Source organism: Gorilla gorilla, chromosome 10 (assembly GCF_029281585.2).
Source record: "Gorilla gorilla gorilla isolate KB3781 chromosome 10, NHGRI_mGorGor1-v2.1_pri, whole genome shotgun sequence".
In the NCBI taxonomy this organism is placed as follows: domain Eukaryota; kingdom Metazoa; phylum Chordata; class Mammalia; order Primates; family Hominidae; genus Gorilla; species Gorilla gorilla.
Genome location: NC_073234.2, coordinates 128,815,441 through 128,886,177, shown reverse-complemented (window position 1 = coordinate 128,886,177; position 70,737 = coordinate 128,815,441). Strand labels below are relative to the sequence as shown.

Below are 70,737 nucleotides of genomic sequence, written 5' to 3'. Positions count from 1 at the left end.
ATCCAGGTGTGGTAGTGCACACTTGTGGTCCCAGCTATTCAAGAGGCTGAGACAGAAGGATCACTAAAGTCCAGAGGGTGGCAACTGCAGTGAGCTGTGATCTGGCCACTGTACTCCAGCCTGGTTGACAGAGTGAGACCCTGTCTCCAGAAAACAAAGAATAAAAAAAGAAAGATATTAAGTAATGAGGAGTTAAAGAGGGGAGATGAAGGGACTTTTCCTCAGGATGCTTATGGTCTGTTTGCAAAGAAGAAAAGCAAATTCACATCCATTTTCACTAGGTCCAACTGGAGGATCACAGGCCCTGTGGGACCATCTTTAAGATAAACGGCAGACCAGCCCAAGCAACCAAGCACATGGCTCTGCAAAAGACAGAGTGAGATTCTGTCACTTTCCATTCAAGGTTTTTCAGCTACAAACCTTAGCTGTGTTATTGGGAGAAGTATATGGATCAAAAGAGGACTGAGGCTAAGTTTGGAAATCTTTTTCTATTGGCCAGGCATGGTGGCTCACGCCTGTAATCCCAGCACTTTGGGAAGCCAAGGTGGGCGAATTGCTACAAACTCAAGAGTTCAAGATCAGCCTGAGCTACATGGTAAAACCTTGTCTCTACAAAAAATACAAAAAATTAACTGGGTGTGGTGGTGCACACTTGTGGTCCCAGCTGCTTAGGAGGCTGATGTGGGAGGATCACTTGAGCTCTGGAGGTTAAGGCTGCAGTGAAGAAAGAAAGAGAGAAAGAAAGAAAGAAAGAAAGAAAGAAAGAAAGAAAGAAAGAAAGAAAGAAAGAAAGAAAGAAAGAGAGAGAGAGAGAGAGAAAGGAAAGAAAAAAGAGAAAGAAAGAGAGTAAGGAAAGAAGAAAGAGAAAGAAAGAAAGAAAGAAAGAGAAAGAAAGAAAGAAGGAAAGAGAGAGAGAGAAAGAAAGAGAAAGAAAGAAAGGAAAGAAGAAAGAAAGAAAGGAAGAAAGAGAAAGAGAGAAAGAGAGAGAAAGAAAGAGAAAGAGAGAGAGAAGGAAGGAAGGAAGGAAGGAAGAAAGGAAGGAAGGAAGGAAGGAAGGAAGGAAGGAAGGAAATCTCTTTCTGACCATTTGGGAATTGTTCCTGCAGGCAGGGCTGGGACCTCAGTCCCAGAAACCCTGAAGGTGCATTTCCTCTGTGGGAAAGCCTTGGGGTGGGTCCGGTTTGGAGATTACACAGAGGCCATGAGTCCCTGAGTGTCATCCAAGGAGACTCCCAGCTACTCGCGTGGTTGCCACCCTGGGATGCTGAAGAAAGGGCTCCAGAAAACCTGTCTCCACCCCCAGGTGATTTTCTGGTGCTTTCTACCAAGCCTCCAAGAGGTGAGCCCCAGCTTTGCCCAGAGAAGCACTGAAATGGTGAAGTCATGCAGTAGCGAGAGTCAATGGACAGGAGTTGCGGCCAGAGGAATAGCTCCCAACCCACCAGGAATGTCCATTGGCCAAGCCCAGTGGGAAGCCAGTGAAAGGAGAGTCCATGGATGCTATCCAAATGGGTCAGCCTCCCAGGCCAGGCAGAGGAAGGTCAGGGAGTGGATGTAGGGAAGCAAAAAGAAGACCCCTAGCACGCCACTCCAGCCCTGTCCCTAGCAGAGTGCCTAGCACATAGTTGGAGCTCAATAAATATTTGTTGAGTGAATGAACGACAGCCTGGTCTAGTTACCTCAAAGTTTTCTACTTTTGGATTTGTCACATTGTTCTCTTCTCACAAGAATGCCCTCCACTTCCTGTCTAATCATACCCCATCCTTCATTACAGAGCTCAGAACCAACTCTGAGCCAGGAACCCTGCTGGCCCCTTCCCTGTCACTACACCTCAGATCCATCCCTAACCCTGTTGATTCCCTCTCTTTCACACCTCTCACCTACCCGTGGCCCTGTCTTAGTTCAGGCCAAAGCCTGAGAAAAAGAAGCCAGACATGAAAGAATACATACAGAATGATTCCATTTCTATAAAAGTTTAGAAAATGCAAACTAATCCACAGTGACAGGAGACAGATCCGTGGTTGCCCAGAGGTGGAGGCAGGGAGGAGAAGGAAGAAGGGATTATAAAGGGACAGGAGGTGACTTTGGGGAGGTGTCAGGTGTGTACCTTGATAGTTTCTCAGGCATGTACATGTCAACGCTCATCAAATTGTACACTTTAAATATATGCAGTTTATTCTACATCAGCTGTTCCTCAGTCAAGCTGGACCCCCCGCAAAGAAACCCTAAATCCCCACAAAAACTTCACAGGTCTCCCCATCTCCTAAAAATGCCGAGGTCACTGGTTGCTGGACCCTTGCATCAACTCATCTCCTGGTTATTTATTTAGCATCGGCTATAAGCCAGACACTGGGCTGGATGCTGGTAGGAGGGGTGGGTAGAGGCCAGCCCCAGCCCTCCGTGAGCTCAGTGCCCTGCTGAGAAATAGACAGCTGAGTTATGGGGGTATGGAAGGTTTCCTAAAGGGGATTTGTCTCAGAGGAGACCCAAAAGGCAAGATAGGTGGGTGGAAGTGGGAGGAAGAATAGTTAAGATCAAAGGAACAACAGGCTCAGAAAGGAGTGAACACACTGGAGAATGCAGTCAAATGATAGAAAACTGGGGGAGAAAAGATGCAAGAGATGATATAAAGGAAGGGGACAGGGGCTTGGAAACCAAGTATGGGGTTGGGATTTTATCTTGACAGCAACAAGGGAGCAGGTTATAAGCACACAAGTGACCTAGTCAGTTTTATTCTGCGACAAAATCACTTTGGCTGGAGCAGGAAGAATGGATTGGAAGAGAAAGGGTGAGAACCAAACGTCGTGGCAAGAGATGGCTTTGGTCTGAACTGAGGCATGACCATGGGTAAGTGAGAGACGTGAAGGAGAGGGAATCAACAGGATTTGGGATGGATCCGAGGTGCGATGAGAGAGAAGGAGCCAGCAGGGTTTCTGGCCCATGCAGCTGAGCACATGACAGTGGCCACAGAGGCAGCAGGTGTAGGGAGGGGAAAGTGATGATTCAGCATTGATAACACCAAGTTTGAGGGGTATGTGGGCCCTCCTGGAATCAGTTCAGTGAAGTTGGGCAGATAGAGCTGACATTCAGGAGCCAGGTCGTGGGTGGTGTCTCCTTAAGCTATGAGATCTCGAAGACAAGAATCTCCAACATCTTTGCATCCACAGCAAGCTTCACTCAAGGCCTGGCATGTATTTTTCTCCTAATAGATGTTTGTTGGTTGACCCATGACTGAGTTCTCTCTCCAGATCTGTACACATAAGCCCTGCTTCAGGGACATCTGTTTATTTATTTGTGGGTGAGGTTTCCACGTCTCTTTGCTCCAAGCCCCAGGTAAGGAGAGAGACAGAGAACAACCCTCAATACCCATGGGCCAGCTCCACCAAACCCTCCCTTTGGTTCCTATCTTGGCTCCGCATTCCTGGAAAGGACCTGGTCTCTGAGTGGCTCCTCTTCATGATCAGTTTGCCCTCAGAAGGAAACAGAACTCTATGTCTGCCAAATATCAGTCATTACACTTCAGATGGCTCTAATACAGTTCTCCAGGAAGCTCTGGCCAATGTAATTTGGGCTGGGGACATGCAACTCCTAATTCACAGATTGAAGGGTGGAACAGAGAGGTTTAGGAACTTTCCCAAAGCCTCACAGTAAGCCCCAAGGCAGAACCAGGCCTCTGAGTGCTGACTGTGGCTTGTCCCCGACACTAGCTGATGTTCTTTCTACCTACTCTCTCCAAATTTGCCTCAATCTTGGCTTTGCTAATGACTGGCTGCGAAATCCTGGAAGAGTTGCTCAACCTCTCTGCACCTCAGTTTCCTCATCTGTGAAACGGGTGGAATAACAGCACCTATGCTGATGACATATGGGAAGCGCTTTGCACAGTGCCCAGCACATGCAATCTCCAGACAAGTTGTCACTGCTGCTTACCTTCCCAAGAGCGCCCAAGAAGTGATGCTAATGGTGGAGTTGCCTTGCACTGAAACAGATCAGAAGGGGGACATCTTTTAGACCAGAAGGACTTGTAATTCCTCTCAAACTTTACAATCATCTGGTCCCCAACCACCTGGCCACCTCTGCGCACACCGCGCCTGCAGACTCCACAGGGCACTTGGCCAGGCTAAGAGCTATGTGCAAAATAGCTGGATCAGCTCTCACCAGAGAGGGACCCAATGGCACCTTTTGAGGTTCTGAGGTCTGGTTTCCTCAGGACCTCAAAAATGCCAAAGCCTCCTAGAAAGAGGGAGAAAGGCAAAGAGGCTCTGAGAGGTTTTCACATTTGCCCACCAGGAGAGAGAGGTCTTGGAAAAGCCCATGCAGCAGCTGGCCCTGGAACTCCGACCAGCCAGGGATCCCCACTGGCTCAGGGGAGAGAGGGCGGGGCCTGGCTGGGAGTGACACACCCCCTTCCCAGTGGGACGTTCAGTGGGGCTGGGCAGGGGAACCTGGGCTTCTTACCAGCCACAGGATGTGAGGCAGGTTGTCTTCACCTCTGCACTATTGACATTTTGAGCTGAATAATTCTGGGGCTGCAGGAGAAGCAGGGCACCCTTCTGTATATTGTAGGGTGTTGAGCAGCATCCCTGGCCTCTATCTACAGTAGCATCGCCACTCAATTGTGTCAACCAAACATGTCTCTAGGCATTGCCAAATGTTCCTTGGGAAAAAAAAATTCCCTTTCCTACTCTCCCAAGGAGAACCACCGATGTGAAGGCAGCTTCCCAAAAGAGGAGGGCACAGGAAGGGGAAAGAGACACACAGGTTAACAGTGGTGGGTAGAAGGTGAAAGAGAAGAGGGAGGGAAGGCAGAAGTACCTGCTGGCTTTAGGGGGAGAAAAGGACTTTTTTTAACCCTGAGTAGATCACATTAGTGTCTCTGGAGATCTGATCCAGGAAGTTCCCATATCCTCCTCCTTCACACAGAGGCACGCCCCTTCCTATTTTTCTTAATAAGAGCACAATTTCATTCTGTAAATATGTATTGATTGCTTTTTATAGACAAGGCACTTTCATGCATCCATTCCAAACAACTATTCAGCAAGTCTGTAATGTTATTGTTATTACTTAATATTTCATCACTAAAAATTTATTGAAGCCATCATAAGTTGGGCATTTGCCTTGTGCCACGCACTGTGCTAAGCCCCTTACATTCGTCTTCTCGTTTAATCCTCCCAACAATTCCATGAGGTTATTAGTTTCTTTTATCATTATTATTTTTCTTGGTTTACAATTGAGGAAAATGAGCCTCAGAGTGAATAACTGAACCAAAGGCATCCAGCTTCATACACTTTTTGGTGAATAAATGAATAAATAGCCCTTCTTTCTCTGATATCCAGAGTAATGTGTAGATATACAGAAATTTGTGTTGATGTGTAGGTCTCCTCTGCTAGGCTATGAGCAGCTTGTAGGGGCGGTGGGAGGTGCTCATTCACAGTGGCTTCTGCAGCCTCTGGTACATTCCCAGGTACACACAGTAGGTGTCCAATACATGTTTACCAAATGAACAAATGAAGGAGAGTGCTTTGCATGTTTCTAATTTACCTTTATAAACACCATCCCCCAGTCCCAGCACAGGCTCTTTCTCATAGTAGGGCTCAGTATTATTGAGTTTTGTTCAGTATTATTGAGTTTTGTTCAAGGGGTAAAGGGTAGGAGACGTGAAATGGACACACATCTTTGCAGAATGCTTCTGTTATGTACAGGAAAGCTCCCCTGCAGGGTGACAGCGGCTCAGATAAAACCTATGGGAATGAGCTCTGTGTGAAGGCAGGCCAGCCCCAGCCCTCAGACTGGATATTGAAAGGTCCTTTCATAACTCCAAGCACATAGCTCTCTACGCCTCTCTCCAAGAAGACAACCCTCACCTTCTTTCTCTAACTATTTCAAGGTCCAACCAAATGAATTCACTTGCTTTCACCTGAAAAAAAACCCTTCTTTTTGTAAAGAATAAAGAAAGTCACCCCCAAACAAGGACCAGTAACACCAGCTACTGCTCAGGGTGCTTCCCAGTTTCCCAAACATCATTTCCCTAAATGATCCCGATAACTCTCTAAGGCAGGCACCATTACTACCCCATTTAACGGATTAGGAGACTGAGATTCAGGGAGGCTGGGCATTCCCACCTGCCATTCGTGAGTGGGTTAGCATGGGAGCTACTAGGACTCTGAGCCAGCTCCTCTAACTTCAGAGCCCTCTTCTACCTCCACAGGTAATAGAAGAGCTCTTGAAGGAGATGAGCTCTTAAACAGTAAGTCTCATCTTTTCCCCTTTGCATCTCAGCCTCTTTGCTCCATTGCCTTCCCCCATCTCTTACTACTCTGCTTCCTTTTTTTCTCCTATGCAAGGCTCTAACACAAATAAAACAGACCAAAACAATCCCTCATGGCTACTCTCTGAGACAGACATACACCTTTTTTATGTGACAGCTGCCATAGAAACAAGTACACACTTTTATCCCCATCCCTCAAATGTGGAAACTGAGGCACAAAGAAGCTAATGACTTGCCATCTATTGCACAGCTGGTAAGTGATGAAGCCAGATTCCAACCCAGGAGCACCGGGTCCCAGAGTCTGGATGTTAACACTATACTCCATCAGCTCCCCCATAGATGGGACTGGTAACCTTTCCAAAAATTGTGTAATTTAGATGTCTTCTTGATTCATTGTGTTTTCCACTATCACTCTTTTTTGTTTTTTTTGTAACCAAGCGGAGATTTCAGATCCAGCAAGAACAATAAAAATCACTCTCTGAGGCCACAGACCTGTTTCTCCACCCCAATGTGATTCTGTGTCTAGTCTGAAGAATCCACCCAATGACTGCATTCTCTTGGGGTCCTTGGATAAGCTTTTCTTTCATCCTCTTTCCAAACTGGAAACCTACCCAGCCAGCTGCTCCATTTGCAGACCTCAGAAGATGGGCAAATAAAGCTCAGTCTTGTCTCAGCTCTGCCCATCCATCTCCATTCACTTCTGTAGCTCTCTCTATGTATTCATTCATTATTCATTCAGTCAGCAAATATGTATTGAACGACTATGTTCCAGGTACTGAGCTAGGCATTGGGGATTCAACAGTGAGCAAGACAAACACAGTCTCTCTGCCCTCATGGAACTGATATTTTATTAAGAAATACACAACATGCTCCTAAACATATAAATAGAATAATTCTAGATATTGATAAAAGCTACAAAGAAAATAGAGAGGAGGGCTAGAGAGTGACTGGGGATGGGGTGCTTTTAGACAAGGTGGTCAGGAGAGGTTTCTTTGAAAAGCTGACATTTGAGCTGAGATCTAAATGACAAAAGGGAGCCAACCATGTAAGAATCTGAGGGCAGAGGGGAAGCCAAGTGCAAAGGTCTTGAGGTGAGAAAAACTAGGTCTGTGTGAGCCACAGCAGGGGTGGGGGCAAGGTGAGCAAAAACCAATCACAAAGAGCACTGCAGACCAGGGTCTGAGGGCAGAGGGGAAGCCAAGTGCAAAGGTCTTGAGGTGAGAAAAACTAGGTCTGTGTGAGCCACAGTAGGGGTGGGGGCGAGGTGAGCAAAAACCAATCACAAAGAGCCCTGCAGACCAGGGTGAGGAGTATGGATTTTATTCTAAGTGCAATGGGGAGTTGTTGGAGGGTTAAAAGCAGAATGACAAGACCTGATTTATGATTTTAAAAGATAAGTTTAGTTATAGTGTGGAGACTAGATTGCAGATGAGGGCAAGGATAGAAGAATCAGGGAGCCCAGTCAGGAGGCTACTGCTATAAAACAGATGAGATGGTTGTGGCTTCGACCGGGGTGATAATGGAGGAAAAGATGAGAATTAGATGGGTTGGAATGTATTTTGGAGGCAGAGCTAACTGAACTTGCTGATGGATTGCGTGTGAGGCAGGAGAGAAAGGGGAAATCAAGGATGACTCCTAAGTGTGGGTCCAAGAGATTTTCATATTAAGCTGGTCCCATTCTGCGAAATGCCCACCCAACCCACATGAAATGAGAGCCTCTGTCCTCACCATTTTCACTCCTTCCTTTCAAATTTAGGACTTAAGGCAAATTGAAGTCTAGACCACAGGCCATGATGGCCAGGGAATTCAATGGGACTGTGCTAAATACATATATATATACCATTGTAACCACAATGTAACCATCTATGTGGCTCTAATATCATGGGTTATTAGAGTAAGCACAGTCTCCAAAGCCAATGAGATCTGGGTTAGAATCACAGGCCTTCACAGCATACCTATAAGCAACTTAATAAATATGTCTGGGCCTCAGTTTCCTCACCCATAAAATAGGGCCATGATATATATCTACTAATTTTTAGATTTGCAATGAAGATTAAGGAACCAGATGTACAGAGTGATCACTAAATAAATGGATTTTTAACAAAATTTATCCTTCACCCACCCAAGGTCATGACGTCTCTCCTAGTACCATGTGGCTCTGCATTCTGAGAGGGATAGAGGTGCATGGTCCAAAGGAGTGACCACATTGGTCCTAATTAAAGATCTAAGGGTGCTTAAGTGAAAAGATAACAGTCAGGGTCTAGAGAAACTGGAGTGTCATTCCCCTAACCCAAAGATACAACCCTTTATTGCAAATCCTTTGGGTTGAGAATTCTGGTTCCTCTGCCTTTGTGGGCAAATTAGCTCTTCAGTGTTCAGGTAGGGAGCCGGAGTTATTGTATTCCACTGAATTCACAAGGACCCCTCCCCCTTCATATGTACTGGCAATACTAACAACTGGGCATAGCTGACACTCCTGCAGTGGGGAGGCCTGGAGGGTGCTGAGAAGACCAAACGAAGATGTGGCCGTAAGGCATCTAGGCTGTGGGAGGCAGTGTATCTATGAGATGCCAGAGGAAACATACACAGCTCTCTGTGCACTAAAATGGGTGCTCCCCCACGAGGGAGGGAAAATGTGATTTTTTTTCCTCCCCTGCACAAACGTATTTAGGAAAGTACTGCATACTAATTTGAACAGAGGAACACACTTGGTTATGCACCATGCCAGATGCCTAGGTAACACCATGAACATTTAGAAAATTAAGCACCTGATTAACTTTTGTACCCAAACTTTCCAAAGGAATCACTTTCCTCTTACTACTGATCCTGAAGATTGACGTTCTTACAGATCTCATCTCTGTCTCAAAGGGTTAAGTCAACTTCATGTCCATCACTTTGGCCTTCACAAGCCATCTTTCTTCACGTAGGCAGGTGCCTTAGTCTGTTCACCACCAGTCCCCCTCCTCCCCCCCACGCTTCCAGCTCTTATGTTTTTCTACCCAAGAAGTTAACATGCCAGGGATATGATATTCCCAAAACTAAAATTTCTAAACCCCTTGCCTCTTTATCAGAATAAATCAGAGGGCAGATTCGTGGCATTTGTTATAGGTTAGCTCTATTGTTTTTAACATGAATTTTCATTTATTTAGGAGTAGAAATATCCATTTCTCTCCGTTTTAGAGTACAGTTAAAATAAACCTTTCTAACATCATTTATTTGGGAAGAAAGGAGAAGACACCGTTTTCAATCAATCGTTTTGTTCTTTGATATATGTATATACACCTGTGTACAGGGCGCAGGTTCTAAGGTGAGTCCCCCAAAAGGGAAATAAATTCAGGGGAAGGCAAGAGTCACAGAGCGAAGGGGAGCTAGAAGGATGGGGAGTAAATGGGCAGAGGGCTGGTTACAGAAGCCCTCTTCCCCCGGCGACGGCGCCGCCGATTCAGCACCGCGGACAGCTCCTGTCTTTGTCTTGGTCCAAACTCCGGCGCCGGTGCACAGCCGGGCAGCCACCCTGGCTCACCCCTGCCTTCTCCGGCAAACCTGCTTAGGGGAGAAAGAAAGAGAGCAGAGCAGAACGATGGAGATTTTTCTATTCTCTCCCCGCATCCTCCGAACTCGGCTATGATCCCATCCCACCGCATCTCAGCTGCCGATTTTAACCCGGCTTCACGGGGAACCTCGCTTCTGCCTACGCGGTGTTTGGGGTGGGTGTTGGAGGGCAGGAGAGCGCCATGGCGAGTTCAGAATGGGTTTGGAATTCGTTTCACTGTCACTGCCCGAGGCCCCAGCCGGCCGCGATCTGTCCCCAAACAACGCCTCGCCTTCGACCAAAACAAAACAAAACAAAACAAAACAAAAAAGCGGCGATGTCGAACGTTTCGCGGGTGCGTATCCGGGGCTGTGGACACGCAAGGACCCCCAGACCAGCTAATCCTCGCCCCAAGACCCGCAACTTCAAATCCAGGGAGCTAGAAAGATTAGAAAGCCTTTCTTCCGACGCAACCGCGTCCCGGGAAAAATAAAAAATAAAAAAGCTTGCGGAATTATGTTGCAATCAGAACCTATACTCCCCAACCCTGCGCACCGTTTCCGCGGCGTTTTTTCTCCGTTTCGCCAGAAAAAGCGTCTGGCTCCGAGTTCAACAAGCTGCACCCACAAAGGCTGCTCAAAATGTGTATTATTTTTTTTTCTGGTTCCTTTCGTAGGAGCCAGGATAAAAGGGATTCTTCTCACGTTCTACCTTGCCCGAAATCTGGCTTCTTCCAGAGGGTGAAAAATGCCATGCACGAAGCTCACTCGCCAAATCCCACACACATATGTAAACAAACACCACACACACACACACACACACACACAAACACACACACCCTCTAGCCCAGACTCAATAAAGTTCCACCAAGCTTTAGGGAAGTAGGCCAGCCTAGCTATGATTTTATTCTCACGGAATTTGTTCCCGAAGTGGGGCCCTAGGGTAGGGGTAGACCTGGGAAAGAAAGTTTAAGAATGAACCCTCTCCAACCCCCGCCCACGCACGGAAGGCTCTTCCTGTGGCTGTCTGTGAATGCCATAGGAGGAAAGAAAGAGGCCTCTTCGCAGGTTCCCTAAAGCCTGGGGCCCCCACATGGGCATCGGGGTACAGGGAGCTCACCCCCAACCAACCACCCAGAAGACCCCGGCTTCTGCGGACCGATTTTTATTTGCCTCTAAAATAAGATACCTCACCCCCTACCCTCAAAAACATCCCTTGGAATTTTTTCGAAGGGGAGGCACTCTGTCCTCGCCTCCCCCCTCCCCAAAAAACCTGGCGGAAAAGGCCGCCGCTCACTGCGGGGCAGTTCAGAGGAGTTTTAGAGAGCGCGATCCCGCAGTGGTCCCCGCGGAGCGGAAGGGTGCCCAGCAGGGTAAACATACTCGCCTTGGGAGGAAGGAGCTGGGGTCGCTTTCCCCGGACCCCTCCTCCCTCCCGGGGTCCGCGGCGGTGGGCGCCTGGGGGAAGAGTGGGGGCCTGGGGGGTGGGCACCGTCCCCGCCCCCCAGCCCCTTGGCTCGTGGTGTTCAGCCGGGCTGCTGCGTAAACCGCCGCTTTCCCGATGCAGATTTCCCTTTTAACACCTTCTAAACAAAGGCTAATGAGGCCACTGCATCACTCTATCAACACACAATCATTAGCAAGCGAGAAATACACGCGCAGGCACACACACACACACGCACACACACACGCACGCGCGCACACACACACACACGCAGCGCTGGGGCTGCCAAAGTCGGGCCAATTCTAAAGTAACCCGTATTAGGCTAACAAAAAGGAGGTGGGATATGGAGGGGCGGGAGAGAGGCTGGGAGAGAATGGAGAGAGAGAAGGGGAGAGCGTGTTCTCTTGATACCGAAAAAAAGGCCAAGAGAAAAGAAAGAGGAAGCAGACCCAGACTGAAAGATGGCTCTGCTGGTTGGAGGGAGATCATTAGAAAGTCCGGGGTTCTATTTTGGAGGATGGGGTCCCTGCAAAGCTCTTCTTCTTGGGGCACAGGAGCTGGAGTGGGGCTGCAGCTGTATTCTTAGAAATAGCTCCCAAGGCCTGGTTCATGGCCTCTACCATCAGATAGTCTCAGCGGGGCCAGAGGGGCAAGACTACAGCCTCTCACGACCCAGTACTGCCTGCCCTGAGACCCCAAAAGGCCAGGGCCAGCCTCCAGGCCCAACCGTCTATGCGAGGATGAACAGAAGCCTGACTGTGCTCAGTGCCCAGCTGGGACCCACTGCTCCTCCAGTGCCACTGGCAGCCTGGAATCCAAGCTTCACCCATGGGGAGGTGGGCTGCTCTGTGTTAAGTACGGGGCTTTCCTCTCAGAACAAAAAAAAAAGTCAGTGTTTCCCTTACAGGTTGGAGGACTGGCTTGCTGCTTTCCTTCTGTCTCTCCCAGGCCCCCTTCTGGCCCCCAGGGATCAGCCCCAGACTTCACCCTCCCAGCAACTAAGTGTGTTTTGCCCGGGGAAGGAGCACCCAGCAGGAGAAAGTAGCCTGTTTTTGCTTGCCAGATAGCCCAAGGTGTGGGACCTCTGGGGGAGGGGTGCATTCCAGGAGAGGGGCTTGCAGTAAGGAGGGAGGGAAACCCACGCCCTGCTGCAGCTCCAGAGGGACCTCTGAGCTGACCGGCACTCACCAGCGCACACACTCACTCCAGAGAGACCTCTGAGCTGGCCGGCACTCACCAGCGCACACACTCACTTGGAGGCTGGATCTCAGCCACTGCCCTCTCCACCTGCTCCAACCCCCAAGATCCAGGGCCTGTCCCCCGAGGGGTAGTAGGCCCCGTGGACTTCCACTAGCTGGGGCCCCTGATGCTACAGCCCCAGAAGTCTGACCCAGAGTTGGCCCACCCCTGCCGGGTCCCACAGGCAGCCCCCTTAAAGTTCCAGCCCGGATATTGGACTGGGGTTTAGTTTAGACTCAGAGCCCTGCTTTCCTGTGCTGGGGGGTGAATGCAGAGGAAGATTGGGCAGGGAGTAAACTTGGTGGGAGATGCCATTGTTTAATTCCCACTTCCTGCAGCTCTCCAAAGGAAGGAAGGAAGGAAGAAGGGAGGGAGGGAGGGAAGGAAGAAAGGGAGGGAGGGAGGAAGGGAGGGAGGGAAGGAAGGAAGGAAAGAAGGAAGGAAGGAAGGAAGGAAGGAAGGAAGGAAGGAAGGAAGGGCGGGATGGAAGGAGGGAGGGAGGGAAGGAAGAAAAGGAGGGAGGGAGGAAGGGAGGGAGGGAAGGAAGGAAGGAAGGAAGAAAGGAAGGAAGAAAGGAAGGGAGGGAGGGAGGGAGGGAGGGAGGGAAGGAAGGAAGGAAGGAAGGAAGGAAGGGAGGGAGGGAGGGAAGGAAGGAAGGAAGGGCGGGATGGAAGGAGGGAGGGAGGGAAGGAAGAAACGAAAAGGAAAAGAAAGGGAAGGGGGAGGGAGGGAGGGAAGGAGGAGAGAAGAGAGGGAGGAGGAATTCCCTGCCTTTTTGATTAAACGTCCCGGGTCGGGCCTGCCCAGTTAACGAGACCGTTAATTAAGCCGAGCACGATTCAACTGACAGGAAGGCCCTGCGCCCCGCAGAGATGTTCTGGAAACCAAGCAGTCCACGGCCTAGCGCCAGTGGGGCACACCAGCCACGACGCCCCCGCCTCCCAGGGTTCCACGCAGGCCAGGACACTCTCCCCGCCTGGGCTCCGGGCCGCTCTCAGCCGGCCACCCCCAAGGGTTCCCCAGAAAATTCACCACCCCCCCCACCCACCCCACTCCCACCCCCGCCATCCCTCTCGCATCCCTGCCCGGATGTCTAGGCCTGAGCACCCATTGCACCCCGCCGGCGTCCTGTCTGGCCCGCCTGGGAGCGCGCGGTCCCGAGGTTCTCGGGCAAACCCGAACTGCGGAGGGCAGAGGCTGGGCTCGCTGGGTCTCGCCGGAGCGCCACACCAGCCGCTCTCCTCCGGCCTCCAGACAGCGGGGCTCAGCCTTCACGCCCGCTCCTACTCGGGGGCCCGATTCCTTCCGGCGGCGGGCGGCGCTCTGCGGCGCTGCGGGACGCTGAGTGTGTGTGCGAGGCGCGGCCTATATTTACACCCCAAACAAAATAATTACACTTTTGTCGGAGGGAGAAAGCCAGTGATTAGGCGTAGGCTCTTTGCGGCAAAACAGTTTCTCAGTGGTACACCAGTATAATTTTTCACGGCTGGCTGAAATCAAAGAGGGGAGGTAATGAATCCGGCGAGCAATTTAAATTTACAATTTGTAACGCCGCCGCCGCCGCGCAGACCCGGCCGAGAGCGCAGCTCGGAGGCGCTCGCTGCGTTTGTTTAATGTTAAAGCCGCGCTGGCTCTTGGGGGTGGGGTGGGGGGAGTATGCGTGTTGGGGTGGGAGCGGTAATGATCGAAGTCGGGAGAGGACGGGCTGGGTCGCACAAGATGCCACCAAGAGAAGTGGGCAAAGCGCGCGCCTCTCCGGTCCCCCCAGCCACCCGGGCCCCCAGAGCGCGCGTTTCCCAATAAAGCTGCCACTCCCGGCCGTTCGAAGGAGAGGATGCTTTAAGAGGAGCCAGGAGAGACACTGGCTGCCAGAGAAGACCCCCTTTCCTGCTTGGCTGCAGAATCTCCCAAGCCGGAGGCTTTCCGGTGAGGAATAGGGAGGTGCAACTGAAACGACCTCTTCAACCCGCTGGTGGGTCAGCTCCAAACCTCCGGAAGCGCCCTCATTCCGGCCGCTGCCCGGTGTCCCGGGCTGGAGAACTCGAGAGAGGTATCCCCCACGCCCCAGCTCAGCGCTCCTCAAAACTCCCACCCCAGGCTAGTGTGCGCCTCCTCGCCCGTAATTAATTACCGAACTCAAGGGGGAATATGCAAACCGCATATTACTAACTCTACAGGGCTTAAGTGATTGGAAACAGATTATTATCTTGTTTGTCTTTTGTCTGTTTTACTTATCCCGCCGCCGTCTGTCGAGTTGTAATGTTGATACTCTTTACTCTAGGAGGAAGATTTTTATATAGTAAATTCCATCAACATCTTGTATAAGTGACATTGCGTCTCCATGCATTACCCTGTTAAGACACAAGCGGTTTATTAGTTACATATAGGAGGGGATTTCGCTGCCTGGTCGCCATCTGTTAGCGCTGTTAGGGCGGGATGAGTCTAATAGCTGGTCTGCTGGCATTTTCCGATGCTGTGCACCGGGGAAGGTGGTGGGCTAGAGAAGGCCGGGCGGGTTCTGGGCAGCTTGGCTGAGCCCAGGTCCAGGGAGTTCTCGAACTGGGGCTGAGCTGTACTGAGGATGAGGCCCCCAACGCAACTCTAGGGGACTGAAACAAGGGCAGGATCGGTAAGTTCCCCTACAAGAGATGGAAGGTCAGACCAGGGCTTCTGGAAACAGAGTCCTCATCTCCTGCAACCAAACATCCAGCCCCAGGTAACTGACGCTCATCCCTACTCAGGGCTGCTCTCATCTTGTTCCCTCTTCCTACGACCTCCCCGGCCTGGCCACACGGTTGTTGGAGCCTGGCTATGCATTGAAGCTCTCTGGGAGATGAGGACTAGTGGATCTGAGATTCAGATAGAGCTGGGTACACAGGCCCCCAGCCACCACCAGTGGGTGGGCAAAGCCTGGGCTGGAAACACACACCAGACAGGGCACTTTGCATATTTTGTGGGGTTTGAGGGAGAATGGGCTCAGTGTGCCTAGTCTGGAGCAGAGAAGAAAGTGGTTGGATGGAGGTTCTGAATGATCATGAAGCACGTGGTGGGGGTGCAAGTCTTCCCCCCACACCCCAAGATCTGCACGATGCAAAATAAGGAGCATTCATCTCAGCTTTGAGTCGGATGCTGGATTTGGAAGCTCCAGCAGAGAGGCCAGGGGAGGATAACGAAAAAAAAAAGAGAGAAAAATGGAGAAAGAAAACAAGGGAGAACCAAGAGAAAATGAAACAGAAAGAGAACAGATTCTGAGCATAAGAGAAAAACGGAGACAGAAAGGAAAACAGAGATGTGGCGAGAACTCGGGAGAGACAGAAAAAGCCCAGTGAGACAAAGACGGAGAAGGCAGCACAATTCACCTCTGCTGGGAGCCTGAGCACCTCTCTCCTCTCCGGGTTCTTATTTCTTTCCAGCTCTGCCCCTGCCAGAGCTCAAGGATCCTTTAATTCCAGGCGGGCAGGGCCAAGTGCTGCCAGAAACTGCAGTTCCATTTGAAGTCTCTCATGGCCGAGCCTAGGAGGCCAAGTGAGATTCATCCTGCCTGTTCCTGGTTGAGCTGGGCTCTAACCAGCGTTACTACTATGCTCTGTAGATGCCTGTCCCCTGACAAGCTAGAGGGTCAGGTAACAGCACCAACAAGCAGAAGCTGCCCGGGTTAGGGATTCCTTTTCCAGCGGGCTGACTGGTGAGTCATTGCTCCACTCTGTAACCAGCACTCACCAATTCCCTGTCCCTAGCAAGATCACCTCCCCTAGATACTGTGGGGGACAGTGCTAGGCCTGAGAGGAAAGGGGACAAGTGGGCATCCCTGAGCCCCAACACAGGCATCCACAAATCCTGCTCCCTCAACCTCCGAATCCACAAAGGTAAGCGCAGCTAAGAGTACACACACAAACACAAATACAAACATAACCACCTCACACACACATACACACACACACACAAAAGCCTACAGGAGTTGCATAAACAAAAAACTACTGTTTGCACAAATACATTTGCAGGCACACACACACAGTGACTGGTGCACAAACATAGCTTTTCAGAATTCTGCACTCACAAACACAACCAAGCCAGCTCAGTCTCATACACACAGGGTCTCAAGCATGCACGCCCTCACCTACACACAAACACACACATTCAGATTTTTAAAAGTACACCTTCACATCAATGCTTGCAAACACAGACACAAATACTCTTATGTGAATGCACGCGTACACACGAAAACACCCTCACATTTATGCGTCCTCAAATAAGCAAACACACATAGGCACAGACCAACAAAAATTAAAGTGCACACAGTGATAAACACAAACATTAGCAGGATCATACACAATTACAAACACACGAATCTGCACACACGAAAACGCGCACGCAGAAATTTACTCACAGGATTGATGGTACTAACACAATAAACAGACACAAAAATGGAATTCTCAAACAGCGAGTATACACTAACAAGCTCAGGAAACACACCCAAACAAACATTCACAGCCAAGTGCTGGCACAAACCCCTCTAGCTCCAGCCCTTGGTCCCAGGCCCTACTCCCTCAGCCCCCTTTCCAGAAGCGAAACGAAAATCCTGGTTGCCCATTCCCGGCTTCCCCAACTTGGAGCCCTGGTGGCCACGCTGGCCCCAGGGGAAAGGAGGCCTGGTCCCTTCTCCTACTCAGACGCACACACCCCCTCCTCACGCACACCTGCCAACATCCCCCCTCCCCCTTAACACACACACACTCTCTCTCCTCACACTCTGGGCGCCTTGCCGAGCACGGAACACACGTGCGCCGCTTCTCCTGCGCCCAATGAGGGGACGAACTTGCACACCCAGCCCGCACGGCGTGAATACAAACAGCTCTCTCATAGTAGCTGGTGTCCCCCGCCTCAGCCGTACGACCCACTCACCACAGTGCCCCACAGGCTGACCTGGAATCTGGAAGGTGCAGCGAGGAAAGGAGAGACGTGGTGAGTGCCACCTCCGAGCTGTCTGCGGGAAGACCCGTCCACCCTGAATCTCCCCCCTGTCCACATCTTCCTCTGAGCCCCGTGAGCAGCGCACTCAGGCCTGAAACTCTGGAGTTCGGGACCAGGCCAAATGGCACCCCTCCTCCTCCCCCGCCTCCCCACCCTGGGCCTGGGCCTGGGCCTGGGCTCGGCAGCCGGGCGGGGAAAACTACCCAGGCCGCGCGGTCTCCACTAGCTCTCTCCATGAGAAAGGCCCGGCTGGGCCCCAGCCCCGTGTATGACAAAAAGAAGCCGGGGCCGGCACCAGGAGCCGGGAGAACCGCGCTGACGCAGATTCAGGGCGCAGAGGGGGCGCGGGGGTGGGGGAACCCAATCTGGGCTGGCTGGGCTGGAGAAGGGGAGGGAGGTGTGGGGCATGGGGCAACTTCTGCAAGTTCCAGGGATGGCGAAGGGGGCAGGGGTACCTCCCGGACTAGGCCTTGCAACCCGTGACCCCCAAATATTTGTGAGGAGAAAGAGAGAGGAAGAGAGACGCAGTTTTCGTTTCGCGCTGCCCCCGCCCCGTCAGCCCCAAACTGGAAGGTAAATACTTACTTAGCCTCCGAACCAGGTACAAGCTAATACTCAACAATACTGATGCCTTGTTTTTTTTGCTCTGTCCGGACCGCAACGCTGTAGCCAATTTAGATATGCTATAAATTTAAGAGGTTGCCATGGCCACGGTGCGCCCATTGGCCGCTGGGCCCCCTACGTGCAGCGCCACGTCACCAAATCTGAATAAGGATGCGCGAATTACGCGGCGACCAGACAAAGATGAGGATCCGGACCGCTTGAAAGTGGGGGAAAGTGCCGGCGCCTCCGCCACCGGGGAAAGCCGCTCCGCAGCGCCGAAGCCAGCAGCCACCCGAGATACCTGGGGAAGCCCGGAACAGGCGCCGGGGCGTGCGTCCCGTGGCATGAGGTTGTGAACGCCACCCGCCCCCCACCACCCCACTCCGGGCAGCCCAGCGCCAGGCCAGCGATTGCCCAAGGACTTGACCGGCTGAGTCTTGGTCCGGACCAGACTCGCCCTGCAGCTGCTGAGACAAGAGGCGAAGGGCAGCGGAGGGCCCGGCAGGCCCGAGGGCCAGGGGCCCAAAGGGAGGGCAAGGCGGCCGAAGCCGCCGGGGCGCGGGGCTATGATGGTGCACTGTGCCGGTTGCGAGCGGCCCATCCTCGACCGCTTTCTGCTGAACGTGCTGGACCGCGCGTGGCACATCAAATGTGTTCAGTGCTGCGAGTGCAAAACCAACCTCTCGGAGAAGTGCTTCTCGCGCGAGGGCAAGCTCTACTGCAAAAATGACTTTTTCAGGTAAGAGGCCGCGCCGCTCTGCTGCCTGCGCGCCCACCCTGCGCGCGCTCCACTGGGGCGCTGGGGAAGGGGAGACCCCCATCCCCATCCCAGCCTCCCCGGATCACAAGCTTAGATGGGGAGCGGGCAGCACTTTGCTCTCCTCCTGTCCTTGGTCCAGGAAAGGTCCCGAGCCCAGGCGGAGGAAGAAGGACGCTGCTTCGCTGCCTCACGTTGGCTCGAGGCCGGCTCAGAGCGCTGGCGGGGCAGAGGGAGGAAGCCCTGACAAACTTGCTATCCACTCCTCTCCGCCCCTTCCAAGCAGCTGCAACCCCAAGACAGAAGCTTCAAGCCCCGTCCCGAGAGAGAGGAAGGATTTTTGCATGAGTTAGAGACGCCTGAAGGCTTCTCGCTCCAGGCAGAATGTGTGAGCCCATCGGCCGCAATCCCAAACAGAAACTTCTCAGCTCCAGAGGGGGCCCAGCGAGGAAGGTCTCCCCTGGTGATGGGAGGAGAGAACCTCCCCCACCCACCTCCCAACCCCTTAAACATTTCCTCCCATGTTGAAAAGCAGAAACGAAATCGAGGCTGAGAATCAGGACCTCTGGGGTCTAGACTGGGCTGTGGCACCTCCCCAGCCCCCCCACCCCTGTGGGCCCTCTGGCTGGCCAGGGCAGATCACCTCTCTGGGCCTCAGTTTCCCCAGCCTGGAAGCCAGTGGAGTTTGGGGCAGCTGAGCCCTGCCTGTTTCCTCTGGGCACCCAGAGCCGGCTTTGTGAACAGGAATTCCCCGCGCTGAGGAAGGGGGGCGTGAATCACGCCATAGAGAAAGGCAGCCTGCCGGCCCCAGCGACTCCGCACTGGGAATTTGAATGGGAGAAAATGTCAGCCGCTCCTTTACACGTGTTAACTCCCTGGACCCGGAGGCCCGATGCCCCTAATGTAGCAGTGCTTGCAAAGCACCTAATGATTTTTGATAAGGTGCATATGGCCAATTATGCTGCCGGATAAGGCCAAAAGTGACTTATGGCTTCTAATGCCCTCACTACATCAATGTCACCCAAATTCACCCTGTTTAGAGACATGGGTGTGAGTAGATGTGGGGTCCCTAGAGTCCTGGGTCCTCCCCCACCCCACCCCCAACCTGAGCCTCACCCATCTCCCATTTCAGGGGAGGCTGGCTTTCTCCCTGAGCTCAAAGAAGAAAGAAAAGGAATGAGATCAGGAACGCGGGAAAGCGGGGATTTGAGAGATTCCTGTCCTGGCCTTGCAGGGTCTATGATTGTCCTCTATTCACATTCCCCTGCTGCCTGCCAGGCCAGAGGTTTAGGGGAGCTGAAACTCATCCCTGCTCTCTAGGGTCCATCACTATGAGGCCCTGCTGTCCACAGCTCCTGATTAGCTCCAGCGGGTCCCAGAGCGGTGGATTGGAAAGCCTCTCCATTGGTACTGGAAATCAGTGGAAGGTTCCCTCCTTTCTGCTTCCTCCTTCCAGCCTAGGAGAAGGGCTCCCCACCTCATGGCTAGGCTCAGCCAGCCAGGCAGATTGGCCCTAGCTAGGCACCAGCAGACAAGAAAGGATCCAGGAGGCAAAGCCACCAAGTGGCCCAAACCCTCCCCGCCTGGCTTCAAATCATTCATGGACTCTGAGTTTGCCTGGAGCAGCCCAGGCAGGCCTGGCAGGGGTTGGGTTTGGGGGAGGACATCTTGGTGTGCTCTGGGCTCTCTTCTTGGCTGAAGGCTGCACCCACTGCTCACCCCTTCCCAGCTCAGGAGAGTCTGAAAAGCCCCAGTGGAGGCATGGCAGTCCCAGTCCCAAAAGCAGCTCAGGACATTTGTCCCACTTCTCCCGCTCTGGCCAGAGCGCTCAGGATTGGGGTTCCGTTTGACAGACATGGAAATGGGGACTTCACCGAAGCCAGGTCGGGTGGGAAGAGGTCAGGGGCTGGGGAGGGCTGGATGCAGTCCCACCCCACAGTGACGGGCACATTGTGTCCACAGGCGCTTTGGCACCAAATGCGCCGGCTGCGCGCAAGGCATCTCGCCCAGCGACCTGGTGCGCAAGGCCCGGAGCAAAGTCTTTCACCTCAACTGTTTCACCTGCATGGTGTGTAACAAGCAGCTGTCCACCGGCGAGGAGCTCTACGTCATCGACGAGAACAAGTTCGTGTGCAAAGACGACTACCTGAGCTCATCCAGCCTCAAGGAGGGCAGCCTCAACTCAGGTAGGAAGCCTGGGCCCCTCACTAGCCTTAGGCCTTAGCACCCTCCCACCGTGCCCAGCCTGGCACTCCCTACTTGGCCCCCGGTGTGCTGTCTGTGCTGAGCTTGGAGCTCATCAGCCCCAGGCAGTTCTAGGGCAAGGCAAGGGGGTTAGAGGCTAGAGAAGAGAAGTGGCTTTGGAGCAGGTTTTACAGGGGATCTGAGACCTGCCAGCTCGGCCTCAACCTCCTCCAATTCAGGAGCCTTTTCCAAGTTGCCCTCCTCCCCTAATTTGGAAGCGCACAATTCCCCCTTATGTGTCATTTGAGCTCCAGGTAATTTCTTGATGCACTGGAAGGACATTAATTGAGGTCTGGAGAGAGGAGGGAAGAGAGAGGAAGATCCAAGCCCCAAGGGAATCTGTGCCCTCCTTGTCCCCTCTCCTTGAAAGTGGGAGTTCTCCAGAGGGTACGCGTCCCCCTACCCTTACCCAGGTACTAGCTGAGACGCGCGGAGAGGGCTTAAGAGCGCCCCTCCAAAGGCCCAGCCCCGCCTGGAGAGAGTGGGCGGGCACCGGGTCCCTGGGGGAGGGGCTGTCGCAGGTTTGGGAGGGAATCCAGCGGGGCCGGCCGTAGCCTGGGCAGGCCGTAGCTTGGGCCGGCGGGAACCCGCCACTGGACTGAAGAGGCGTCTGGCCGTCGCTGACGCCGCTGTCCCCTTCCCGATCCGTCCACCCGCAGTGTCATCCTGTACGGACCGCAGTTTGTCCCCGGACCTCCAGGACGCACTGCAGGACGACCCCAAAGAGACGGACAACTCGACCTCGTCGGACAAGGAGACGGCCAACAACGAGAACGAGGAGCAGAACTCGGGCACCAAGCGGCGCGGCCCCCGCACCACCATCAAGGCCAAGCAGCTGGAGACGCTCAAGGCTGCCTTCGCCGCCACGCCCAAGCCCACGCGCCACATCCGCGAGCAGCTGGCGCAGGAGACCGGCCTCAACATGCGCGTCATCCAGGTGCGGCCCGGGGCGGGCACAGCTCCTTAGCCCCGCTGGCCTGGGAGCCGGGAGCCTCGGAGGAGTCTCCCGCCAAGCTTCCTTGGCTACGAGCGCGCCTGGTTCTGGTCTGGGAGCAGACCGTGCGCCCGAGTGGGGCACTCGCCCGAGGTCGGGGACTGTGAACCGAAAGATTCCATCTAGCCCTGCTGTCCTCCTGGTGTTGCGATTTGGGGGCGGGTCACTTTACCTCTCTGAATTCCGCCCCCCGCCTTGCTTATGGAAGGTTGTAAGCCTCTCTGGGGTCCGGGATCCCTCTTTACCTCCCACCTTTCGAGCAGAGAAACAGGCGATGCCCCCTCCCTCCCTGCGCCGAAGCGCGGGCAGACAAACGGCCAGAGGCTGGCTCCGGAGCCGAGGGGCCGAGGCGAGAGCCGTGCCGGGAGGGAGGCCTTTATAGAGCCGTCAGGCCGCGGGCGAGCCGGGGACCAGGAAGCCCAAGTCTTTATGAGTCGCCCCACGGGTCCGCGAAATCCTTCACCCTTGGCTGGTTCGCCGAAGCCCCTCTCCACCCCTCCTGGCCTAATCCGGCCCGGCCCCGCCTCGGGGGAGTCCTGGTGCGGAAGAGGCGCAAGGACCCAGCAGGGGCAGCCCAGTCAGGGAAGGGAGAAGAGGGGGGGAGAGGACACTCCTGATCCTGGGTTCACAGCCCCTCCTCTGTCCCAGGTGTGGTTTCAGAACCGACGGTCCAAAGAACGCCGGATGAAACAGCTGAGCGCCCTAGGCGCCCGGAGGCACGCCTTCTTCCGGAGTCCGCGGCGCATGCGTCCGCTGGGCGGCCGCTTGGACGAGTCTGAGATGTTGGGGTCCACCCCGTACACCTACTACGGAGGTAAGGGGCGCCCCGGGATTCGCTGCTCCGCACCTGCCCTATTCCGGGAGCTGAGGGCGAAGGGTCCCGGCCAGCACGCTTTCCGCCGCTCCAGAACATCGCCCACTCGCTGGACACACAATCACAGACACATGTACACTCACCCACATCTCCTGGACACAAAATCAGATACATGGTCTCACCCATACAGTGATGCACACAGAAGCACACACTAGATACAGTGACACACTCACCCACGCAGGGCACAAGGTGCACTCACACTTGCGTTCAGAGACTCCAGGGACACACGTCTAGACACGATAGCACGATCACGTACAGGTAAATTCCACCCTCTCACACACAGGTACACTCACGGAGACACAACTCCACAGACGCGCACACTCCCACCAGTCACACTGAGGCCAGTACTGGCAAATCCACATGCATGCCGCCCCCGCGGACAGACGCACAGCCTTCCTGCCGCCCTGTGCCTGCTGTACTTGGCATGAGGTGGATTCCGAGCGCTGGAGGGTAGTGTGAGGGGAGGGGATGGGGGTCTGGATTCATTCCAAGCCGCCTGCTCACTAGCATCGAAGGCAGCAACTCCTGTTCCATGTGGCGGGGTGTGTGCGCACAGCATCTGGCAGTGTTAGCCCAAATGCCGGCAGTTGCTCTGGGCAGGACTGTAGTCCACCCTCCAGCCCCGAGACCCCTGGGGTTCCTACAGACTTGGGGGTACAAGCGTTGGGCCAACCCCAGATTTCCACCGTCTTTGGGGCTGCAGAGAGCGAGGAGCCCCAGTTTACAAAGGGCTTCAGATGATGGTACCAGGCTTGGGCCTGGGGTGAGCTGTCCCCTTGCCACCTCAGCTTTTCCTCCTCTCACTTCCCTCACACTGGATTGGTGAGCCATCCCAACTCCTCCTATCCGGTTTTTTCAGCTCCTTACCCTGAGCCGCATTGCTTGAGCTCACCAAGCTCACTGTCCTGTTCTTCCCAGGGCTGAGGGCTCAAGAAAGCACCTCTCCTCTTCTGTTCTGAAGCTTCTGAATTTGGAGAGACCCCAGGACTGTCTATGTCTGAGAGGCATCTGCACTTCTGAGTTGTAACGCAGGTTAGGAAGAGGCAATTTCTCTTAGAAAGTGGGTTCAGTGGCAGTGTTGGCAAGGCAGGAGCTAGGCACCCAGGTAGACGCAGAAGGGAAGGGAAGATAACCCCATCACTAACCTCAGCACATCCGGAAGCCTGAGGGGGGATTAGACCTTGAGACCCGACCGGGGCCCCTAGAAATTGTGGGCAAAATGCCAGGCTGTGTTTTTCAGGGCAGAGACCCCAGGCAGTGGCAGGGTTCAGGCTGGAGCGCCCCAGCCTCCCAACCCTGGACAGACCCCCAACCCTGGAGAGCCCGGATGGTGGGCGTGTCTTCCGGAGTCTCCACTCACCGACTCTCTCCACCTAAATTTGCCTCTTTCCCTACAAAATCTGGGCCCGGAGCAGCGAGGTAGTGGGGGCGGTACCGGCCCGGAATTTTTCCCCGCCTGGATAATTAACCAAGGTTTCCCCGAGGACCACCAGTTCGCCCCCGCCCCGACCTATCCCACCGCCTCCTCTCCCTGCGCGCTGGATGAGGTGGGGAGCTGGACACGGGGGGCCCCTCGTTCCCCGGAATGATGGGGAAGACTCCCCAGCTCCCAGCGAGGCAGCCCCGCCTAATCCGCGCTGGGAGATCCCGGCGGTGGCGACCGGCAGCGGGCGAGAAAGGGGCCGGGCGGCGGGGCCGGCGGCTCCCCGTGGGAGCGCGGACAAAGCCCCAGCTGCGGCTTTTGTGCCCTTTTCAGACGGCGTTTGTTCCAATTACCTCCGGCCCGGCCGCCATATGGGCGGAGGCGGCGCGCACGGCGCGGGGGCAGCGGCCTTCGCTGGTTTTCCGGCTCGCTGCGGGCCGCGGCCGTCTCCCATCCCTGTCCCTTTGGGGCTCCAAATTTGCCGCTCTCCATCTTCCCCTTCACTTTCGGGGAGAATTAAATTAATGGTTTTAAAAAGTAATTGGCAACCGTTTTAGCTGTTGCTTAAACTGCCTCCAAGCCACGCCTCCAGACACCCCCGAGTTGGACAGATTTCAGGGTTTGGAGAGGGAAGAGGGTGGCAGGGGGCATCAGGAATTCGCCCCTTGACTGAGATCCCAGGACTCAGCAGGGGGAGTGGATTTGCAGAAGAGACTCAGGCTTCTGGACTCGCTGGTTTTCCCGCCGTACAAAGCGGGTGCCTGGAACAAGGTGGTCCTTTCGTGACGTCCCCCACCTCAGTCCTTCAGGGCCCCACCTGGTGGGGGAAGGCAGGATATCCCGAAGGTTCCGGAAAAGGGGCTACGTGGGGCGGTCAGAGAGTTGATGCAGATTTGTTGAGGCAGAATGGGTTTGCAATCCGGAGTCCCTGCACCTCCTGAATTTATGGGCAAAATTCTCGCCCTTGCATTTTCCTCGAGAGAGAGCCCATAGCTATCACCAGCTTCTCAAAAGGTCTCAATGTCCTCAGATGCTTCAGAACCTGGGGGTGCTGGCAAAACCAACCCGGGGCAAGGCTGGAGGACCGAGCTTCTACCCCAAGGCGCCCGCGGAGCTCTGGTCATGACCCAGAGAATCTTCGTGTCCTCCTCCCCCTCTCCCAAGTCGCTGCAGCTCAGTTTTCTCTTTCTCAGGCTAGGCGAGGCCGGTACAAATGGTCTCACCGGGATCGACGCGGAGGCCGTACTTGGCGAGGCGAAGGACTTGGACTGGGTTGGTGGGGCGCAGGGACCGAGTTTAGGGCGCCAAGGCCGCCCCGCCCGGCCCAACTCACCAGTCGCTCCTGCCGCGGCCCGGATCCAGTTTCCCCCGGCCAGGTCGCTTCCCGGTCTCAACCATTTCGCGCTCTGCTCTGTCCGCTGGTTGGTCCCTGCCCGGTTCCTCTCCCCGGGCCTGTCAGCCTCCGCTTCTCTGGAGGTTCCTGGGACTCATCTCTGATCCACCGTCTTGCGTTCTCTGGGCGCATCGACTTCTCTCCATCTTCGGGCTCACTCCTGACTCCCTCGCTGCCGCCCCCGGGGGTTTCCACGCGTGTCTCTAACCGCGGCCGTCTCTCCTCTCTCTGCGTCTCCTCGACTCCTCCGCGACCCTCCGATGTCTCGGGCTTTCGGGTCTCAGCCGCGGACTCCGCGTCTCTGGGTCTCTTTTCCGCCTTTCTCTCTGCCCCTCTGCCGATTTCTCCGTCTGTCTCTCGCCGTCCCGCATCTCTGTGTCTCTCACCGACCCTAAGACACTTAGGAATCATTGTCTGTCTCTGCGTCTCTGGCCGCCGCTGTCTCTCTCCATCTCTAGGTGTCAGGGAACCCGTGACTTTGAAGTCTCCGAGTTTTTGCCGCGTGTGTCCCCCACGGTCTCGGAGTCTCTCCCGTCTCTGTGTGTGGTCTCTGGCAGTCTGAGTCTCTTGCCCTTTCGAGATCTCTCATTGTCTGTCTCCCCAACCCTCCCCGTGGGTCTGCGACGTCCACCGTCTCAAGGGGCGCCGGCCTCCGCAGGTATCTCTAACCTTGGGTCGGTGTCGCGCGCTCCCCTCTCTAGCCCGCCCGGGTCCCCTCCCCGGGTCCCGGGTCCCCGCCTACTTCGCCTTCTCTCACCGCGCCCTGTCTCCTTCCCGCTCCCCCTCCACAGACTACCAAGGCGACTACTACGCGCCGGGAAGCAACTACGACTTCTTCGCGCACGGCCCGCCTTCGCAGGCGCAGTCCCCGGCCGACTCCAGCTTCCTAGCGGCCTCTGGCCCCGGCTCGACGCCGCTGGGCGCGCTGGAACCGCCGCTCGCCGGCCCGCACGCCGCGGACAACCCCAGGTTCACCGACATGATCTCGCACCCGGACACACCGAGCCCCGAGCCAGGCCTGCCGGGCACGCTGCACCCCATGCCCGGCGAGGTGTTCAGCGGCGGGCCCAGCCCGCCCTTCCCAATGAGCGGCACCAGCGGCTACAGCGGACCCCTGTCGCATCCCAACCCCGAGCTCAACGAAGCCGCCGTGTGGTAAGGCCGCCGGGCCGCCCCCCGCGCTCGGCCCCTGGGGGCCCCCCCCCCCGAAGCAGCCTCCTGAAACCAAAACGCCCGACGCGGACGCGGTGGGAGACGTGGGTGTCCCTCGGGGGTTCTCTCTCGGGTCCGCACTCAACTGGCAGCTGCTCCTCGGCTGGGCGCCGAGGGGGGGCCGACCCCCATCTCCACCCCCCGGGCTCTGCAGGAGCCTTAGCCCACCGCCAGTACTCTCCCAGCAACCTCGAGCAATTTCTTGGGACCAAAGTCAGTACTCCGGAGGGTCAAGAGATTTCGAGCACGCTCTAGACTTTCCCCGGGCCCCCACCCACGCACCCAGCCACCGCCACCTCTTTGGACTGAGAGAGGGTGAGGCCAAGGGTCGGAGACGGTGTTTTTCCCTCTCTCTGCAATCCGAGTGGCATTTTGTAATCTTATTTCTCGCTGTGCTTTCCCCGTCTTTAAAAAAAAAAAGATGATAAGAAAAGGAGGAGAGAGATTGAAAGAGAGGGAGAGGAAGGGGGGCAAGATGAGGAAGAGATGGAGAGACAGCGTCAGCCAGAGGGAGAAGACGGAGAGCGAGCGAGGAACTCGCGTGAACCGGGAGCCACCGAGAGGGAGACCGAGCCACCTGCACGCTGGCGCTCCCTGGTGGCCAATCTTGAGGCTCAAGGTCAGCTTCTCTAGGAAGAGGGCTGTGGGTCAGGACGTGGCCAGCCGGGTCCAGCTCCCGCTCTTCCTTACTTTGACGTATATGTTGAGCCCGAGGGAGCAGGCCGGACTCGAACACGCGCACATCCTGCTCTCCCCCTGGGTGGGGCGCCAGGGTTGCTGGGCTCAGACCCACAGACCACCCTCCCTGCCCGGGGCCTGGAGGCTGGGCCGTCAGGATGTACAATATTATACTTTTTTTGGACGTTGAACGCTTCTAGTTTCCTTATTTTGTATAAAGAAGAAACAAATAAAGTATGTTTTTGTGTTTACTGTTTATTTATTGTACTCTAGTTATCCGGGGTTGGACATTTTTATATTTTTAAGAGGAGGTAGGGCAGAGTGACGGAGGGGAAGCAGAAAGAGGTTTACCTAAAAAAACAAAAAACAAAAAAAATCAACTTTTTTTAAAAAGAAAGATTAATAAAAAAAAAATCTTTTTTCCCTCAGCGCTGTGTGGTTTTCTTTTTTTGTCCCTACCTTGATAATGACTCAGAGCGAATGAAACCATTCCTTTCCCTGGTTCTGGTCTCTGACATTAAACCCTTGATGGATGCAAAAACCTCTGCTCACCCAAAGGGGGAGCTCTTCTAGTGACTCCCTGGTTCATGAAAGTGACTGTCCTCTTTTGACAGCTACTACGTGCCAGGCACCGTATCTCCCCATGCTTTATGTAATACCCTGCTCTAACACAGGCCTGCCCAGCATATAGTAGGTCTTCAGAATGTTTGATGAATGAATGAATGTGTGATTTGTTTGTTGCCAGCACATCAAAAGAATTACAACTTCACTCCTAACTATTCCCCCGTGTAATTTCTGGTGGCCCAAAAAAAGAGCAGGCTGGTAAGCTGATGCTGGTTATCTGCAAGGCTATGTTAGGACTGAAGTGCGCCTCCTCCCCAAAGTGAGGCTGTTGTGCTCTGCAAATCTTATGCAGTGCATGCTTGTCTTTAGGTAAAGGCATGAGGGAAAGAGTGTCCAGTGAGATTTAGGAGGCCTGAGGCCACTACCTAAAACAAGTCACTCTCCTTCTTTGACTCAGTTTCCCTACTTGCAAAAGCAGGGGTTGGAGAGAGTGCTTCCTACATTCCCTTCCAACTCAAATGTCTGTAATCCCAGCACTTTGGGAAGCTGAGGTGGGTGGATCATCTGAGATCAGGAGTTCAAGACCAGCCTGGCCAACATGGTGAAACCGTCTCTGTACTAAAAATACATAAATTAGCCAGGCATGGTGGCAGGCGCCTGTAATCCCAGATACTTGGGAGGCTGAGGCAGGAGAATCGCCTGAACCCGGGAAGCGGAGGTTGCAGTAAGCTGGTACTACATCACTGCACTCCAGCCTGGACGACAGAGCAAGACTGTCTCAAAAAAAAAAAAAAAAGAAAGAAAAGATAAAAAAGAAAAGAAAAGCAGGAGAGGGAGGTAAAAATAAATAGAAGAGTGTCCTGCATTGGGATCACTTTTCACCCAAGCTCGGGGTGAGTGAAGCAGGCCCATTGTAGCTGCAGCAGGGGAAGGTGGGGAACAGACCACCATGGGACAGGCGCACGCTCAGAGCCCCACTCTTCTGCCCTTCTTCTTTATGTGTTCCTCACAAGAATCATGCAATGTGCCTCGCCTTTTTCTTTTCTTTCCTTACAGCACATTTGTCTTTATCAGACCAATGCTACTTGCTTGTGGAAAATTTAGAAATCTCAGATAAACAAAAGGAAGAAAATGTCACCACCCAGAATCTCAAGCACTATGGAAATCTAGATGATGCATTTTCTTTCAGACTTCTTTTTTCTTTTCTTGTTTTTTTTTTGTTTTTTGTTTGTTTGTTTGTTTTGTTTTGTTTTTTCATTTTGAAACTAGAGATCATACCCTATACTCAATATGTGGTCATCTGCTCTGGTTCACTCAGCAATAGCTTCCAGATGTATAAACTGATCTTCATAGACAGAGCTATGTCATTCTGTATAGTCACTGCTTAAAATTCTCTTCAATGGCTGAGCCATCCTTTTATGGTTTTTGTTTTATTTTTAATCCATTCTATTATTGGATATTTGGGTTTGTTTCCAATGTTTCACCACTTTAAACCACATCAGAATATCCTTGCAGCTGAATCCTTGGACGTGTATCAGGGTAGGTATTATTGGCCCCCTCAGGGTACTCAGAGAGGTTGAGGGACTGGCCCAAAGTCACACAGCTGGGAAGTGGCAAAGCTGAGATTCAAACCCATGTATTGGGTTGTGTTTCTACTTCTCTATGGTGCCCTAACTGTAACGGATTCTAGAGGCCAAGAGAGAAGTTGCAAGGTAGACCTCATCTCTGGCGGGTCCCTGAATGCTTTCTGGGCATGTGTGAACTTTTCAGAAGGGCTCACTTAGAACTTGCACCAGAGCAATATGGGGGAAGCGAAGCTAGGGGGAGGAGAGGACTCACCCCTTCCTCAAACAGGGTTGTGACAGGGAGATAGAGGTTGGGGAGAGAGGGGAGGGGAGGAGGGGTGAAAGAGAGGAAGAGGAGGGGAGGGAGGCAGGAGAAAAGGAAGGAATAAGGGAGAGAGGAAGAGGAAGAGAAGGGAGAAAGATTAGGAGGAGAGAAAGAGAAGATTAAATCTGTGGCAGGAAGAGCCCCCATAGGTGTGCCAAGTCACCTACTGCTCATGCTCCATGGTGTCCAGGGACCCCCCTCAGCCCCTACCCAGCTAGGACGCTTAGACCCAGAGGTGTCCTTCAGTGAAGGCAGCAGAGTGAGGCTACAGAATGAGAAACTGCAGTAGAACCAAGCCCTCTGCCCCTTTCTCCAGGTACAGGCACACACATGCACACACACATGCACCAGACAGATACATATGGGCCCACACAATGAACACTTACACATGCAAATACATGTACACGAACAAAAACACAAGCATATACTGATGCATGTTCACAGGCATATGGATACACACACACACACACACACAAAGCAGCCACATGGACACACAGCTGTGCATGCACACAGAGACACATACAAATACAGACAAGGGCACAATGGTAGGCGCACACATCTACATACATATGCACACAAATGTACATTAACAGACACCCACAGGCTTGTGTACACAAATGCACACACCTACAATATGTCTAACCCCTGTAGACACACAAAAACCCACACACCATGTCCTTGCACACATGCTAACACACATGTACACAGGATATATACCTGCCCCTTAAATACTCACAGCTTCAGTCTGGGAGAACTGGGAGAGGAAGAGGTCCCCCTTTATGTCAGGGACTTAAATAACCCTTGGGTGGCCCCATCAAGATCTCCGAGGGTGGCTCCAGAAGCCAGGTTCCAAGAGGGATGCCATGATTTCTGCATGATGAGTACTTGTGGACACACTCCCCATCATTCCTTCCTCTGAGTATTCACAAGTGAAGAGGGTTGGCAGCCTAGGTTACCTGAGAATGGGATGGAGGCAGAACAGAGCAGGAGCTCTGGGATCCAGGACACTACCTAGCTGAGGAACTGGAGGTTGCTCACTATGTCCCCTTTCTTGTCACTATGTCTCCTTTCTGGGTCTCAGTGTGCTCACCTGTGAAATGGACTCTCAACATCACTTCCTCCACAGGGTGTGGTGAGGATGGAAGAGAAGTGACTCAGCCTGTCGCCAAGATTCAGGAAATCTAGGGCCTGGGTTACATCCCCATGTCCATGTCTCTCTCTCTGTCTCTCTCACACACACACACACCAGCTTCCATGGAGGGTGACAAGAGGAGAGAGAGGGCCTGATTCACATCAAATTCACTCCCACTCCCGTGAGCTCATTTTAACTCCCCAAGTGCTTACTGGGCCCAGGGGCTCTGGGAGGAGACATTCTCCCACCCCAACCCTGGCACAGTGCCCCTGCAGGTGTACAGCCATGATACCGGGTGCACATTGTTAAGGAGGCAGTTCCTGAGAAAGGCTGGGTGGGGAAGGGGAGCAGTTGGGAAGAGACTTTTGTCTTTCAGCATCCACAACCATTTTCTCAAAGTATGATCGGAGGACAATGCTTGCTGCAAATTGCAGCCCCAGGTCCCACCACTTATGGCTTGAATTGTCCTCTGGAGTGGGGCCCAAGATGCTTCACATTTAGCTCCCCAAGAGATTCTGGCACCTCCCAAACATGCAAGACCGCTGCTCAACATGATGCCACCTGTCTCCAAACCCATTGGCCAGCGTCTTATCCAATCCTCACAATGTCCCTTCGAGATAAGCATTGTTCTTCCCACTTTGCAGAAGGAGAGAATGAGCCCCAAGAGATGAAGTGAGCTGACCAAAGTCACACAGCCAGGGAGTGGCAAAGCCCGGTTTTGAATTGAGAACTTTTGCTGCAAGAGCCCACATTGTCCCTGGACCCAGGACAGAGCCCAGTGCAGATTCTAGTAACTACATGGATGAATGAATGAATGAATGAATGAGTGAATGAATAAAATTCAGCTACTATAAAAAGGGATTCTTTAAGAAAGGGCTTAATGAATAACCTCACTGGCTTTTGCTTAAAACCTCCTCCCGGGTTAAACAAAGCTAGCCAGAAGAGCAGAGGGCATCGTGAACATTGCCGAGGTCAGAAGACATAAGGACGTCTGGTTTCTCCATGTTCACCCTCCTCCCTTTCCTCCTCCATTAATGTATCTGCTCATCTCCTTCTATCTTCATCGCCTGTATTTATTATCTCTTAAAAATAAAAGATTTCTGAGAGGAAAAAAACATCCCAGGGCATACAGGCAAAGAGGCAAGCCAGGCTCTCCTGCCAGTGCCCTCCAGCACTGGAAAAAGGGGGACCTCGCCTGTCCCCTTGCTGCCCCTAGGCTATAATTCTGGCCAACACTGGACAGTTAAACCACACGTACTCCAACCCCCGTCATGCATGCTCTCCTCCTGTCCCTGTCCCTGTCCCCGTCCTCCTGCCCCGAGATATACACCCCGCAGAGCACGAGGGCTGACCCACTGTGCTTAGGACTAATATTTAAAATGCAGAATGGCTGTGGAGGGCGCCTGCTCCCAAGCCTTGTCGTGCAGTAAAAAGATATAAACAGAATAAATTACCTCTCCAGCTTGGATTATGAGAATACCCATCTCCTGACCAGAATTTTAAGTCCTGCCTCCCTCGTAGCGCTGCACACGGCTGATTTATGGAAACTCGAGCACCTCTCTGCATATTTCTTCTGTTCAGCCAAGTGACCAAGTTTACCCTTCCTATGCCATTAGCATTATTAACACCTGGGTAACCGATCATTGCAAATGGGCCATTTCTGTGATGAACGGAAACCTCTCCAGCCGCTTCTCCAGGCCAGCACCACCTCTGGCTTCCTCTTTCTGAATTTTGTGCCAGAGCTCAGAACCATCCTCACCTGCCCCTGCCCCCCAGCACCTGCTGATGGGTTCCTGGGAGCTTGGGGAGGAAATGTCTCACCCCAGCAGGTGCTCATGGCTTTCTGACAAGCACACAGGAAGTGACACCACAGCTGGTATTCATTTATTCTTCAGAGAACTGACCAGGGAATGAAATTGAGGCTCAAGAAGGGCAAGAGAGTGGCCTAAAGTCCCACAAAGAGTTTACAGAGGAGTTGGGATCAGGATTCATATCTACTAGCCTCTTGCTACTCAAAGTGTGGTCCGCGGACCAGCAGTGGCATCATCTGGGAGCTGGTTAGAAACGCAGCGTTTCAGGCCCCACTCCAGAACTGCACACCACAGGTTGCACAGCTCCTAGGGGACCTGTGTGCACACTCTATTTTTGGAGCATTGGCTTGGAAATCACAACCAGATTCTCCATGATCCCTTGTTCACTGCAGGAAAACCTTATGGTGTAAATTTTCTTTGTTTGGAAACAGCTGAGATCTCCAACTCTGTGGTCTAGCTGAGTAAGTGTAGAGGAAGTAGCTGGCTGAGCTAGTGATGCCCTCCTGGGCACCTGCAGCATTCCTGTCCATGTCTTCCTCCATTGCAACACCTCAACCCACACTGTGTTTGTGTCTCCATCCCACCGCTGGGAGCAACTTGAGACCAGGGACTGTGTGACCTCACATTAGGTACACAACATCTCTGAGCCTCAGCTTTGCAAGGCCCTATAAAAACAACACAAAAACATCTAACTTCAAGTTTCATTGTAAAGGTTAAATAAGGCCATATGTGTCATAGTCTAAACACAGTGCCTGTTAGAGAGCCGGCCATTGAGTAATAAACACAAAAATGAAATAATATTAATAATATAGTAATCATGACAATGGTCATTCATTGGATGCTGTCATTATTATCTATTCCATTTTCTTCTTTGAGGAAGTGCTTAAAACATTTTTTAAAACAAAGGCTAACTTCACAGCCTACTGGACAAACATGCAGTTTATGACTTTTCAGAATATACTTCAAGATTACCCATGCTGCCTAACGAAAAAGTATAGGGTCTGTGAAGATAAGACTGGGAGTTGGGTGCAGTGGATCATGCCTACAATCCCAGCACTTTGGGAGGCCGAGGCAGGTGGATCACTAGAGATCGGAAGTTCAACACCAGCCTGGCCAACATGGTAAAACCCCATCTCTATTAAAAATACAGAAAACATTAGCCAAGTGTGGTGGTGTGTGCCTGTAATCCCAGCTACTCGGGAGGCTTAGGTGGCAGGATCGCTTGAACCCAGGAGGTAGAGGTTGCAATGAGCTGAAATTGCACCACTGCACTCCAGCCTGGGTGACAGAGCAAGACTCCATCTCAAAAAAAAAAAAAAAAAAAAAAGACTGGATCTGACACATAGTAAGAGGTCAAGGCCTAGTGGAGAATAATCTGACATCTTTTAAAAAAGAAATGTGGCTGGCATAGTGGCTCACGCCTGTAATCTCAGCACTTGGGGAGGCTTGGATGGGAGGATCACTTGAGCTCAAGAGTTGAGACCAGCCTGGGCAATATACTGAGACCCCATCTCTACAAAAAAAAATCAAAAATTTATAATTTAAAAGTTAGCCAAGTATGGTGGCAGTCCCAGCTACTCAGGATGCTGAGGTGGGAGCATCACTGGAGCCCAGGAGGTTGAAGTTGCAATGACTGTGACTGTACCACTGCACTCCAGCCTGCATGAGAGTGAGACCTTGTCTTAAAAAAATAATAAAAATAAAAATAAATGCATCATCAGGAGATGAATAGATAAACAAAATGTGGGCAGGGCATGATGACTCATGCCTGTAATCGCAGCACTTTGAGATGCCAAGGCGGGAGGATTGCTTGAGTTCAGGAGATTGAGACCAGCCTGGGCAACATGGCAAAAACCCATCTCTATAAAAACACACACACACACACACACACACACACACACACAAAGATTCACTGGGTATGGTGGCTCGTGCCTGTGGTCCCAGCCACTCGGAAGGCTGAGATAGGAGGATTCCTTGAGCCTGGGAGGTCGAGGCTGCAGTGAGCCATGATTGTGCCACTGCAATCCGGTCTGGGCAACAGAGCAAAACTCTGTCTCAATAATAATAATAATTAATTAATTAACTAATTAAAGATCAACAAAATGTGGTCTATCCATACAATGGAATGCGATCCAGCCATAAAAAGGAATGAAATGCAGATAAAGACAACATGGATGAACTTTGAAAATTTTACAGTAATTTAAAGAAGTCAGTCACAAGAAAATTACACCTTATAGGATTCCATTTATAGGAAATATCCAGAATAGGTAAAACCATAGGAGCAGAAAGTGGATTGGTGGTTGCCAAGGGGTAGGGGGAGGGGAATAGGGAGTGGCTACTAAAGTGATACAGGGTTTCCTTTCCATGTGATGAAATATTCTGGAACTAGACAGAAGAGGTGGCTGCACAGCCTTGTGAATGCATTAAATGCCTCTGAACTGTTTATTTTTAAATGGTTAATTTTATGTTATGTTTTACCTTATTAAAATATGAAGAAGGGCCAGGCACAGTGGCTCACACCTGTAATCCCAATACTTTGGGAGGCTGAGGTGGGCGGACGACTTGAGGTCAGGAGTTTGAGACCAGCCTGGCCAACATGATGAAATCCCGTCTCTACTAAAAATACAGAAATTAGCTGGGCGTGGCGGTGCACGCATGTAATCCCAGCTACTTGGGAGGCTGAGACAGGAGAATCACTTGAACTCAGAAGGCAGAGTTTGCGGCAAGCTGAGATCATGCCACTGTACTCCAGCATGGGCAACAGAGAGAGACTCCGTCTTAAAACAAAACAAAACAAATGAAGAAAAGGCCAGGCGTGGTGGCTCACACCTGTATTCCCTACTGAGGCAGGCAGATCACTTGAGGTGGGGAGTTCAAGACCAGCCTGGCCAATATGGTGAAACCCTAATCTCTACTAAAAATACAAAAATTAGCCAAGCGTGGTGGTGGCGCACGCCTGTAATCCCAGCTACTCGGGAGGCTGAGGCACAAGAATCACTTGAACCCAGGAGGCAGAGGTTGCAGTGAGCCAAGATCCCATCACTGCACTCCAGCCTAAGCAACAGAGCAGACTCTGTCTCAAAAAAAAAAAAAATCTGAAGGAAACAAAATGCAGTTTTGTTATACTTGGGGATTTAAGGAAGACTCAAGCCCAGCTAAACACGAACCCCCGTGCCTAACGAAGGGTGTTTGAGAGTCTGTGTTATAATACCAGTTGCAGGTTGTCTGAATGCAGATATTGCTGAAGAAAGAGTTTGCTTTGCAAGCTTTTTTGGCGGGGGTGGTCCCTGAAATAAAGATCAGCCTCGTTATGTGATACTCCCACCAAGGCAGGGTTTCCTGAAGTGTGGGACGGGTACCCATGGAGAACCAGGTATTTTCAGAGATGCCTAACATTCCGTGCGGAAGTCGCTCTCTTTCCAGCTCTCCTTCAGGACTTCCGATTGTTTTAAGGAGACTCTCTGTGGGGTTTAGCATGTCTTAAGTGCTCTCTAACACTTGCTTATCCAGGCAACCATAGGCTCAGGCTTGGAGACTTGGTGGGCAGAAGCTAGTAACTGTGTAATGATATTGTTTTGTTTTTCATTGTATCTATTTCCACACATAGTATCTAATTCTGGGAAGTGATACGGTTTCTCCATTTAGAGTGGTGATAACATTTTCTTTCTAACGGCATTGAAAGCTTCAAGAAAAATGCAAATGAGGGAATAGTAAAGATGATGCTTGAGGCCAGGCACCATGCTGCATGCCTGTAATCCCAGCACTTTGGGAGGCTAAAGCGGGAGGATCTTTTGAGCCCAGGAGTTCAAGACCAGCCTGGGCAACACAGTGAGACTCAATCTCTACCAAAAAAAATGTAAAAATTAGCCAGGCACGGTGGTGAATGCCTGTGGTCCCAACTACTTGGGAGGCTGAGGTAGGAGGATCTCTGGAGCCCAGGAGGTTCAGGCTGTAGTGAGCTATGATCACTTTGCTGCACGCCAGCCTGGGCAACAGAGCAAGACCCTGCCTCTCTAGGAAAAAAAAAAAAAACAAATGACGCATGGGGATCTGGCAAAACCCTAGGTGGCAATATGGGTTTGGGGATGATATTTCCAGAATCTGCCTACTCAGAGACAGCTGGTCCCCAGCTGGCCCACTCCAGGTCACTGGAGCTCTCTCTGTAGTAACCATACAGCCCCATGGGATTTTCAGTTTGGGACCGGCTTTGCCATGTTTGTGCTGTGTGACTGTGACTAGGTTACTCACCTTCTCTGGGCCTCAGTCTCTTCATCTGAAGTATGTGGGTGGAAAGTGGACCAAAGACCCTGGAGCCAAGTTGTGCAGACCTCTGACTTGTCTGATTTCAGGTTGAGGCTGCAGTGAGCTATGATCACTCCACTGCACTCTAGCCTGGGCTACAGAGCAAAACCCTGTCTCTCTAAAAAAAGAAAACAAAAAAGAAAGGTGATGCCTGACTTCCTGAATTTTCTCTTCATTTGTTCATTCATTCGATTATTCAGCAAACGTTTTGTAATGGCTTAGTGTACAATAGGCACTCCCTGGACTCCCTGGGCTCCGTGTAAGTAGAATAGATTTTGGTCCCAGTCCTCACAGAGCTAATATTCTATGGGGGGACACAGACAGTAACCAAAGGAGAAAGGGAGCAATAACTTCAAATCATGGTAGGAAAACAGAGTGATGAGATTGAGAAACTGGGTGATGGGAGGGGTACCCGGCAAGGATGGCCCAGGGTACAAGTGGGGTACTCACCTTGAGTGCAAAATTTAAGGGGAGGGGCACGAAAAGCTGAGTAATAAAAATAAATGGTTCTTTGGTTTTGGTTTTGGTTTTTGAGACAGGGTCTCACTCTGCTGTCCAGGTTGCAGTGCAGTGATGCAATCACAGCTCACTGCACCCTCAAACTCCCAGGCTCAAAAAATCCTTCCACCTCAGCCTCTGAAATAGCTGGGATGACAGACATGTGACATGACATTCGGCTAATCCTGTTATTATTTGTAGAGACAGGGTCTTGCTAGGTTGCCCAGGCTGGTCTCAAATTCCTGGGCTCAAGTGATCCATTCACTTCAGCCTCCCAAAGTGCTGGGATTACAGGCATGAGCCACCATGTCTGGCCCCCTCCAAAAATATATATAATATATAACATGTTATATATTTTATATATAATATATGTCATATATTATATATTATATATGACATATATTATATATGACATGTACTACATATTACATATATTATAATATAATATGCATATATTATAATATAATATGCATATATTATAATATAATATGCATATATTATATATTATGTAATGTATGTATATAATATATGCATATATTATAGATTATATATTATATAATGTATGTATATAATATATGCATATATTATATATTATATATTATATAATGTATGTATATAATATATGCATATATTATATATTATATATTATATAATGTATGTATATAATATATGCATATATTATATATTATATATTATATAATGTATGTATATAATATATGCATATATTATATATTATATATTATATATTATATAATGTATGTATATAATATATGCATATATTATACAAAATATGCATATATTATATATTGTATAATGTGTGTATATAATATATTATATATTATACTTTATATGTTATACATCATATACATTATATGTGTTATATATAATATATTACATATAACATAATATATATTACAAGTATTATATATATAATTTTTTAATAAGCTAGGGGGTGGTGTGTTGCACACCTATGGTCCCAGCTACTCCAGAGGCTGAGGCAGGAGGATTGTTTGAGCCCAAGAGTCCAAGACTGCAATGAACCATGATCACACCACTGCACTCCAGCCTGGGCAGCAGAGCAAGGCTCTGATGAAACAAACAAACAAAAAAGACTACCCTGACTTCTGGCTTCTGGGTGGCAATTAAACTGGGGGTACCAGCCTCAAACTAGCAGCAGGGAGGCTGGGGGGAGGCTGCTGGTTCCCTCAGATGAGGGATGAGCCTGTTGGTGTCTTCTGTGTGCACAATGGCACATCTTCTCTCCTGGAAGCCTTTGAGGGATGCTTTCATTCCCCATTATGCAGAAAAGGAAACTGAGGCTCAGAGAGGTGAATGCACCTGCTCAGGGTCCTAGCTAGTAGGGAGCAGAGGTGGGATTTGAACTCAGATTTTTATATACCTGGCTGGCCTATTTTCTGCCCGCCTCATCATCTCAGAAGAATGGGCCAACCATGTAATTTCAGGTTAACCTCAGTTTTCCTCATCTGTAATATGGGCCAATTTATAGAACCCACCTCCAAGAGCTGAGGTAGTCAAAGAAATATGCCACACACAGGCTAAGTCCCCATTCACTTTTACCTTAAAAGAAAGTAAAAAAAGGTCTTTTCTCATTCACCTCTCTCTCTGCTGGCTCTACCCTAAAAGGAGAAACTTTGGTATTTGTTCTTCAAACATTTATTTTATTTTTTAGATCTTTTTGGAAGGGGAAGGATTGGTGAAGGTAATCAGTTTTTGGACTTAAGATAAAAAATTGCAGGAAAGGGTCGACTTGACTCTATATAATTAATGGGGCGGCTTGTAATAGGATTCTCCTGCCTGTGGCGCTCCCAGGAAACACCTTTTTACATAAGATATTGCCCACGCTGGAGTGGCAGTGGGGTGATTTATGGGGTTTCTTGCTCCAGAAAACCTCTCCTGGGGTTGCCCAGCCAGCGGAATTTATCAGGGAGTTTAGAAGCAAAGCAAGAAACCTGCCCATGACATTTTTGGTGGAGTTTAAAAAGCACAAACACCAGGGAAGAGAGAGGCCAATGGGACAGGGGTAAGGGGGAGAGTGTTCATTTACACTGGGTTTTCTACAAGCAGAGGCTGAGATGCGGATTCTGGGCACATGGTTTACTAAGTGGGGGCTCCCAGTAGAAGGAACGAGAGAGGCAGAATAGAGCGATGGGGGGAAGCCAGGCTCAGACGCAAGTTCAGGTGGAGTCTGGACCCTGAATGGTACCCCCAGGGTTGCCCCACTTTGAAATGAGGGGATCTGCTTTTTTCTCTTCTCCCTCTTCCTCTTCCTCCTCTTCCTCTTCCTCTTCTTCTTCTTCTTCTTCTTTTCTTCTTCTTCTAGACTTCCTCTGTCACCCAGGCTGGAGTGCAGTGGCACAATCTCAGCTCACTGCAACCTCCACCTGCCAGGTTCAAGTGAGTCTTGTGCCTCAGTTTCTCAAGTAGCTGGGACTACAGGCGCCTGCCACCATGCCTGGCTAATTTTTTGTATTTTTAGTAGAGATGGGGTTTCACCATGTTGGCCAGTCTTGAACTCCTGACCTCAGGAGATCCACCTGCCTCGGCCTCCCAAAGTTCTGGGATTACAGGTGTGGGCCACTGCACCCAGCCCGGGGTGGGGTGTGCTTTTTATTAATATATGCCTGTATTAGCCAGTCACTGGTTGTGGGCCACCCTCAGGCAGCTGTGACCCCACACATCTCTGGACAAGGTGACCCCCATGGGCAGTTCTCTGGACAGGGTGCAGCTGAAGTCTGTTAGCAGCCAACATGTCCCAGCAGCTGGGGGATGATTGCACCTGCCTGGTTAAAGGATCTGAATCCAGGAGTGGAGGGCACCAGTAATGTCTGCTGCAGAGGCAAAGGATGCCCAGGACAGGAGATGGAAATCAAGGCTGAGAACAGGGCTGAGGGAGGCAGGCAGGGGAGATGTCTCATGCTGAGCTCTTCCAGGACCTCCCTCATGCTCAGGAAAAACCAAAGCCTTGGAGGCCTTTCAGGATCCGGTATCCTTTCTGCTGACCCCCACCCCCACCCCGTGCTCTGTATGTCTTCTATTATCTTCTACTATTCTCCCCTCACCCTCTTCCCTGCAGCCACCCTGGCCTCCTCGCACATTCCCACCTCAGGACATTTGCACATGCTCTTTCCCCTGCGTGCCCCGCATGGCCTCCTTCATTTCCTTCCAGCCTCAGCTCAAACTTCACCTTTTCAAAGAGGCCTTCTTTGATCACTTTCTGTCAGCTAACTGTAATAGATTAAGAGACGTAAGAAACAGAGCAATCAAACGCAGCATAGGCCGGGCATGGTGGCTCGTGGCTGTAATCCCAGCACTTTGGGAGGCTGAGGCAAGATCACTTGAGCCCAGGAGTTAGAGACCAGTTTGGGCAATATATCAAGACCTTGTCTCTATTAAAAACAAAACCAAAAAACAAAATGCAATATGAAGACTATTTAGATTCTGATCCAACAAACTAATTCTCTCTCTCTCTCTCCCTCTCTCTCTCTCTCTCTCTCCACCCCCACCCCCCCACCCCCAATCCCCCTGTCTTTTTTTTTTTTTTTTTTTTTTGATGGAGTTTCGCTTTTGTTGCCCAGGCTAGAGTGCAGTGATGTGACCTCAGCTCACTACAACCTCAACCTCCCGGGTCTTAGCAATTCTCCTGCCTCAGCCTCCCAAGTAGCTGGGATTACAGGTGTGTGCCACCACACCCAGCTAATTTGTGTATTTTTAGTAGAGACGGGGTTTCACCATATTGGTCAGGCTGGTCTCAAACTCCTGATTTCAAGTGATCTACCTACCTTGGCCTCCCAAAGTGCTGGGATTACAGGCATGAGCACCGCACCCGACTTTGTCTTTCTTTTTTAAGACAAGATCTCATTTTGTCACCCAGGCTGGAGTACAGTAGCACAATCACAACTCACTGCAGCTTTGAACTCCTGGGCTTAAGTGATCCTCCCGCCCCAGCCTCCCAAGTAGCTGAGGAGTACAGGCATGAGTCACAACACCTGGCTAAAATGTCGTGTTTTTTTGTAGAGATGGGGTCTTTCTATGTTGCCCAGGCAGGAAAATTTTTTTTCTTATCTGTTAGAGATCCCTACTGCTATACTTGATGAGTAAAACAGTGTAATGCTTAGGATTTGTTGAAAATATTCCAACACAATAAATAGCCCCCCACCCCTTTCTTGCCATTCTCTCTCCCCTTATCCTGTCTCATCTTTCCTCAAACCCCCTATCGGTATCTGACACAGTGTATTTTTGTTTGGGGCTTTGCCATTGTCTGTCTCTTTCCATTAGAATGTAAGCCTCCTGAAGCCAGGGCTTTTGCTGTATCCCTATGCCTAGAAAAGTGCCTGGCACAGAGTAGGTGCTTAATAAATATTTGCCAAATAAATGACTGCATGGATCCCTAGGCTGTTCATTCCCCAACCCTCTTTACTCCCTTCTTTTGGATCCCCCGTCTCAGACATCTGCACAGATGGTTGCCCAAGCCAGAAACCTGGTGGCCACCCTTGGCCCACCCCCTTTCCCAATCAATCACTGAGCTTTGTTGACTTCACCTTCTTAATTTCTCCAAACTTGTTGCCTTTTCATGCAAACCACATGACCTGGTCTAAGCCTACAGGGCCCTTCCCAGGGCCACCCAATCAAACAGAGATCAGTCTGGAGCTGGTCCTCCAGGCAGCTGGTCCCAGAGCAGAGAGATTTTAGCTCACCTGGAGTACCTCCTCATCCACAGTCACTCACTCATCCACTCCTTCATTCTTCATTGTAGTGGAGACTGCTAGTTACCCTCCAGTCCCAAGTCTTCTTTTTAGAAATTGAACGCTGAGCTTTAGCTGGGTAAGTGTCCTCCCAGATAGAGACTACGTTACCCATCCTTTCTTACAGCTGGGTGATTAAGTCTTGGCCAATGGGCTATGAGCAGAAGGGAAGTGTGCCACATCCGGGTAATGCCCTTAAAAGGAAACATCTTGCCCTCTACTTTCTCTTTCCCCTTACTGCAGCCTTGGTAATTATGAGCCAATTTTGACCAGGCACATGAGAACAATATTTCAAGATAGGGTGAAGCAACAGAATAGAAAGAACCTGCCTGGTTCCCTATATTTTCTTGTGGAGCAGAGCTGCCTACCTGCCCTGAAATAACACTGTAGTTTTAGATCTTTTTGTTATAGCAGCTTAACCTACACCCTTACACATTTGCTCCATATGGCAAAGACTTCTTTTCATCCTCAACATCCATTCTATTATTGTTGGTTTGTTTGTTTTTTCAGGGAGTCTTGCTCTATCGCCCGGGCTGGAGTGTAACAGCACGATCTTGGCTCACTGCAACCTCCACCTCCTGGGTTCAAGTGATTCTCGTGCCTCAGCCTCCTGAGTAGAATGGTAGAGCACACCACCATGTCCAGCTAATTCTTGTAATTTTAGTGGAGATGGGGTTTCACCCTGTTGCCCAGGTTGGTCTCAAACTCCTGGCCTCAAGCAATCTGCCCATCTCAGCCTCACAAAGTGCTGGGATTACAGGAATGAGCTACTGTGCCCAACCCATTCTATTCATCTTCCTCTATAGCAGAGCCTCTGATTCTGGCTGAGTTGCATGGCTGACATTTTTCAGCCACCTTTGCAGCTAGTTACGGCACATGACTAAGTTCTGACCAATGAGCTATGAGCAGAAGTAGTGTGTAGCAACTATTTTAAGTGTCCTTAAAGAGAAGGAAGTTTCCCTTCTTCATCTCTTCATCTCTTCCTCCTTCCTGCTGCCTGGAATTAGCATACAGTGGCTGTCCTCCAGCATCCACTTGGGACCATGAGGTGACCATGGGAGTGGAAGCCATTCACGGCCACACAAACAGAGCAAAGGAGTCTGAGTCCCCAACACCACTGGACACAACACCAGCCTTGGAGTGCTTAATTCCAAACCTCTATTCGTTTATTTTTTGTTTGTTTGTTTGTTTGTTTGTTTGAGTCTCCCTTTGCACCCAGGCTAGAGTGCAGTGGCGCAATCTCAGCTCACTGCAGCCTCTGCCTTCCAGGTTCAAGCGATTCTCCTGCCTCAGCCTCTCAAGTAGCTGGGATTACAGGCACATGCCACCACAGTCAGCTAATTTTTGTATTTTTAGTAGAGACGGGGTTTCACCATGTTGGTCAGGCTGGTCTCAAACTCCTAACCTCAAGTGATCTGCCCACTTAGGCCTCCCAAAGTGCTGGAATTAAAAGCATGAGCCACTGCTCCTGGCCTTAATTCCAAACTTTTAAGTGAAAGAGAAACAAACTTCTATTTTGTTTAAGTCTCTTATCTTGTGTTTCTTGAATTGTCAAACTGAACCAAACCCTGACTGATATACTCATTCATTCGTTCATTCTGAAATGAACCAGAAACACAAAGTAATGGAAATAGGTGTGCAGGTCCAGAATGGATCTCCCAAATCCCCCTGCCATGGGACACGAGGTGCCCAGTCTGACCCAGAAAGCCCCGGAGGAGCTGGACATGGAGGTCCCCAATCAATCGCTCTATGTCCCCATGAGAACAAAGCACCCCACCAGGCAAGTGGGAAGACCCTTGGGTGCCCACACCAGGTGTCCTGAAGTGAGAAGCTGCCCATCTCTGGACCTCCCCATGCCCCTCACCATCAGCATGTTTGCTCTACCAGGCCTCCAGGAAGCTCAGGCAGGAGGCTCCAACTCAGAGTAACTTTCCAAGCCCCTAAGATGGATGGAAAATTAGGAAACTGCTGGACGTGGTGGCTAAGGTCTGTAATCCCAGCACTTTGGGAGGCCAAGCCAGGTGGATCACTTTGAGGCCAGGAGTTCAAAACCACCCTGGCCACCCTGGGTAAAACTCCATCTCTACCAAAAATAGAAAAATTAGTTGGACGTGGTAGTGTGCTCTTGTAATCTCAGCTACTCGGGAGGCTGAGGCAGGAGAATTGCTTGAACCTGGGAGGTGGCGGTTGCAGTGAGCCGAGATCGTGCCACTGCACTCCAGCCTGGGTGACAGTGAGATTCGTCACAAAGAAAAGAAAAAAAAAAAAGGAAAAAGGAAGAAAAAAAGAAGAAAATTAGGAAACTGTCTTCCTAACAGGCTTGAATTTTAAATGTTGGAGGTGTCTCTGGGTTACCCCAGCCCTAACCATTATTTACACCAGTCACTTCCAAAAGAGACTTTTACCCAATCTGATTTTTAAAATCTCCCTATCTTCATAAAATACTGCCACCCAATTCCTTAGCAATATGACATTGAGTTTTACTTTGCTCTTCTTGTAAGGGCAAACGGCATGAACTCCCAGCTTCCTGGGAGCAAAAATAAAAAGTGGATCCAAAGAGAAGATTGCCCTCATTTTGCTGAGGGCCAACCTGAGATAAGATTCAAATCCAGGCGGCTCAAAGCAAATCAATTCAATTCAGCAGATATGTACGAAGTGTGTACCCCATCCGTCGGGATCCTTTAAGTCTCAAATGACAGGAGGTCCAGGCTTGTGCAGAAAGGGACATTTATTGGCTTGCAGAAATGAACAGCTAGGAGTGCCTCCCTATTCCCAGCTAAACTTCCGAGGGCTGCTCTGATTGGACAGCTTGGCTCCGGGGGCCCACCCTTGAACCAATCACCATGAGCATGGAAAATGTAATGCTCTGATTGGCTCAGGTTGGGGTCACATGCTCCTCCCCCAGATTCAGTGACTTTCCTGCAGGACTTGTCAGAGCCTTTATATGAATACATGAGCAAATGGAACAAACAGCATTTCCCAAATGGCTTTGATTTTGAGTGAACACTATGAAATTGGGAGATGTGTTACGTTGGGCCTGCAATTGGCTGGAGCTGAGTAGTGGCTAAGTTCTTTAGACAGAGCATAAGCCCTCCATTTGGCCTCAGTCCCCATCACTCCTTAATGTCTAGCCCCCAGGCTGCTTCACTGTAGACATCCAAGTTTGATGTCTGGCTAGTGATTACATCACAAGTCCCAAATGCAACAATGTGAAGCACCACATTGAGGGGGAAATCAAGTAGCCCTCAATTACTGTGTCTATTCCCTCATAAACACACAAATATTCATGCACTCATGGACACAAACACACATGCATGCAGGTACACAACTACACAGGTGCACACACAACCACAGAGCTGGCTTAGGATACAAAGTGCTGTGGTCTAAATGTCTATGTTCCTCCAAAATTCACAGTTGAAACCCTGACCCCCATGGTTTTAGGAGCTGGGGGCTTTGGGAGGTGATTAGGTCATGGGGAGAGGACCTTTATAAAAGGATCAGTGCCTTATAAGAGACGTCTGAGGCCAGGCACAGTGGTTCACACCTGTAATCCCAGCACTTTGGGAGGCTGAGGTAGGAAGATCACTTGAGGCCAGGAGTTCGAGACCAGCCTGGCCAACATGGCAAAACTGCATCTCTACCAAAAATACAAAAATTAGCCAGGCATGGTGGCGTGAGCCTGTAATCCTAGCTATTCAGGAGGCTGAGGCAAGAGAATCACTTGAACCCAGGAGGAGGAGGTTGCAATGAGCTGAGATCGCACCACTGCACTCCAGACTGGGCAACAGAGTGAGACTTCATCTAGAAAAAAGATAAAAATAAAAAAGTAACAGAGGTCTGAGAGAGATCCTTCCACCATGGGAGGGCAATGTGAGAAGATGGCTGTTGATGAGGGCACAGGTTCTCACCAGACACCAAATCCTCACCAGACACCAAGACCAGTACCTTGGTCTTGGACTTTCCAGCCTCCAGAACTGTGACCAATACATTTCAATTGTTTATAAGCCACCCCATTTATGGCATTTTGTTATAGCAGCCCAAACGGACTAAGACACGAAGTCAGTCTGAGCCATCATTTCCCTACATGAGAGTCAGACCATCCTCAGCAGGTGCTGGGGAATTTACTCTGCCCTGAACTGGGCTCCTGCCAAGGCTGAGGATGGGGTTGGGGAGGAGCAGGCCTGACCCCGGATCCCCCTCCTCATGTCCCTGCCCTGTGTGGGCCCAGCTCTGGGATGAGAGCACCTCAGAATGAAAGGCAAGATTCCAAGCCTCCCTGTCACCTGGCTTTAAAACTAGAAAGAAGGACTAGATGGAGGTGAGGCCCCTGGAGGTGGAGGTGTTAGGGTCATCCCGGGGAGGGGACACAGGGAGCCTCAGCTGCTAGAAGCCACAGGGAGCCAAAGAGGCCCCCAGCCCCAGGAGAGGGACCCCAGCTAGGGTGGGAGGCTGGTCATATCTCAGGCAGGTACACACACCTGATGGCCCAGTTTGCAGTGTTTTTTACGCAGCCTAGACAAACACAGAGAGGTCCCTGCTCCCCATTTCCCCAGCTGAGAGGCCAAGAAGGCAGAGGCAGAACTGGAAGAGCCTCTGCCTTTGGAACCCATCCCTGCTATAAGTCATAGCAGCATGGCCTCAGCTTCAAACACTCCCCTATCTCCTGGCTCTCTCCCTGTGCCTCATCCCTGCTCTCGGCATTCCTTGGGTGTCAACCAGGAAGGGCTAAACTGAGTTAATTGACATGTGTTATCTGGACAGGGTCAACAGCCCCCTCAGCTTCTTATCTCCAACTCGTTGAGACCAAGAGAGAAGCAAACAGCAGCTGACAAGTCTCCCAGGAGGGGAGCCAACAGCACGAGACCGTGGGTGGGGAGGCCTGGCTGGGAGACAGAACACCTGGAGCTGAGGTGGGCTCTGCAACTCACCTGGAGGAGTGTGGGTTGGGGGACTATCATCACTGGCTGAACCAATCCAGGGAGGCTTCAGAGAGAGGCTGCACTCACACTGGGCTGTGAAGAATGTGTAGGATTCAGAAGCGTAGCAGGCATGGCAGGCAGGGGACAGAGCTTAAGCAAAGGAAAGGAGGTGTACGAGCCGGAGTGGTTAGACATATGAGCCTCAGATTTCCACATATCGGGGCTCCCATACTGCTGGGTGACCCAGGCTAAGTGGCTCAACTGCTCCATGCCCCAGGTTCCTCGTTTGCAAAAATGGGGATAATAATAGTATCTACCACGTGGGTTATTAAATGAAATAGCTGCTGAAGACCATAGCATATTATAGGTGCTCAATATATGAATAAATTCTAGTTCCCCTCATTGTTTGGGGAAGAATGCTCAGGAGACAGTAAGAACGGACAATTATTGAAAGACTAGCTAGGTCGTGTCCACAGTAACAATCCTCTAACCACCCATGTTACAGATGAGGACACTGAGGCACCGAGAAGGAGCATCCTTTGCTCCAGGTGCCCAGGCTGCTAAGCAGGAGCGGATTCCAGGCTCAGGTCTGGCTGCATCTAGCTCTGGTGCTCTTAACGTCTCCTCTATTTGGGGGATTCACAAAGCATGACTCCAAGCAAATGGGGCTGGCTCCTGAGGGTTTCTGGGGCTGGTGGGTGGCAGAGGTGGTGGTGGTGGTCCCTGGCTAGCGAGAGCTATGTCTGGAGTTAAAGAGAAAATGACACCAAAGCAGCAGGGGCACAGAGGGAGGTCACGGTCACTCTCAAATCTTGCTCTTCAGAAAAGGAGGGGTTGGGCATGGTGCCTGCAATCCCAGCACTTTGGGAGGCCAAGCAAGGAAGACGGCTTGAGCCCAGGAGTTCAAGACCAGCCTGGGCAACAGAGCAAGACCACATCTCTACAAAAAATAATTTTAAATTAGCCGGGCATGGTGGCACATGACTGTGGTCCCACCTACTCGGGAGGCTGAGGCAGAAGGATCACTTGAGCCCAGGAGTTCGTGGCTGCAGTGAGTTATGATCATGCGGCTGCACTTCAGCCTGGGTAACAGAGCAAGGCCCTGTCCCTAAAAAACAAAGAAGGAAAAGGAGGAGGCATCTGGCGAAGGGAAGAGCCTGAGCAAAGGAAAAGAGGTGAGAACTGGCAAGTGGGCCTCCTACAGCACGAGGTGCTGCCTGAGGCCTGGAAAGGGGAAGGCACTAGCCCAAGGTCACACAGCCCACATGAGTCAGGAGAGAGGACGTCGCTGGGGGCCAGGATCCAGGTTCTGCCAGGGCCTGTGATGCTGCACGGACCCTGCACTCTCTGAGCTTTGCTTCCCAGCAGGGCTGTGAGGGGTTGGAAAAGGTTCCTGCATGCCACAACCGTGTGGACCTCAGCATGCCCAGCTGGGGTGAGGGCCCCACAAGAGGCAGCGTCCAGAAGGACCCAAGGAGAGGGTCTCTCCTGCCCGGAGCCAGCCTTCCCCATAGGAGACACTTTGCTGCCCCCCTGTGGCTCAAAGGAGTGCAACTTTCCATCCCACTTCTAAGAGAGACTTCCCAGAAGTCGGAGGTTCCCAATCCCAGGCACAGAACCTGCCTCTTCTTGTGACCCACAGGTGTGTCCAGACCCACCTACCCTTTCCTTCCCTTTCCTCAATATTCCACCACCCTCCACCCCGACACAGAGAGTTCAGATCCAAGCAATACAGAGTGACCCTGAAAATCAGGGAATCTGGATAGATGGATATGTCAATTGATGGATACACTGATGGATGGACAGAGGGTCTAACGATGGCTAGAGGGATGAATGTATCAATGTATGAATGGATGGATGGATTATAGATGGATGGATGGATGGATATGTTGATGGATTGATACACTGATGAATGGACAGTCTAATGATAGAGGATTGATGAATTAATGGATTATAGATGGATGAATGGATTATAGATGAATGGACGGATATGTGGATGGATGGATACACTGATGGATGGAGAGACAGACAGTCTATTGATGGATAGAGAAACGGATGGATGAATGAATGGATGGGTGAATGGATTATAGATGAATGGATGGATATGTGGATGGATGAACACACTGATGGATGGACAGACAGTCTAATGATGGATAGAGGAATGGATGGATGGATGGATGGATGGAAGGATGAATTATAGATGAATGGATGGATATGTGGATGGATGGACGGATTATAGATGAATAGATGGATATGTGGATGGATAGACAGTCTAATAATGATAGAGGAATTGATGGATGGATGAGTGGATGGCTTGTGAATGAATGGATGGATGGATTATTAATGGATGAATGGATGGATTGATACACTGATGGATGGACAGACACACGGTCTAATAATGGATAGAGGAATGGATGGATGGATAGAGAGATAAAAGATAGATGGGTGGAGGGATAGGTGGTCAGGTTGATGGATGGAAAGAGAGTGAGACAAGTGATCACATATCCTACTTATGTGGTCTTGGGCAAGTTATGTAAACTTCCCGAGCCTCAGTTTCTGCGTCTGTAAAATGGGGATGGTAATAATGGTTTTTACTTCCTAGTACCTTTGTGAATGTTAAAGAAGACAATGAGTAGAAAGTTCTTAGCAGAGTTTCTGGTATATAACAAGCACTGCATGAAGACTGGTGCTATTTTCCTCTCTTGCCTAGGCCTGAGAAGTGATAGAACATCTCCCTCTCCTTCCTGACCTGGTCAACCTGGGCTGGTCCTGCAGGTAAAGGAAGCCCATTTAAGATCTCATAATGGTTGGATTCCTTTAGAGACTGAGGTTTTCAAGTCTTGGCTTTGTTGCCTAAGATGGGGCTTGGAGTCACTTTATTACAGAAGTGGCAGCAGGATTGTGGTGTGTCTCCTGTGAGCTCACTGACATGGAAAGATAGGATCCATAGCATTCACAAACTCAATTCAGAAAGTGTTTATTGGCCGGAGTTGTCGGAGAGCCAAAAGAAGCAGTCCAGGAGGGCTTCCTTCAGGAGGCAGCCAGCACAGTTGCACAGGGCAGCTTCCACTGCCATCCACCAGCACTGAGTCCTCCTCATCCAGACACAGGACTGTCCATGGGCCTCTCAGGGGTCTTTGGGGCCAGGATGGGACCCCTCAGATCTGGCCCAGGTGGGTTTTCAAAGCCTGCAGCTCTCGGCTGTTGATATTGTTGCCTCCACACACGATTACCACAACTGAAGTCAGGGAAGGGGGCAGGCAGCCCTCGGCCTGGAGCCTCCGCAGGAGGCCTGAGTAGATGGCTGCTAAGGCTGCCCCACAGGCAGGCTCCACCAGCATACGCTCATCATCTGCCAGGATCAGGGGGATGGAGAGAGGAAGGAAAGGGAAGAAGAACCACTCGGTGCTCAGCAGGCCCTGGGCACGGCAGATCCTTGCAGCCATCTCTCCAGCGAGTCAGCCATTCATCTGCTCTGCTGGCAATCCATCACTTGTCTCATGATCTCCCCATCCATCAGCCTGGCCTCCTATCCTTCCACCATCCACCTTTTATCTCTCTATCCATCCATCCATTCCTCTATCCATCATTAGACTATCTGTCCATCCATCAGTGTACCCATCCATCAACATATCCATCCATCCACCCATTCATAGCCATCCATCCATTCCTCTATCCATCATTTGACTGTCTGTCCATCCATCAACATGTTCATTAATCAATGTGTCTGTCCATTCATTCATTTCTATGCCATTCATCAATCCGTCACTTCATTATCCATCCATCTGTCCATCCATCCACTGTCCATCTATCCACTATCCACCTTTCCACTCACTCATATATTCATCCCTTCAATCAACAAACATCTATTGAGTGCCTACTACCTGCCATGCCCTATGCCAGGAAGGCCCTAGGGACACGTCAGGGACTAAGACACACCAGACCTCATGGGGCTCACATCAGTGATGCAGAGGGATAAGAACCAGGAGGTTATGAACACAGGGAGTGGTGCATTGGAGGTCCACAACCCAGGCAGGGTGGGGTGAGTGATCAAGGGAGGCTTCCTGAAGGAGGTGCTATGATGGCTGATAGCCCTCAGTCACATCAAACCAATAGGGAGCAGGGCCAGCCAGAGAGAGGAGCAGCATGTACAAAAGTCTGGGGGCTAGAGACAGCAAGATACACTCCTTCTTAATCCTCACCCCCTTCCATCTACTCGACGTGCACTTAGTGCACAGTAACTGCACACCTAGCCAGTGCCTGGTGCTGAGGATACAGATAAGACAGAACACACTCTTGCTAGAGGATGCAGGGACTTTGTGGGTCTCTGAGCCCAGGTGGAGGACAGGGATCACTCACCCAGGAGCTGCTGCACAGCGCTCACAGCCTCGGCATCCTCCACCACTTCAGAGTGAATCTTGCACACCTGCATGCACTCCAGGGCCCGAGCGGCCACCGTCTTGGCACCCAGGCTCTTGGCCACGCTGCAGAATAGAGCAGGGTGGGGCAGGGAGACCAGGGGCTCAGGGAAGAGCTGGTGAATCAGGTCTCTCCCCAGCCCCAGCCACCCCCTCCCATCCTGCCATGGGCTGGTTGGAACTCAGCATTATAAGTCACAGAGGAGGTGCTCAAAAATAGTGTGTCCTTGCCGGGCGCAGTGGCTCACGCCTGTAATCCCAGCACTTTGGGAGGCCAAGGTGGGCAGATCACCTGAGGTCGGGGAGTTCAAGACCAGCCTGACCAACATGGTGAAACCCCGTCTCTACTAAAAATACAAAATTAGCCGGGTGTGGTGGCACATGCCTGTAATCCCAACTACTTGGGAGGCTAAGGCAGGAGAATCACTTGAACCCAGCAGGTAGAGGTTGCAGTGAGCTGAGATCGCGCCATTGCACTCTAGCCTGGGAAACAGAGTGAGATTCCATCTCAAAAAAAAAAAAAATGCTCATCCACCAAGAACCTCAAAATGTGATCTTACTTGGAAATAGAGTCTTTGCAGATGTAATTAGTTAAATTAAGGTGAAATCATACTGGATTAGGGTGGGTCCTAAATTCAATGATCATGTTCTTTTTAAAATTTGTTGGCTTTGGGGGGTATGGGGGAGGACAGGGTCTTGCTAAGTTTCCCAGGCTGGAGCATGATGGCTATTCACAGGGACGATCATAGCACACGATAGCCTCAAACTCCTGGGCTCAAGCAAACCTTCCGTTTCAGCCTCCCAAGTAGCTAGGACTACAGGCGTGCGCCACCATGCCCAGGTAATTTTTGTATTTTTTTTAGTAGAGACAGGGTTTCACTATATGTTGGCCAGGCCGGTCTCAAACTCCTGACCTCAAGTGATCCACCTGCTTCAGCCTCCCAAAATGCTGGGATTACAAGCATGAGCCATGGTGCCTGGCCTACATTTTCAAACTTATTTGCAACACACATGGATTGCTTTTGTAATGATAAGTCAATGAAAGCTTGTTTTAAGAACTGATTAGGTTTAAATGAATCATATTCCTCATCTCCTTTTTCAGCACTGCCTTCTAACTCAGGTCCACTTTACTGTGGTTGGAGTCCCAGGACCAAGGACAGCCTTTTGGGTGCCCCCTGTCTCCACCGGCTGGGACTGGAAGGCCCTAGGACAGTGGCACCCCCACCCTCCAGCCCCTACAAATGTCCCCAGCCCTTACCCACCTGGTGATGTCTGGAAGTGTGACCAGCTTGCCGGCCGTGATGGCCGCATTGAAGCAGTGTGCCCCATGGGTCTCCATGGCAATGATGGGTACATGCTGCCAGCCCACCTCCAGCAGGCCAGCCACCACCCCGGCCAGGAGACCCCCACCGCCAACTGCCAGCACCAGGGCACCTGGTGGGGTCCTCAGCACTGCCTTCAGCTCCTGCACCAGGCTGGCGTGGCCTTTCCTGGGGAGGGCAGGTGAGAGGGAGAAGCAGAGTGAGGGAGGACCCCAGCCCAGATGGCTCCTGTGGTGGGGGAATTTACCAGGGCTGGGTTCTCTGCCCCCTCATATACATAAACCCCTCCCCACCATCCCCATCCCATCCACAGTGAGGGGAGAGGAAGTCCTGCAACAGTTACTTTGCTCAGCTTCATTCATTCTCTTTATTTTTATTTTTTTGGATAGAGTCTCACTCTGTCACCCAGGCTGGAGTGCAGGGGCACGATCTTGGTTCACTGCAACCTCCACTTCCCGGATTCAAGCGATTCTCCTGCCTCAGCCTCCCGAGTAGCTGGGACTACAGGTGCGCACCACCACGCCCAGATAATTTTTGTATTTTTAGTAGAGATAGGGTTTTGCCATGTTGGCCAGGTTGGCCTCGAACTCCTGACCTCAGGTAATCCACCCGCCTCGGCCTCCCAAAGTGCTGGGATTACAGGCGTGAGCCACCGCACCTGGCCTCGTTCATTTTCTTTATTATGTATTTGTTTGCTCATCCCTTCCCATCTCCATCAACCTCCCAGGCCCTTTCTTGGACATTATCGCAATTTAGCCCCCTCCCCAACTTTGCAAAGAGGCAATGGCAATGTGTGGTTAAGAGCGGACAAGTGTATCACTTGGGACCAGCCTGACTGCAGCCCTATGTATCTGCCACGTACTTAACTGTGTGATCTGGGGCAAGTTGTTTGACCTCGATGTGCCTCAGTTTCCTCACCTATGAAATGGGGATAATAGCACCCACCTCTAGGGCTTTGGGGAGGGTAAATGGAACAGTGCAGGAGGAGCCATTAGCCTGGTGCCTGGTCCCAAAGCACATATTCAGTAAAGGAGACTTGGTACTATCACTTCCATTTTACACACATAGAAACTGAGGCACAGGATCTGGGGTGCTTTGCACAAAGTCCCACAATTCACAAGGGGGCAGAAGTGGGATCTGAACCCATGTCTGCCTGGCTTTGAAGCCTCTTCTCCCCTCTGGGCCTCAGTTTCTCCTTCTGTCCAGTGGGAGGACCCTGACTCAGTGAGGGTCTCCCAGCTCTGGACTCCTGGGGAGAGGGGCGTCAGCCTTACCATATTAGGGGGTGGTCAAACGGGGGGACATTCTCCCAGCCGTCCCTCTTGGCCAACTCTTGCGCCCTCAGATTGGCCTCGTCCCAGACCTACAGAGAAACCAAGGGCCCTCAGAACAGCCGGAAGTGGGACTGCTATGGAGGCCGGAGCAGAGGCCCAGGATCTCCTTGGTGGCCCCAGGATCTAGTAGTCTGGGGACAGCCCTGCAGATGAGACCATATCTGGTGTGGGCCCAGAGGCCTCCTGAGAATTGGACAAGCACTTTCAGGCGGACAAACAGATGCCATGTGCTTTCCACAATACCCAAGGGACCTGTCCTGCTGCCACACTATGAAAACCAGGCCAGGCCAGCCAGGGAGGCTGGAAGCGGGTCAGCTCCAAGGTCAGCCACATGGTGCCCACTTCTAGCCAACCAGTAGGGGAGAAGCCCCCTAAAGTCAAACCCCAGATAGCAACTTGGTCACCATAGAGTGTGTCCGTGGAAACCAGCAATGGCCCAGCTGATGGCCTGCTAGTTGAGTTCAACCAGCCAGAGAGATGGCGCATAGGGCCGGCCCTGACCATGATGGACCCGAGGCAACCACAGCAGGGGTGAGTTTTCTCTTCTCACTGGCTTGGCCTCTGTGGCAGAGATCCAGGTCCCCTGCTCATTCACACACCATTGACAGGCTTTCTTCCCTTCCCTGACTCATTTCTACACTCCCTACCAATGCTTCCTGCAATCACCTCCCAAATAAACCACATGCACCCCAGTCTTCATTTCAGGGACTGCTTTTGGGAGAATCCAAACTAAGACAGCATTTCAGAGGGACCCCATGCCAGCCGATCTCAGCAGGAACCAGATACAGAAACTAAATGATAGACAATGGCCTCCTCTCCCAAGGGAGGGGTGGAGGGTCACAAGGGGGGCAGAAATAGCCCCTGCTCATCCTCAGGGACTCTGCAGTGCCCACTCTGTGCCCAGTTCTAGGTATGGGGACTCTTCAGCAGGAGAGAAGCCAAGAAATGGTCTCTGACTGCAAGGAATTTCCCATCTGGCTGAAGAGAGGAGTCTCATTCCCCTGAGTTACTGAAACAAAAAATACACTGTTGGTGTGAATGCAAATGAGTTCAGCTCCTATAGGAAGCAGTTTGGAGATTTCTCAAAGAACTAAAAATAGAATTACCATTTGACCCAGCAATCCCATTACTGAGTATCTACCCAAAGGAAAATAAACCATTTTACCAAAAAGATCTGCATTTGTGTGTTCATCACAGCAGTATTCACAATAGCAAAGACATGGAATCAACCCAGGTGCCCATCAATGGTGGATTGGATACAGAAAATGTGGTGCATATACATCAAGGAACACTACGCAGCCACAAAAAAAGATCATGTCCTCTGCAGCAACATGGATGCAGCTGGAGGCAATTATTCTAAGATAATTAACTTAGGGACAGAAAACCAAATACTGCATATTCTCACTTACAACTGGGAGTTAAACACTGGGTATACACATGGGCACAAAGATGGGAACGAGAGACACTGGGGACTCCAAAAGTGGGGAGAGAGAGAGAGTGGCAGAGGTTGAAAAATACCTGTCAGCTGGGCGCAGTGGCTCACGCCTGTAATCCCAGCACTTTGAGAGGCCGAGGCAGGCAGATCCTGAGGTCAGGAGATCCAGACCATCCTGGCCAACATGGTGAAACCCCATCTCTACTAAAATACAAAAAATTAGCCAGGTGTGGTGGCTTGCACCTGTAATCCCAGCTACTCAGGAGGCTGAGGCAGCGGAATCGCTTGAACCCGGACAGTGGAGGTTGCAGTGAGCCAAGATGGCGCCACTGCGCTCCAGCTTGGCAACAGAGCAAGACTCTGTCTCAAAAAAAAGAAAGAAAGAGACAGAGACAGAGAGAGAGAGAGACAGAGAGACAGAAAGAAAGAAAGAAAGAAAGAAAGAGAGAGAGAGAGAGAAAGAAAGAAAGAAAGAAAGAAAGAAAGAAAGAAAGAAAGAAAGAAAGAAGGAAAGAAAGAAAGAAAGAAACAAGCAAACAAACAAACAAACCTGTCAGCCAGGCACAGTGGTTCACACCTGTAATCCTAGCATTTTGGGAGGCCGAGGCAGGCAGATTACCTGAGGTCAGGAATTCGAGACCAGCCTGGCCAACATGGTGAAACCCTGTCTCTACTAAAAATACAAAAATTAGGCTGGGCGCTGTAGCTTACGCCTGTAATCCCAGCACTTTGGGAGGCCAAGGCAGGTGGATCACGAGGTCAGGAGTTCGAGACCATCCTGGCTAACATGGTGAAATCCCGTCTCTACTAAAAATACAAAAAAAAAAACAAAAAAAAAATAGCCAGGCGTGGTGGCTGTAGTAGCTGGCCTGTAGTCCCAGCTACTCGGGAGGCTGAGGCAGGAGAACGGTGTGAACCCGGGAGGCAGACCTTGCAGTGAGCCGAGATTGTACCGCTGCACTCCAGCCTGGGCAACAGAGTGAGACTCGTCTCAAAAAAAAAAAAAAAATTAGCTGGGTGTGGTGGTGGGTGCCTGTAATCCCAGCTACTTGGGAGGCCAAGGCAGGAGAATTGCTTGAACTTGGAAGGCGGAGGTTGCAGTGAGCCAAGATCATGCCACTGCACTCCAGCCTGGGAGATAGAGTAAGACTCTGTCTCAAAAAAAAAAACAACTACCTGTTGGTACTATGTTCACTACTTGGACGACAGAATCATTAGAAGCCCAAACCTCTCCATCATGAAATATACCCATGTAACAAACCTGCACATGTATCCCTGAATCTGAAATTAAAACTAAAGAAAAAAATAGATTCAAATCCGTGTAGCGCTTGACATCTCTCACCTGTAGGGCCCCAAGCAGCCTCCTCTCTGGCTCCTCTCCTGCATTGCCCCAGAGCAGGCAGAGTAAAAATCCAACCAGGTCCCTCCCCTGCTCAAACTCCTTTCATGCTTCCCTAGTGCTCTCGGGTGGAAACACATTAGCTTCACCTACAAGCCACCCTGCCTGATGGAGCAACTCTGCCCCTCTTCAGCCTCACCTTTCACCATCCCTCCCCCCATGCTGGGCTCAGCCTGAATGCACCGTGCTCATCCACACCACACCTTCACCCACATCTTTTCCTCTGTTCACAATCAGATCATTCCCTCCCTTTTCTCCACTGTGGGGACTCAGATTTCTCCTTCAATACCCAACCCTGGGGACCCTTGTTGGGAGCCTGTCCTGGATCCTTTCCCCAAATCTAAGGCACAGCCCATTGGTTTGACCACTGCCCAATTCTCCACTGCCTCCCTCTGTTAGAATCATACACCTACACCTTGCCATGTGGCTTAATAGTTACTATTTTTAGAGACATGCTCTTACTATGTTGCCCAGGCTGGCCTCAAACTCCTGGGCTCAAGTGATCCTCCCAACTCAGCCTCCTGAGTAGCTGAGACTACAGGTGCACGCCACAGTGCCCAGCTTTTTTATCTATTTATTTATTTATTTTATTTTTGCCATGTGGCTTTGCTGTTCTTCTCACTAGAGTGAGTGGAGCGCATGTCCCCTCCCCACTGATGTTGGTCTCAGCTGTGTGACTTGCTCTGGCCAACAGCATATGGCAGAACTGACAGTGTAACAGTTCTGGGCTGAGGTCTTAAGAGCCATCATGCGTTTCTTCTCACCCCTCTTGCCATTGCCCTTGAGAAGAATGTGCCCCCAGTGGCCACTGGCTGGGGAAGACACAGGGGACATCTGCAGACCTTAATCCTTCCCCACATTCTGAAGCAGAACCACCCTAACCCTCCCACAGACCCAAAGCATCGGAAACAAATGTTTCTTATAAGCTGCTGCTATTTGGGGGCTGTTTGTTATGCAGCATTACCAAGCAACAGTAGCTGATTAAAACAACACACCTTCTCTCTGACTTCCTTGGTGCCCTGTGCTTCCCCCGTGGCAACACTTTTCACACTTTGTTACCATCATCTGGTTACCTGTGTGTCTCCTCATAATAATCTCAAATTTATGAGTGTAAAGACCATGTCTTACTATCTCTGTGTTTCTAGAATGTCTAACATAGTAGGCACTGAATATGTGCTCAATGAATATCTGATGGATGGAAGGATGGATGGATGGATGGATGGAAAGAAGGGAGAGAGGAGAGAGAAAGGGTGATGTGTGGAAGGATGGTTAGATGGATGAATAAATGGAAGGAAGGAAGGAGAAAAGAAGGAAGGAAGGAGAGAAAGAATGAAGAAAGGAAGGAGGGAGGGAGGGAGGGAAGAGGGAAGGAGGGAAATAATGAAGGAAGGAAAGAAGAAGAGAGGGAGGGAAGGAAGGACAGAAGAAAGGAAAGAAACTATACACGGGAAGTATTTGGGACCAGCTTTAAGGTACCATAGTTTGGCTTTTAGTTTTAATTTCGAGAGGTTTAAAAATCTGTTTCCATTATTTGAATGATTTTTTTCCTTCTTCACAGAAGGAAAGACAGATTTTGTATCTGTGTCTCTATTTCTTTGGTAACAAAGGGAACCGGTGATATCTTTCTCAGTGGATACCATTTCTATTGGGGTGGTCTCAGAATGAGAACTAATGCTGCCATCATCTTGATACTTCTTATCTTATCTAACAGCAAAAATGTTAAAAGTAGATAATACCAGGTGCTGGTGAGGACATAAGGAGACAGACAGTCTCCTGTTCATCGTCAGCTTCCCATTTGTCTTGGTTCACACATGAGGGGTACTTCTCAGGGTGGGCAGAGGAAAGTTGGGAGATCCCAGCCCTCAACACCCATCCCACCTCAATCCCCCCTCAGCTCAGCTATCCTGAGAGAGGACTGGGTCCCACCCACAGCTCATCGAAAGGAAAAGGAGACAGGACGTCTTAGGGGTGGGGTGAGGTGAAGGAGAGCAGCCCACCCAGATGGTTCTCCCCTTCCCAGCGCCCTTACCTTTCCAGTCAGCTGAACCTCAGCCCCCTCCCCCTGCAGCCTCCGCACCACCTGCAGGGAGGTGCTCTCGGGGAGCACGATGGTGGCAGGAATGCCCAGCTTCCTAGCAGCATAGGCAGCAGCGATGCCCGCATTACCCCCTGTGCAGAAAGGAGGAAAGGGGCAGTGGGCAGAGCTGCATTGGCCTTTGATATGCCTTCCCCTCCCCCTCCATATCCCTTCAGAGTCACTCGTCCCCAACATTCATATGCCCCATTGACTCCTGCCTCCACTCAAGAGGGGGACACATAATCTAGGTTGAGCCAATCAGAACCTAATCCCCCAACCCATGATTGGTTCAAGGATGAAGACGCCACCCAAGCGGGGCCAAAAAAAAAAAAACAATTCCAGGATTGAGGCGAGGCATTGAGAAGGGGTGCTCCCTTTTCCCTAGGGTTGGGAGGCTGGTAGGATGCAAGGCTGGAATTCCTGGTGGCCATCTTGCTACCATGAGGCCCACCTAAAAATATAGCTAATATGCAGGAAAGCAAAGCCCAGAGAAGGAGAGACAGAGAGGAGAGCTCCTGGATCCCCCTGTGCCTGAAAGCCACTTATCCCAAGAATTTTCCATTCTTAGAGCCTGTAGCTTAAACCTATATGAATTGGGTTTCTGGCACTTGCTACCACCATGAGTCCTGAACTATGGGAGAAGGCTAGGATGGGATCTACACAGTAGTCATCTCATCAAGGACCTTGATGAGGCTGGGCCTTTAAGAGGAGACCAACCCTGGACATGTACTGCCGCTCCAGCCTATTCCTCCTCCCCCCAACCTCTGCCCATGAAACAAAAAAAGGTGGGGTCACCTGAGGAGCACACCAGGTGTCTGCATCCCTTCTTGGCCATCTGGGAAGAGAAGGAATGGGGTTAGGGGCTAACCCAAGCAGGTGTCATGAAGGCCTATGTGGAATGGCGTTAGAGTCTCCCCATCCCACTCCGACTTCGCCTTTACCCCTCATCCTGCCCACAGCCCTGCCCTCACCTCTCCCCTCCCATCTGCACGAGTTCATGTTTCCCCTCCTGCCCGAACCCGTCCCCAGCCCACACCCCTCACTCTTCCCTCCCTCCTGCACAACCTCACTTCTCCCCTCCTTCCCACACACCCTCACCTCCTGGCAGAAATGCCCAATGCCCCGAATCTTGAAGGAGCCGCTGGGCTGCACATTCTCACACTTGAGGAAGACAGGCATGCCCGCCACCTGGGACAGCGCCCAGCTCTCCAACAGAGGTGTGACCACGTGAAAGGGCTCCTGCTTGGCACGCTCTGCCACAGGGCCGTCCATTCTGGAGACCAGGTAGACAGCCTGCAGGAGGACACAAAGTCACCACCCAGGCAGTCCCCATCAAGAGTTCCCTTAACCAGGACAGGGAGGGGAAGGTGGAGAAAGCCCTTGGCTTAGGTGCCCTTCACTTCATCCAGCTGCTGAGCTGTGAGACCCCCGTCAAGTATCTGTGACTCTCTGGGCCTCAGTTTCCCCATCTGGTCAAAGAAGTTTGGCCTGGGGTCCTTTCATTCCATAAGTGTGGCTGTGCTGGGGATGTAGAAAGTGGCCAATATATGGTGAGAAATGAATGAGAGAGTGGGAGATTCATTCCTCAGTCAAAAAATACTTATTCAGCACCTACTATGTGCCAGGCATTTCCAGGTTTGGGGACCCACGAGTCATAAAAAACCTCCCACTAGGAAAAGTCGCAGAATTTCAAATAGGAGTGACTTGCAGAGGGTATGGGGTGTTATTTTAGCAAGAGCAATCATGAAAGACATCTCTCAGGAGGAAAACTGTAAAAACGTTTGTTATGGAAAATGTAAACATAGCAAAAGTATTGAGAACTGTATAAAGACCTTCAGCTGGCAGGGGCACAGCGGCTCACGCTTGTAATCCCAGCATTTTGGGAGGCCAAGGCAGGCAGATCACTTGAGGTCAGGAGTTCAAGACCAGCCTGGCCAACAAGGTAAAACCCTGTCTCTACTAAAAATACAAAAATTAGCCAGGCACGATGGTACACACACTTGTAATTCCAGCTACTCAGAAGGCTGAGGCAGGAGAATCACTTGAACCTGGGAGGCGGAGGTTGCAGTGAGCCAAGGTTGTGCCACTGCACTCCAGCCTGGGTGACAGAGCGAGAATCCATCTCAAAAACAAACAAACAAACAAAAACCCTTCATCTTCAGCAATCAACTCATGGTCTAACTCGCTCCCCTATCGGTGCCCACTCCCCCTTCCTGTATCATTATTTACCCCTTAATTACTATTATTCTTTTATATTATTTCACCTGTAAATATTTCAGCATGTCTCTCTGGAGGTAAAGAACTTGTGTTTTTGAGACAGAGTCTCACTCTGTCACCCAGGCTGGAGTGCAGTACTGTAATCACAGCTTTCTGCAGCCTCGACCTCTCAGGCTCAAGCAGTCCTCCCACCTCAGCCTCCTGAGTAGCTGGGACTACAGGCGCACATCATCACGTCTGGCTAATTTTTGTACTTTTTTGTAGAGATAGGGTCTCACTATGTTGCCCAGGCTGGTCTCAAACTCCTAGGCTCAAGGGATCCTCCTGCCCCAGCCTCCCAAACTGCTGGGATTACAGGCGTGAGTCACTGCATCTGGCCTAAGAACTCCTTTTTTATATGTAACCATATGGTTTCATGACTGTACATACATTTGTTCAAACACATTGAATTCTATACTTAAAGTGGGCTAATTTTATTTTATGTAAATTATACCTCACAGAGGCTACTTTTTTAAAAAATGTAATCGCAATACTATGATCACATCTAAAAATATAATTTTTTCATGTCATCAAATATCTGTTAATTGTTCACATTTCAAATCATCCCATTAAATATGATCAGTGGCTGATTCTGTGGTTGGTTGTGGTTTGGGGTTTTTCACGGTTTGAATCAGGATGCAAATCAGATCCGTGCATTTTGATTGGCTGAGGGGTCTTTTAACTCTGTCTCCATCTATACGTTCTTGAAAGGGGAACTTTGAAATGGATGACAGGAAGAGAGCCAAAAGGAAAAGTTCCTACAGAGAACAGCAGCCAGGACCACCTCGAGGGAGAAATGCACTTTGGGGTGCCGCGGATGCAGACAGAAGGGATTTGGGGCAGGAGGTGAGGGTAGGAGGTGAGGGCGGAGAGGTGGACAAGGGTGCCAGCAGGGGGTTCCCGCCCACGGAGAGGAGTTTGGTTGTTATTCAAATTCTACCTGCAATGGAAAGGCATTGGGAGGTGGTGGTGGAGGTGGTGGTGGTGGTGGTCGTGGTGTTTTGAAAGGGAGTCTCGCTCTTGCCCAGGCTGGAGTGCAGTGGTGCAATCTCTGCTCACTGCACCCTCTGCCTCCCGGGTTCAAGCGATTCTCCTGCCTCAGCCTCCCGAGTAACTGGGACCACAGGCACACGTCACCACGCCTGATTAATTTTTTGTATTTTTTGTAGAGACGGGGTTTCACCATGTTGGCTGGTCTCAAACTCCTGAGCTCAAGTGATCTGCCCATCTTGGCCTTCCGAAGTGCTGGGACTACATCCGTGAGCCACCGCGCTCTGCCCATTGAGAGGTTTGAAGCCAAGGAGCTATGTGTGAATGGACCAGTGGGCAAGGACGAAAAGAAGAGATGGAGGAAATGAGAGGGAGGAAAAATAGTAGAGAAAAAAAAAGGAAAAAATACAGCCAGCTCCTCTTGTCCCAAGCAGAAAAGCAATGGGCCAGTCTCCACCATTCCATTATTGGCCGCTAGGGGGAGCGCTGCAACTTCCCCTGCCCACTCACAAACCTAACCTTCTTGTCCACCCTTAAGTCATGGCTGGGGTTCCAAGATCAGAGAGATCGGGGTCTCTTGGCCCTGAGTTTGACCCCACGCCCTTGTCAGAATAGCCTTGAGAATCCTCAGGGCCCCCTCGGGCAGGGCACAGCCTGAGCCACCTCTTCCCAGTCCCATCCTGGGCACCTCTCAGCTTGGGGCATCAGGGGAAAGAAGCCCATGGGTCATCACTGATCCCCAAATGCCGCATACCCCAGCCTGGGCCTCAGCTCAACCCTGGACCCCAAGAGCACAGGCTTTGGGGTCGACCAGAAGCAAAAGTTAGAAACCAGCTCCGACTTCCTGGCTGTGTGACCCAAGCAAGTGTCACAACCTCTCTGTGCCTGTTTCCCCTTCTCTAAAATGGGGATAAAAACAGTCCCCAACTCACAGGTTGTGGTGTAAATTAATAAGAATAACATTGGCCAGGTGCAGTGGCTCATGCCTATAATCCCAGCACTTTGGGAGGCTGAGGCGGGTGGATCCCTTGAGGTCAGGAGTTGAAGACCAGCGTGGCCAACATGGTGAAACCCCGTCTCTACTAAAAATACAAAAATTAGCCAGGTGTGGTGGTGCACACCTGTAGTCCCAGCTACTTGGGAGGCTGAGGTGGGAGAATTGCCTGAACCTGGGAGGTGGAGATTGCAGTGAGCCAAGATCTCACCACTGTTCTCCAGCCTGGGCAACAGAGTGAGACTGTCTTTAAAAAAAAAAAGAGAGAGAATAACATCTGTCATTTGTTGAGTCCCTATTATGTGCCAGTCATCGGCTGAGTCCTCTGGAGACGTTATCTCACTGATACCTTGTGTCATGCTTTGAGCATGGTGACCTGCTCACCCTTACTTTAGCATGTTTACAGGGCACCTACAAGATGCAGGCCCTGACCTAGCAACAGGGGATACCACTGTGGACAAGATAGACATCAACCTTGGAGCTGAATTATAGCCTGATGAGGAAATGGGCGCTTAACAAATAACTGCATAGACAAACAAAATAATCAGAAATGTTGAAAACTTCTAAGAGGGAAACACGCATATAGGGAGTCCTAAAGAGAAGAACAAGGGGACCTACTTTGGGTGTGGAGGTCAGGAAAGACCTCTTAGAGGAAGTGACCATTAAAACTAAGAACTGAGACAGGGCGTGGTGGCTGATGCCTGTAATCCCAGCACTTTGGGAGGCCGAGGCAGGCAGATCACCTGAGGTCAAGAGTTCAAGACCAGCCTGGCCAACATGGAGAAACCCCGTCTCTACTAAAAATACAAAATTAGCCAGGCATGGTGGTGCATGCCTGTAATCCCAGCTACTCGGGAGGCTGAGGCAGGAGAATTGCTTGAACCTGAGAGGCGAGGTTGCGGTGAGCCGAGATCGCGCCATTGCACTCCAGCCTAGAGAGTAAGAGGGAAACTCCATCTCAAAAAAAATAATAAAAAATAAAAAATTACACCCGAAAAATGAGAACCAACCAACCACACAACAAACTGCAAGAAGAGCGTGTACATGGCAGGATTATTGTGAGGATTCAATGAGCCTGCATGGTAAGGGCACCCATGTTGGGTGTCTGTCCACTTGGAATTGGGTCTCTCTTCCTTTTTGGTGAAATCTCCAGATTTTTCCCCTGGGGATCCTGGGATTGTCAGGATGAACTCCCCCTACTCCATAATCCTTCCTCTTTCTTGTTTTTTTGGTGTTTGTTTTAGAGACAAGGTCTCACTCTGTTGCCTGGGCTGGAGTGCAGTGGCACGATCATGGCTCACTGTAACCTCGAAGTCCCGGGCTCAAGCAATCCTCCCATCTCAGCTTCCTGAGTAGCTGGAACTGTAGACATGCACCACTGTATCCGGCTGATATTTTAATTTTTATAGAGATGCAGTTTTGCTGAGTTGTCCAGGCTGGTCTTGAACTCCTGGCCTCAGGTAAATCTCTTGTCTCTGTCTCTCAAAACACTAGGATAACAGGTGTGAGCCACCTGTTGGCTCACAACAGATGAGTCATTAACTCACCATTGACTCCATTTTATAAACAGTGAACCTGAGGTCCAGAGAGATTAAGTAACTTATCCAAGGTCACACAGTTAGAAACAGCATAGCCAGAATTCACAGCAGGCAGTGTCTTTGGCATCTGTGCTATTAACCGCGATGCTATACTTTCTCTAATATACTAGTGTTATCGTTACTATTATGAAAGCTGCAGGCATCTAATATTTATTGCCAATTGTCCTTTGGAACCAAATGCTCCTGGCTCAGTTTCCAGGCTTCCCCAGCCCTCTTGGTTATACTGACTCACAAGAGGACAGTAGGCATCAGTTAAATGAAAAAGCCCCAAGTTGCCAACAGCCTTATCAACCCCAGACCCCATCAGGCACCTGAGGTCTGGGACTGAGCTGTCTTGGCCCAGGGACACACAGCTCTTGTCCCGTATGGCAGCCACCAGGGCTGAAATGGGGGACCTGGGTCTCCCTGCTGTGGAATAACCCAGGGGAAAGCAGGGGGCTCAGGCTCAGGTCCCAGTCATGCCAACCTTGGCCAAGTCACTTTTGTCACTGGGCCTTACCTGTCACATCTATGAGTTGAGGTAAGGACCACAAGGGCTGTCCACCTCACTTGTCCCCGAAGCCTTTCCCCAGAGGCCACCTTGGTGGCACTCCACAGCCAAATCCCTGGTGCCAGGGCTGGGACACCTCGGGCTGGCCCCTTGGCTGGCAGAATGCCCAACCCTGCCCCTCTGGCAGGCAGAACCCACTCTCGCCCTTCAGGGTCCCCAGCACAACACTTTCTTCTGCAGGGCACCCTGAATTCAATCGACATTCCCAGGAGGGCCTAGACCACGCTCAGCCCCTCTCACTTCCACCTGCTCAGCTTGGACTTTGCCCAAAGCCTCCCAAACTCCTGCAGCCTCTCATCAGCCTCTCATTCACACACACACTGAGCCCCAGGGGCCCCAGCTGGCCCCAGACCCCTTACCTCCCTGCCCAGCTATCCCAGACCAGCGTGGCCCCAGCTCCCGCCCTTCAGCCTGCCCGGGAACCAGCTCTTTCCAGGAACCGGCTCTGTCCAGCTTCAGGCAGCTTCCGGCAACCTTGGCCCCTCCTCCTTTATTAAAGAGAAAGCTCCAGACCCTAAGCCTCCGGGTGAAGACGGAGGAGGAGAGGGGATGAGAGCAACCCTCACTGCTTTCCCGGGCACTGCCTATGACTCATGCACCACCCTGTCTCATTTGACAGATGAGCAAACTGAAACTCAGAAAAGGGAACTTATTTGGCCAAAGCTTCCCAGACAGCAAGGGGCAGAGACAGCCTTTACCCCTGGCCCTGGGCCATCTCTTCCGGGATGCAGGCATCTCCATGTCTTCTCATTTTAGGTCTAGTGATTGTCCCGGATGCTGAACCACTGTTGGGGTCAGCTTAGGTCTGGGATGGGAAAACAAGGACAAGGGAACTTTTTTTTTTTTTTTTTGAGACGCAGTTTCATTCTTGTCCCCCAGGCTGGAGTGCAATGGTGTGATCTCGGCTCACTGTTACCTCCGCCTCCTGGATTCAAGAGATTCTCCCACTTCAGCCTCCCGAGTAGCCAGGTTTACAGGCACCCACCACCACGCCCAGCTAATTTTTGTATTTTTAGTAGGGACGGGGTTTGACCATGTTGGCCAGGCCAGTCTCGAACTCCTGTCCTCAGGTGATCTGCTTGCCTCTGCCTCCCAAAGTACTGGGATTACAGGTGTGAGCCACTGCACCTGGCCAAGGAAACAATTATTATAATTATTATTTGTGACATGGAAGAGGTATATTTTTGTCTGAAGCACCTCTCCGTCTCGGATATTTTACACGCAGCATGAGAACCCAAGCAATTATTTGCTACTCAAATGAATGACTGACCATTCATTCATTCATTAAATGTTTATTGGACACCTACTATGTGCCAATCCCTGGACCTTTGGCCTCAAACAAAATAGCATGTCCTCTGCCTTCACAAAGCCCTCGGGGTCATTAGAGAGCACTTATTAGTGCTATCAGATGTTAGCAGCTGGCAGGGTGGGGCAGGGCTGTGGAACCCAGAGCAGGCACCCTGCCTGGCCCTGGGGGGCTGGGGAGGCTTCCTGGAGGAGGGGAAGTCTGAGTGGAGCGAGGAGTCAGGCACAGGGAGTGCAAAGGTCTGGAAATGAAAAACATGGTATATTCCAGGGTCAGGGAAGTATCCAATGGGGCTGGGAGGGAGAAGGCAGGGGTGGGGAAGCAAGTGGGGTTGAGGCTGGAGATGTGGGCAGAGATCAGAGTCCACAGGAATGCCTGTACCAATCCAGAGTTTGGACCTTACCCAGGGGCACTAGGGAGCCACAGAAGGTGGGGGGAATGACATGGTCAAATTCATGTCTTGTCTCTGCACCATCTCACTGGGTGAACCTGAGCAGCTCATGCCCATCTCTGGGCCTCAGTTTCCCTATGTGGAAAGTGGGAACAGGAAGACCTGGCATCACAGATGTTGTGTGTCCTTCTTGGGCTGTTTCTGATCTCCCCAGGTTTGATGATTAACTCCCAGCCACTTGGGGTTAGATGGAGCTGCTTGGCCGTGATCCTTAATGTGGACTCTGGCAAGTTTCTACCCATCCTCACTTTAGACACACAGCCATCCTTGTTGGGTGCCTTGTCCTGGACTGGGCACTGGGGACACAGATGTGATAAAATCTAGTTTGTGCCTTGAAGTGGCCCCCAGCATGGAGGGGAGAGGAAGACACCCAATTCGGTAGCAACAATAACACCTCCTAAGATGACAGAGGGCAGAAAGTCCCCATAGGGTAGCTGGGGATGGGGCAAGATCAGGGAGGGCTTCTTGAAGTAGGCAGAGACTCAGCACACAGCTCAGACTTTGACAAGAAGCAGACTAGCTGCATTTAGTGCATGTCTACTGTACACCAACACATGCGTGCTGTCCAGCATATCCCACACTGTTTGTTTGTTTGTTTGTTTGTTTGTTTGTTTTACAAACGAGGTCTCACTGCGCTGCCCAGGCTGATCTTGAACTCCTGACCTCAAGCAATCCTCCTACCTTAGCCTCCCAAAATGCTGGGATTACAGGCAACAGCCACTGCGCCCAGCCCCCAAAGGTTTTTTAATAGTTGGCAATCTATTTCTGTGTGCATTAGGAAAGATGTGTGTATGTATGTCAGTATATATATACGTGTATACATATGTATGTGTATGTATATGTAAAATATCAGACCCATAGTTTCATGGATATGATGGCTTAGGAAGAAGCTAAGGTAGGTATTAAAGTTTAAAAATGGAGCCTCTTTAAAAAATATATTAATTGGCCAGGCATGGTGGCTCACGCCTGTAATCCCAGCACTTTGGGATGCCGAGGCAGCTGGATCACCTGAGGTCAGGAGTTTGAGCATGGCCAATGTAGTGAAACCCCATCACTACTAAAAATACAAAAAGCTAGCTGGACATGGTGGTGGGCGCCTGTAATCCCACCTACTCGGGAGGCTGAGACAGGAGAATCACTTGAACCGGGGAGGTGGAGTTTGCAGTGAGCCGAGGTCGTGCTATTGCACTCCAGCCTGGGCAACAAGAGCGAAATTCCGTCTTAAAAAATATATATAAATATATATATATGTGTGTGTGTATATATATGTATATAAATATATGTATTTGTATATTATATATTTATATAAATATATATTTGTATATTATATATATTTATATAAATATATATTTGTATATTATATATATGTATATAAATATATATTTGTATATTATATATATGTATATAAATATATATTTGTATATTATATATGTATATAAATATATATTTGTATATTATATATGTATATAAATATATATTTGTATATTATATATGTATATAAATATATATTTGTATATTATATATTTATATAAATATATATTTGTATATTATATATTTATATAAATATATATTTGTATATTATATATATTTATATAAATATATATTTGTATATTATATATATTTATATAAATATATATTTGTATATTATATATTTATATAAATATATATACTTGTATATAATATATATATGTATATAAATATATATACTTGTATATAATATATATATTTGTATATAAATATATATATTTGTATATAAATATATATATATTGTATATAAATATATATATATTTGTATATAAATATATATATATTTGTATATAATATATATATATTTGTATATAAATATATATGTATATAAATATATATATGTATATAAATATATATGTATATAAATATATATATTTGTATACATATATATGTATATAAATATATATATTTGTATACAAATATATGTATATAAATATATATGTATATAAATATATATATTTGTATACAAATATATGTATATAAATATATATGTATATAAATATATATATTTGTATACAAATATATGTATATAAATATATTTGTATATAAATATATATGTATATAAATATATATATGTATATAAATATATATATTTGTATATAAATATATATATATTTGTATATAAATATATATATTTGTATATAAATATATATGTATATAAATATATATATTTGTATATAAATATATATGTATATAAATATATATATTTATATAAATATATATATTTGTATATAAATATATATATTTGTATATAAATATATATATGTATATAAATATATATATTTATATATAAATTATTAGTAGCAATAATAGTAGTAGTAGTTTCTGGCATGAACAAGCAGCATGCCTAGTAGTTAAAACACAGACCTGCAGCCAGGCTCTGATACAAATACTTGTTCTGCCACTTTCTCGCTGTGTGACCTTGTGACCTTTTGTAAGTCACTTAACCTCTCTGTGCCTTGTTCCCTCAAATGTAAAATGGGGATAAAACACTACTTCCCTAGTACAGTGGATGTGAGGATCAAATGCATTAATGCAGGAAAATATTAGGACAGTAGTTAGTGCTCTGTGTTCGCTGCTGTTGCTTTTGCTTTATCTTGTTTTGTTTTTTGAGACAGAGTCTCACCATTCACTCTGTCACCCAGGCTGGAGTGCAATGGCGCAATCTTGGCTCACTGCAAACTCTGCCTCACGGGTTCAAGGGATTCTCCTGCCTCAGCCTCCTAAGTAGCTGGGATTACAGGCTTGCACCACCACGCCTGGCTGATTTTTGTATTTTTAGTAGAGACAGGGTTTCACCATGTTGGCCAGGCTGCTCTCAAACTCCTGACCTCAAGTGATCTATCTGCCTTGGCCTCCCAGAGTGGTGGGATTATAGGCATGAGCCACCGTGCCCAGCTGCTATTGTTTTGTATTGCTAATATAAAAGAGGTGATGGGACAATATGGCGAAAGTTGCAAAGGTGGCACGTGAGTGTTCGAAGTACCATGATGTCATTATATTACAGAATGCTAACAACTACCTGGAAAAGTAAGTATTATAATAAACCCTACATTGTGGAAATAGGGCCAGA

General features: G+C 50.2%; 2 protein-coding genes across 3 annotated transcripts; one reads left to right on the top strand and one right to left on the bottom strand.

Moving 5' to 3' along the window:
• Positions 1–18,215: 18,215 nt before the first annotated feature.
• Positions 18,216–28,056, top strand: LHX5 (LIM homeobox 5). Its single transcript, XM_004053947.5, has 5 exons — positions 18,216–18,792; positions 20,773–20,996; positions 21,714–21,991; positions 22,697–22,862; positions 26,530–28,056. The coding sequence occupies exons 1-5, from the start codon at positions 18,620–18,622 to the stop codon at positions 26,895–26,897; spliced, it is 1,209 nt and encodes a 402-aa protein (XP_004053995.1). The 5' UTR covers positions 18,216–18,619; the 3' UTR covers positions 26,898–28,056.
• A 22,412-nt stretch (positions 28,057–50,468) lies between these two features.
• On the bottom strand, positions 50,469–66,347 carry SDSL (serine dehydratase like). Of its 2 annotated transcripts, none has more exons than XM_004053945.5 (8): positions 66,240–66,347; positions 60,591–60,785; positions 60,288–60,327; positions 59,445–59,584; positions 54,522–54,610; positions 53,188–53,415; positions 51,867–51,991; positions 50,469–50,859 (listed from the first exon to the last, which is right to left on the bottom strand). In XM_004053945.5, exons 2-8 carry the CDS (start codon positions 60,762–60,764, stop codon positions 50,666–50,668), a joined length of 990 nt encoding a protein of 329 aa, XP_004053993.1. In that variant the 5' UTR covers positions 60,765–60,785; positions 66,240–66,347; the 3' UTR covers positions 50,469–50,665. The 2 variants fall into 2 exon arrangements, with proteins under 2 accessions (XP_004053993.1, XP_055215168.1); XM_055359193.2 differs by having other exon boundaries at positions 65,830–66,337.
• Positions 66,348–70,737: the final 4,390 nt, after the last annotated feature.

Bases quoted from the DNA above. Each gene is read 5' to 3' on its own strand.
- LHX5 (XM_004053947.5), top strand. From the start codon at position 18,620: ATGATGGTGCACTGTGCCGGTTGCGAGCGGCCCATCCTCGACCGCTTT. The intron at 20,997-21,713 runs GTAGGAAGCCTG...GTCCACCCGCAG, and splicing joins GGAGGGCAGCCTCAACTCAG to TGTCATCCTGTACGGACCGC. The intron at 21,992-22,696 runs GTGCGGCCCGGG...CCTCTGTCCCAG, and splicing joins TCAACATGCGCGTCATCCAG to GTGTGGTTTCAGAACCGACG.
- SDSL (XM_004053945.5), bottom strand. From the start codon at position 60,764: ATGGACGGCCCTGTGGCAGAGCGTGCCAAGCAGGAGCCCTTTCACGTG. The intron at 60,328-60,590 runs GTGAGGGTGTGT...TTCTCTTCCCAG, and splicing joins TTGGGCATTTCTGCCAGGAG to ATGGCCAAGAAGGGATGCAG. The intron at 51,992-53,187 runs GTGGGTAAGGGC...TCTATTCTGCAG, and splicing joins ACACTTCCAGACATCACCAG to CGTGGCCAAGAGCCTGGGTG.